This window comes from Volvox carteri (assembly GCF_000143455.1).
Source record: "Volvox carteri f. nagariensis unplaced genomic scaffold VOLCAscaffold_88, whole genome shotgun sequence".
NCBI lineage: Eukaryota > Viridiplantae > Chlorophyta > Chlorophyceae > Chlamydomonadales > Volvocaceae > Volvox > Volvox carteri.
Window position 1 is genome coordinate 221,724 of NW_003307631.1, and position 62,548 is coordinate 284,271.

General features: G+C 55.3%; 5 protein-coding genes across 5 annotated transcripts in view; 2 read left to right on the top strand and 3 right to left on the bottom strand.

Annotated features, from left to right (window-relative positions):
- Positions 1–1,128, bottom strand: part of VOLCADRAFT_119903 (uncharacterized protein) — a gene marked incomplete at both ends in the record, with an annotated part of 4,915 nt that extends 3,787 nt beyond the window's left edge. The window contains 3 exons of the mRNA XM_002958206.1: positions 120–159; positions 651–708; positions 1,078–1,128. Coding sequence (XP_002958252.1) covers positions 120–159; positions 651–708; positions 1,078–1,128 — 149 coding nt within the window. The remainder of the gene's footprint in view (positions 1–119; positions 160–650; positions 709–1,077) is intronic.
- A 5,880-nt stretch (positions 1,129–7,008) lies between these two features.
- On the bottom strand, positions 7,009–10,241 carry VOLCADRAFT_99471 (uncharacterized protein; the record flags this gene model as incomplete). The annotated part of the gene is made up of 5 exons (XM_002958207.1): positions 7,009–7,082; positions 8,186–8,260; positions 8,418–8,501; positions 8,543–9,183; positions 9,853–10,241. The coding sequence occupies 5 exons, from the start codon at positions 10,239–10,241 to the stop codon at positions 7,009–7,011; spliced, it is 1,263 nt and encodes a 420-aa protein (XP_002958253.1).
- Positions 10,242–18,121: 7,880 nt separating this feature from the next.
- On the top strand, positions 18,122–21,607 carry VOLCADRAFT_99472 (uncharacterized protein; the record flags this gene model as incomplete). The annotated part of the gene is made up of 4 exons (XM_002958188.1): positions 18,122–18,251; positions 20,810–20,969; positions 21,088–21,262; positions 21,488–21,607. 4 exons carry the CDS (start codon positions 18,122–18,124, stop codon positions 21,605–21,607), a joined length of 585 nt encoding a protein of 194 aa, XP_002958234.1.
- An 847-nt stretch (positions 21,608–22,454) lies between these two features.
- On the bottom strand, positions 22,455–26,078 carry VOLCADRAFT_99473 (uncharacterized protein; the record flags this gene model as incomplete). Its single annotated transcript, XM_002958208.1, has 4 exons — positions 22,455–22,662; positions 23,959–24,063; positions 24,194–24,340; positions 26,065–26,078. 4 exons carry the CDS (start codon positions 26,076–26,078, stop codon positions 22,455–22,457), a joined length of 474 nt encoding a protein of 157 aa, XP_002958254.1.
- Positions 26,079–34,033: 7,955 nt separating this feature from the next.
- Positions 34,034–36,620, top strand: VOLCADRAFT_31395 (uncharacterized protein; the record flags this gene model as incomplete). Its single annotated transcript, XM_002958189.1, has 8 exons — positions 34,034–34,099; positions 34,390–34,461; positions 34,558–34,701; positions 35,246–35,372; positions 35,536–35,641; positions 35,934–36,042; positions 36,163–36,234; positions 36,492–36,620. Coding segments are annotated over 8 exons (825 nt in total), but the record flags the coding sequence as incomplete, so codon positions are not given.
- Between the last annotated feature and the right edge of the window lie 25,928 nt (positions 36,621–62,548).

Below are 62,548 nucleotides of genomic sequence, written 5' to 3' on the forward strand. Positions count from 1 at the left end.
CCCCAAACCCCCTCCCTACACACACAAACACACACACGCGTACACCCAACACCTCAGCGAAAGGGCGAATGTACGGTACCCCACGCCTTTCCTGCACACATTGCCGTACCCTGCCGTACCCGATGTTGAGCATGTACATCGTGTCGCCGGGTCGCAGTCCTGGACACAAACAAAAAGACAGACAGACAGACAGACAGACAGACAGACACATAGGGTAAGCACAATGGAAAGCAGAAAGCAGGAGGACAAGTTTAAATCCTGGATCCTGCACACCGGCAGCGGCCCGACGTATGGGGTGGTCGCGGTATCCAGAGTTAAAAGACTCTAAATGACAACAGCTTTTGCCTATTCTACTTTATCCTACACACACACACACACACACGCACACACACACGCGCGCGCATATCCCCCGGTTGGGGTAACCAGCCACCCACCCATCCCACCCTCCCCACCCTCCCTCCTTCCCCCTCCCCCTCCCCCTCCCTCCCCACCCGCNAACCTACCCCCACACTCTCAGAACCAGCAAAGCGCCACGGACACCAATACCCCGGGTCCTATTACTGCTGTCACCATTCACACTGGTGTTATGTGTGGTGCGAGTGTGTCGGTCACTTTCCAACACACCCACCCCGCCATCCACCCCCACGTACCTGCCGCCTGAATGGCCACGTTGAGCCCGGTAGTGGCGTTGGGCACGAACACTAGGTCCTATGTGGCAGCACGAAGCCGTAACAGACAGGCGGGAGGGGGGCGTAACAGTCGTAACAAGTGAGGTGGGGGGGGAGGCGCGTCCGTCATCGTGATATTGTAATTGACGGAATTACATTACAGGTTAGTCCAGTATTCAATCCTGTGATTGATGCAGATGGCTGTATTGACACTTCACTTCTCTGATAGATGCAAAATCCCGCCGTACTTCGGAATAAGCATTTATTGACCTCATTACCCTTATGGATAAAAAAGGGGGTTGTGTGAAATCTTGAGGACGGCATTCAGGACGGGTGAGGTGAGATTGCGAGAAAGATAGCTGGCCGATCGCCCGTCGGTCTAGGGGGCCAAAATGTGTGAACGACTGACCCATGGGTCAGCCCCAATGAAGTCCGCCATCTCCCGCATCACCCGGACCATGTGAAGGAACAGCTCCCTGCGACAGCCGGTACATGAGGATAGCACGGTAAGGCGTTTGCGGCCATTTGCAGGCGGGTGCCTGGCAGAACTGCCAGGAGACATCTCTACACTACACGCGCAGGAATCCCAACGAATGGCCCAACGGCGCTTCCACACCGCGGTTTTCGTTTCAATTGCACAAACAGACACCAGGATGATGAATTTTTGATGCCCGCATCTGGCAATAATGGGATGATGTGTGTACCTGTCAAGGAAGCGCAGCGGCTGCGCTTCGCAGTGCTCGCGCCACTTGTTTGCTTCCTGGTGAGCAGCTCGGCACACAGCTCCAAATGCACCGTGATTTATAAATGTCCACCTTTTAAAATCGATCATGAACAGCTGTCGGCAGGGCTCTCCGAAGCCAAGCGTCGCGACATTCTCTAAGGACGGCGGCTCGAATGGTAGTTTGGGCGCAACATAAGACTCTCTTGAAATAGATATCAAAGCTTCGACGTTATCAGTAAAAAAACTGCCGAAATTCTGATAGCCTGTGCGGGCCACAGCAGGCGCAGGGCTAGAAGATTGCGCCATAATCGCACGCTATAAGCTTGTTCAAATATCACGGAGCTTTACAGTCTTAGAGTCTTGAAACTTGGGTTCGAAAATGTCGCAAACGAAATTTCGGTTACACTACGACACTGGTCCAGGCAGTAAGCTTCGACTTCTCGAACCGAAGTATGAGTGCAGAGATAGGCAAGTTATTGCGGAGGAACTGCCGTGGTGCGTGGAAGTAGGGCGCATGCATGCATGTGCCGGACCACAGTACGGCAGGGGACGCCGAGCTCCTACTTGGGTCCCACAGGCGCATTGGTTCTTTAACTGCCCTTGTTTCATCTATTACCAGGAGGTGTGTCCCCCCCGCTGCTGGGACAGTGTCCTCTAGTTTCCCCCCCCCCACCCACGGGTCGGTATCGTACTAATTGTCCTTTATGATGGGCTTAATTTTGGAGTACCCGTATAGGTGCGTCCTCTCGCCAATTTTCTGTGCCTCGTCGTTCCCCCCCACCCACCCAGGGCAAACCCGGGGGTTGCCACAATGCAGCGGTCCCTGGTTTGTCCCTGCTGGTTTCGGGTGGGTCGCCCGCGTGGCTCTTGTCGGGGCGCTTGAGGTTGTAGATTCATTAACGGTGCAACACAGGTAACTGTCATTACTATCGGCCACTAGTGCAACTTTCACAATGGGTTGGTGTTGGGAGGGGGCTTCGCAACGGGTTGTTTTGCTATTGAGTTGTGCTTGCGGTTGGCGGCTTAGCTACTGTAACGCAACACGGCAGGACTGAGCAATAATCTGTTGTGATGTGATTGCGTTCGCCAATGATTGACCAAAAGCTATTAATAATCCTAAACAGGTGTAACCTCTTATGTACACTAGGATATCTAATGCGATACAGTCCCTATGGGAAGAAATGAATAAGGCCCTCGAGAATAAGGCCCCAATGAATAAGGCCCTCGAGAATTCTTTTCGTCGCAGGTTCTACCTGCTGCGCAGAACCTTAAGCAAATTTTCTTTCAAGTTTCTGGCAGCAATTTTAGACATAATGGTTTGGGGCCTTGTGTCGTGCTGCGCCTCATTGCTCGCTGCCACTGTGTTTCGCGTCTGAGTCCATTTCGTCCGAAAAAGATTTTCCCACACAATCGCATGCAAGTTTTACAGTGCCATACAAACCTATATGTGACCGTAAGGGCCCGAGACGGATTCTTCCAAAGGGGAATGTAGTAGCTAGTACACTGTACGGCACACATAACCTCTACAAATACGCGCTAAGCGCGACCGCCAGCATCTCGAGAGGCCTTTTCAGCGGCCAGCTACTACACCTGTAGTTGTGTGTGATTAATTGTCACGCTATAAATGTGTGAACAGGCGTTCATACACACATGCTGTGTATCACACCCTTAAGCATTACCTAGCAAAATGCAAGGTAGGCAAGCAATAGCGGCACGCAACCTCTGCAATTCAGTTATGATATAAAACACCTTGCCATACATCTACACTAGGGTTTGGCACTAATGGTAAGCGGACGAGGGAGAATGAAGATGACCTCCCGCGTACCCGCATCAATACCAATACAACGTCCATGGGCCCCCCGGCTTTTACGGACACACCCGCACTTGTGTGCGGAACTTGTAACTTGTAACTAATGGTAACGCGCGACCATTGCCCCCGAGAAATCCCGGGATCGAGACCTATCAGGGATAAAGATCCTTCCGATGGAGGAAGTTATTGCGACCCTTGTTGATGGACGGTGGTGACCTGGGATAAAGTTAACCTGTTAGCCGACCAGGAATGGAGTTGGGCCGCTGTCCACCCGTCAGATTCCGTTGGATGAAGGCGGGTGCGGAAACTGAGCGATCCGCTACGAAGTTGACTAGGGGGTGACTGGATGCGGGTGCCCCGAAATACTGGGGAAGGCAGGGTTTCGCAGGGTAGCTGCCACGGTTGAAGATATACCCCCCTGTTTCACACATCCATATGCTCAGACCAGCGCTTCACTGACTGCACAGCAAGAGAAGACATTATCAGACAGCATGTAGACGCAGCTGCCGCTGCTGGCACCGCCCTTGCACATTCCCCGGGGTGTACTGCAGGAGCCGCCAGTTTTCAGCACCATGCAGAGGCTCAGTCCCGTAGCTGGGGTCACTGGGAAGGTGTTACCCAGCTTGTCGAAGATAAGCAAGCCGAGCTGCATGCCCTTCCATTTTTTCTTCCGGTAGCTGAAGGTTTACCATTGATTGTTGTACTCTGGAGGCGCTGGGCAGCTGTACTCACGCAGGATGTGTCTGTAGGGCAGGGAGGGTACGGGAGGTGTATTCATGTGTGTCGGGTGTGACCGGTAGGCAGGCGGAACATGCACTTTGTCAGTCCATGGCCAGCATCTGGTAAAAATTAAGAGCGAGTGTCTAAAAACCAGGCATCTATTATACCACGGCACGATCTATAGACCATTCCGTACAATGAATAAACCTAAGAAGGTTCTCTACTGTTCCGTTTATCTTTAACATGTTCTTAAGCCATCCTTAGCATGGTAAGGATGAAGGATTCTATATGATTCTTATGCTGTTCATAGCACGCACTCTAGAGTTCTCAGTACTGCGGCTACTTTTAAAATTCTTTAGCGATTAATGTGGAAGTGTCGACGCCAACCCACCAACCCACCAAGGATGAGGATGGCAGAGGGGAGTAGATGCAGTCACTAGGATGCGGGATGTTTGGCTTAAGTGTGTGTGTGGGATGTATCCAACCGACAGGATGCGTGCCCGAACACCTGCAGTACCTGGCCGCTGGAAAGGCCCCTGAGTTACCGTAGTGCTACTTATAGTTCGTGATCGCTTTGTTCGGGGAGGGGTCAAAAAACTTTCTGAAATTTGTACGTGCTCTTTGAATTTCGGGGAAGGACGGACCAGATTTTGCGGGCATGATACAAATTTCGGGGCCCCTTCCAAAGTTTCGGGGCTTTTCAATCTGCAGCTTCCAGTCAGTCTTCCTCCACCGGCGTGAGCGCAAGCCTCGCCTCGCCGGCTGCCGTAGCATTGACCGCATTGCGCTCGCGCCTAGCAACCTCCTCGTGCTCCATTCGCTCACGCTGGGCCTCGACAACAGCATCATCAAGCCTAACTGGTGCTAATCCAGCTCGGTCGCTCACCGGAGCGTTTGGTGCTAGCGGTTTCATCCCGCATTGAAGCAGGGTTGCCTGTCTTGCACGTTTTCCAGCGTTGTTCATGTCCTACGTTTATGAATATATGTTATGTATTATAGTGCTGATTTCCGCCTTGAAATCCTAGTTTTTGCGAAGTTTGATCGACCGGCTTCGGAGGGTACGATACTTCGGGGCTGCGGTCCCTTGGGATACCTTAGAATTTGTACGTGCTACATATTCGTGGTGCCTCCGAATTATTGTAGCACGAACTATAAGTAGCACTACGGTACAGGTGAAGCGCTTCGCGCGTATCTGTAGTTGATGCGTGTGCGGTACTGCGTACTAGCTACTACACCGCCCAGGATGTGAGGATGGGGCACCGCTCTGCATCCCTCCGGCTCCAGACATAGCAAGCATGCTATTGTAAGGCATGGTGTTCCTGGAAGTGCCCAGGATCAATTCAGACGCGGTAAATTGAAGTGAACTAGATATTTTGCCGTACGTTGTTCACGTACGTGTGTGATGTGTGGGACAGGGGGGTCATATCTTCACCCGTGGCCGCTACCTGGCGAAACCCTGCCTTCCCCGGTATTTCGGGGCACCCTCATCTAGTCACCCTAGTCAACTTCTCAGTGGATCGCTCAGATTCTGCACTCACCACCCGGCGTCCAACGGAATTTGACGGACCGACGGCGGCTCAACTCCATTCCTGGTCAGCTCGCAGGTCTACTTTATCCCAGGGCACCACCATCCATCAACTACCAGTATTTGTGTGCACAGAATACTGGACACGTGCTGCTGACGTTGGATGCAGCGTGCCATATTCCATGGCATTTAGCACTACGGGGACGGCCCAGTCATAATGTCCTCAGTCATACCCCCCGTTCATAAACCCAGTGAAAAAACCCAGTTGGTCATATATGCGTCGTATAAGTTATTTTTTGGTAACCAGGCTCGCCCCCTCCCACGGAAGCAAGCACAACTTTCCTGCCTGCAGGTACCCCTCTGTCTGTACGACCCCTGAGCGGTAAGGCAACTACTCAAGAAAACCTAGTTTGCGCAGCCCCTTGGGCCTCCGGCTCATATGGGCCTGCTAAATCTTCGGAGATAAATCCAACTTATCAACATGCAACAGACACGGACACAAACATGGTTGTGGTTGTGAGTGTCGGCTTCCTTGAAGCCGGAAAAAGGGCGGGGCTCCTTTAATCTGTACAGGCTCATTGCTGAACCACATGTGCACAAGTTGCTTGCTTGGCTGTCTTGCTGTGCAGATAGCCAACGCACTTTGCAAGCGCAGTCTGTAAGGCGACGTTACAGGAGCAGTAGCGTAGCTAATTGGTCGAAATTCGCGCGCGTCAGCCACCGAACCAATAGGGGATCGAGACTACTCCCGTCACGTGAAGGGGTATCGGCAGTACCGTGCGTGAGGTTGATGTGAGCTTTGTGCTGGAGTAGACAGCGCCATGCTGCTCTGGTGCGGGCCCTCGAAGATCCTAAACTTTACCTACTTTTGTGCATAAAACGTCATCTGATCTACTAGGGAGACGCTAATCAATTCGTGAAGCGCGAGGCCTTTGGCAGACAAGTAGTTGCGGCTAAGGTCATGGAGAGATAGCCGCTCAAGTTGCATGTTCGATCAACATAAGCATCTCCCAGGAGCAGACAGGCTTCCTGTCCGGACATCCTGATCGGGTGCAATGGCTGGAACACTGCAATGGCTGTGGGCCGTCAAGTGGGAGCGGGAGCACAATTGGACGTTTTGGTGCCTGGCTGTTGATGGGGCGCCCCCGCCGGGCAACTCGCATCTACATGGCCCCCCAGTGGGGACATGTGGCTCCAGCAGATTCGGAGGAGGAGCAGGACAATAGCAGGCGCTGCAGTGCATCACTTCTGGGGAGTGCCCAGTAGTGCAGGCGGTAGCACAGCAGATGGTGGCCTATGTACCCGGACCCATATCCCGGGCGAACATGTGGCTTGCAGGAGCACTGGCAGGGATGCAGCCATGAGTCATGAGACATGAGACATGAGACATGATCATACTCGGTCATACTCGCGGCACTGCCTGACATGGAACATGCACGGGCAGGGCTGCAGCAGGCAGCCCGCAATGCACCTGAGCCCGAGTCCCCAGTAGCCCCACTGGAAGTCGTGAGAGCCCGAACAGCGCTCAACTCTTGTCAGCAGGTTTAGGGCTTTGCAGTGCCTAGCATGCCTTGGTGTGGCTGGGCCATCGTATTGGTGTTGGACGGGCGTTTGGGTTGTGTGCAGCCGGTCGGGCTGGGAGAGAAAGGGGGGGGAAAACAAGAAAGGGGTGCATGGTAAATTTCGGTAGGCAGATTATCCCACTGGCCTTGGCAAACCTCGATCCCGGGATTCTTCCGGGGGCAATAGTCCGTGCCCAACCAGTTGTGCCTAACCTGAGCCGGAATAGTGCTGTCTCCCCGGACATTCCGCCGCCAATTAGTCATTTCTCATTAATTGTCCAACAAACTGACTATCACACCCAACCAGCATGCATAGAACTACGTAAACCAGCTACATTCCTTCACTTTGGCTTCTGTACCTTAGCCACTATTTGCTTAATAACCTATCTTGATGAGGTGAGGGGTGTATATGGTAGTTCTGGGGCATTCGCCTTCCTGGGAGCACATTCAGTTGGGTGGGTCTACAACCAACTCCAGCCATTTAGCAGCTGTACATAGTACGGCACACATATTGTCTACAAATACGCGCTAATATGGCGCTCCACCAGCATCTATAGAGGCATTTTCAGCGGCCAACTACACTCTATCATGAGCAGTCGTTCCCCGCCTGTCCTTGCTTAAACTTGTCTGCTAGGGTCGTCTTTGAATTGAGGCATGATAACTAATATTTGTCGTTTTGGGTGCGAATCGGGTCACCTCTGGGCAGGAATCAGTACGTCACGAAGTCTTGTTATGTATGGAAGCCGGGTATAGGGTCCCCCTCGCTCCCCCCTTGGGAACACTTGAGGGCATTTTCGGAATGTTTGGAGTTGGTGGGGTTCCGAACCGGCGACCAAAGGTTGCCATTCCGAGTGGGATTGTATGCCTGGCCGTTCAAATGCGCGCTTTGATGGGTGGGTTGTTCGGTTGCCGGTTGAAGACGAGTCGATCTTGGGCGTCGTACTGCTCAAGGTTGGCAGAGTTCGCTATTTCGTGCAATTGGATTGCGTCCTTGACCCGGCTTGCTTTGGTGCGATGTTTGGTTGCGCTCTGTTCCCATTTCGTGCTGAGGGGTCGTAGCTTCCTTTGTACTAACTTGGGCTCGTTTTCATCTTGTGTGTAGCTAATACTTCCTGGCTATATGTAGTTCGTCAGCGCAAACAACCGCAGCCCGATTGGAAACGCTAAATCACTCACCGAGAATGAAAGCGATCTTGTCAACGGTCTTTGAGGTGCACGAGCTACCAGTGCCCGAAGAGCTGCTGAGGGCCGCTGTAAAACAGTAGGTGGCTGTGAAGCTCGTGACATTGAAGGGGCCCGAAACGGATGATAAGCGGTACGGTGAAGTGGCAGTACTTCCCTTGCAACCCAGGAAGGGGAAGTTGTTGACCAAGATGGAATTCCCTGGGGATGGAGGTGGTGGACTGACGGGTTTGACAGCCCTGGGGGGCTTGGGGGGCTTGGGGGACTTGGTGGGAGGACGTCGGCGTGGAGGCGGCCGGGTGGCTGGAGACTGGGATGGCGGGGGAGGTGAAGGAGATGAAGATAACGGACCTGAGGATGGAGGTGTTGATGCAGTGGGTAATGGCGGGCTTGGGGGTTTTGATACAGGAGGCACTGGCGGCGGCGGCGACGGTGGTAACATTATTGGCATGGGTGACGGAAGCTGGACAGGGGAAGAAGAAGAAGGTGGAGGGCTGAAAAGAGACGGAGGTGGAGGACTGGATGGGAGCTGGGATGCAGGTGGCGGTGGAGAAGGCATATTTGCAGGGGGAAGGAATGAGGATGGTGCTGGAGATGTGGGAGGTGGTGACGACTGTGGTGGAGGTGGTGACGACTGTGGTGGAGGTGGTGACAACTGTGGTGGAGGTGGTGACGACTGTGGTGGAGGTGGTGACGACTGTGGTGGAGGTGGTGACGACTGTGGTGGAGGTGGTGGTGGTGGTGGTGGAGGCATTGGTCGTGGTGGAGTGGGCGGGCTGGGTGGTGGTGGGGGGGGAGGGCTCGGCGGTGGTGGTGGAGAGGGCGCGCTGGGTGGTGGTGGGGGGGAAGGGCTCGGCGGTGGTGGTGGAGAGGGCGCGCTGGGTGGTGGTTGGGGGGGAGGGCTCGGCGGTGGTGGTGGGGATGGTGGTGTTGGGGAGGGAGGTCTGGGTGGTGTTGGGGATGGAGGTCTGGGTGGTGTTGGGGATGGAGGTCTGGGTGGTGATGGGGAGGGAGGGCTGGGTGGTGATGGGGAGGGAGGGCTGGGTGGTGTTGGGGAGGGAGGGCTGGGTGGTGGTGGGGAGGGAGGGCTGGGTGGCTCTGGTGGAGGGGACGGACTGGGTGGTGGGGGGCTGGGTGAAGGTGGGGCTGGTGGGGGTGGCGGTGCAGGGCAGGGGCAATAGAAAAGCTCCAGTGGGACGTAGCCCCAGCTGGTCGGCGAGTTGGGGCAGACAGGGTCATTCGGGTCATTCGCCGTCACCCAATTGGCGCTCAACCATATTTCTGGTGCTCCGCTTACTGGGGTAAGGCTGGCATCTACTGACTGCAACAGAGCAAAGAAGTAGAAGGGGAATGGCGAACAATAACTGAAGCCTGAGAAGTCACTCCCAGCTGGTGGACTGGTCACGGCCGAATAGATTGCGAAGCTGGCTTTGATACCAGGAGGAATAGGATATGTGTGGGTTGTATTTGCCATCTCATTCGCACTCAATGGACTGCAGCCAGATGTGCCATTGAAGCGCTTTAGAAAGGTTCGATTCGGGAGTACACGAAAATAGGAGACAAAGAAAGAGCTCATAGTGTTATTGAAATAGAGATCTGCCAATCGACCAGCATAATAGTTACCCACGCTTATAGGATAATCCATCATTGATATCACTGACTGATTGATGGCCACACTGCCTGTATCAGACGCACGGAAAGGCACAGGTACATCGGCAGCAGTGGTGATATCTGCACCCCCGTAAAGGATGTGAATGTCATTCCCGCAGGCCAAGCTGATCGGTGGCGGTGGTGGTGCAGCCGCCTCAATACCAACAGTGGTGGTGAGCAGCAACATCCATAGGAAGGTGGTATTCCGCCCAATGCCATTACTCCGCCGCAGGCTGCATACTGGGGATGACGATGGTGCGGGGATAGTGATGGCTCCTGCTGAGTCCTTGGGCGCATTAGGCTGTTGCGACAGACGATCAGGGCCGGCTTCACTTGGGGAGATGGAACCTGGATGGCGTCTGGAGCTGGCGACTGCCGCAGAAGCAGGAACCCCTGCCATGCTGTTGCAGCACTTCCCTTGCTTGCTGCTATAGATGGCACTGCCACACGTCCAGACACAAATACGTGTGTGATGAGCAAGTGCAAGAAACAAGCCCTGCATTCCATTTATCAATCAGCAACCAGCAGCATGTAATTAGCTTGCGTTTCATGGTTATTTTGGCGGTCAATGAGGTCATTGAGCAGTCATCCAGCTATGCATGCCGCATGTCCGGAACTTCTAGAACTGTAAAACGCACTCATCGTGTTTCGCGGCACCATCCAGTTCCTTCTGGCCACCGCAACATGATGGACAATAACATCAGTAAATGACGTTTGATGATCGATAAATGAACCATGTAACAATCAACAACAACAACACCCCAACAACAACAACAACACCCCAACAACAACAACACCCCAACAACAGTATCAAAGCCGCACTCTCAGCAGGTGTCAGAAAATAGTTAGTGCGACACAGCCGCAGCAGGCGCATACGCTGCTGTGGTGGTTACGTGTGTGGGGTGGGTGCATAGAAAGGGGCAGGAACTGCAAACAATAAAGCATGATGTGAATTATACCAACGGCAGGCATGGTCGCTTGCTAGGTAGCTAGCAGAGCAGTGAGCAGCTGCTGCGGTTTCACTCACCGAAAGCTGGGCCAGGGCGAACCTTGGACTGCAGACTCGATGTCCGCAACGCGGACTACCTTTAGACAATCCGCCAATCGGTAATTTTATGCTGTCGTGACACAACAGATGCCAGCTTTATGCCATGAAATTGTTACTGAAAAGCAGTACAAGCACGTAGGTCACTGGGAGGTCGAAAACCGCCGGCGAGCGTACGGATGATAGCAGCTCCAAGTTCACGAATTGTTTCTCAGCTTCAGAAATTTATGTGTAGAACCATACAAGGAATCGATCGTTAACTTTCTGGCAGAACTTTCAAAGCTATCGGTACCGGTCGTCTGTTGGGTTTCACCACAGCAGTGGCCGCCGTGCGGGGGGCGTTTCGTTTCAAAACGAGCTGTAAGAAAACCTATTACACATTTTATATATTGATAAGCTTTCAACAAGCATCGGTAGTGGCTAATAAACCTTCCGCCTCTCAGCGTGTTGGCGTGTGCGTGGTTGTTACAGTGGGCTCCAGACTCACGAAGAGTAGAGCCATCGGGCCAGCTGGCCGTGCACTGCACTAGAGACAAATATACGAACTAGACTACCACCCAGATGAGACAACACAAGTCCATTAGACAGCCAAAAGCGCGACCAAAGGGAAGGCTCAGGACCCACAATCATTATTGAAATTTCGCCTCTTTAAAGAGGCCCGAGCCTCAAAAGTCCTCCAATTAAGAGAATCCAAAAAAAGCGAAAATAGGTGATGGCTAATTATCCATCGGTGACCGCTCCCATAAGCATAACAATTTGCATTGTGTTGGTGCGCCATCAAACTGAAACCCAAGGCACTGGCCACGTTTTTTCAAGCGCGCGTATGTAGGATGTCGCCATAGTACCGGCACCTTGAAAAAACCTATCTTTGCTTCTACAGACCTTACTCCCGGTCGACACGTGCAGCCTGGTCCCACTCGACGGGTACACCGCTGCCTCCATGCGCTGCTTGAACTCGCGCGTTGTTCCTCAAAGAGGCCAGTTGCCTTACGCACTTTGCGATATCTGCCTCCAGGCCAGTCGCCTTGCGGAAGCGGAACCATGCGAGGCGGCGTCTGTGCTGTGAGGGCCATTAAGCTCCGACCGCCAACCGCGTAACATGACTGGCAATGGAAGACAACGGAAAGAAGAGCTATAGAGTATACATTGACAGAAAATGAATATTTTGGATGTTGAAGTCTGCAGGAGATGCGACCGCCCGACTGCGCGAGCGCTGACAGTTCGCAGGAGCCGGCGACCCACTTGTCGGCCCTCTCAGCAGCCAAACTAGCCAAGTCCTTTTCCTTTATTAGATTTCATTTTGTTCATAAATTTTCTTATTGTCTTCCATCGTCAGTCCTGATCCGCGGGGCCCATGGACGCCAGCGCAAGCTAACCGCGCTTCGATTTCTATGCACATCTGAGTAAGCACGGCGCTCCTGCTAAGGCGGCCTTGCTTGGGGCTACGGCATCCTTTAACGCATGGTCGCAGCCATGGTCGCACCTACGCACAGGAGCTGTTTATTAGTGGAATGAAGGCAGTCGGGTTCGCCACACCTAATGTAAGCATCTGGTAAAATATTTTACAAGTTTTTACAGATGATTTTTCAGGCCTATCTATTTTACCATCACACGGCAACAGGTGCATCGCGGTGCCTATGCCTAAAAGCGAAAGGGTTTGGCTGAGGAGTCGAGGTACCTATGAATCTCCTTATCGTCCATCTCTAAAGTGACATTTATGTGTAACTATTACAAAAACAACGTTTCCGGCTGCTTTGCAGGGATTTCCCTTACTTCCCTTACACCACACATTTTTGATATTACGCAAATCAATGGACAAGGCAGAGACTAAAAGTACGCGTCTATGTCTACGCAGCCGTTTGGTAGGGCCTACTCAAATTCTTGTGCTCGTAGCCCGTTGCGATGGTAATCAGCAGCAGCAACGGCCTCTGTTAAAATACTAACTAGGCTTAGGGGGTGTTTCCACTTGGATTAAAGTCACGGATTAAGGCTCAATCCGTTGCATATGGAAACATTGCGCGGATTAGGACGGATTAGGCGGATTAATAAGATTGGCGGGATTAGTTAGATATCTACGCCCGTATATGTATCCGCGCGCTTCGCGGATTAAACAAAGATTAACATGCGCACATACTTCCTATACGAAAAGCTTAAACTCGGTGGAAAAAATCGCTATTTGGTGGCCACCAAGCATCATGCAATGTCGGATTAACACGTTTTACAATGCCTCGTAAAAATCCTGATTGATAGGTTAAAAGGTTATCACTTATAAAGGCTGTAGTTGTTAGCAATTTTTTTAGAAGCTTTGCGCTTCTTGTTCGGCATTACGCACCACACCGTGGGTGTCGTTCAAAGGTGCTGCATGGCCTTCATGTCGATACTCGATGATATCTTAAATGTTCAGCACTACTCGTTTTTACATTTTAAGCACGGAATGGCAATTGCATAAGTACATGTGCAAATGTTGTACATCAATCCGCTCCGTAATCCAGACGTCTGGATTAAGTCAAGATGTCTGGACTTAATCCAGACGTCTGGATTAGGTCAAGATGTCTGGACTTAATCCAGACGTCTGGATTAAGGAACGGATTGAAGTACAACATTTGCCATGGCATTTTCAGAAGTACTGGATACGGTGAAGGTGGTTTCTAAGGTTGTACGGGTCCAAAGTGAGGCGAAGGTTGCATTTGCTGGGAGAGGAAGTGTGAAAGGTATGTTTTTATTACAGAGACTTAAGGTGCTTGATAGAGATTTGAGGCGTTTATTTGGCCAGGATCAGGCCCAATCTTGCCATCGTTCGGAGACAGTCGGTGTGTAGGCGCACCGCTTCTCCCTTTCTCCCACTTTATACCTTAATTTCCTGTATCACCTTCTCCTTATATTATAGTTTATTCAGCGTCCTTTCTGACGCGCGGCACACCAACTTCCGAAACACGAATTGCTGCCGCGCAAACTTCTTGACGCGACGTCGCCTACGATCTCCTGGGGATCAGCCTAGTCTACTTCATCCTTTACAGACATCAACTTCGCTGCTGTATTCGTGGACAGTGCAAATTTCCACCATCCCGTGGAGCTGACCTTTTTCGCCCTCCCTTACCGTTACCTACCCGCCCTTAACTGGGCGGGGTTGATCCGGGGAGGGATTCAGGAACTCTTTTCGAAGGTGACCGGAATACAGCCGGGATGCAGCAGATGACATCTAAACAAGCCTGGATGGCTCAAGCTGGAGTGTCACGACCTAGGGTTTTAGGGTTTTAGGACCTTTTCCCAACAGACTTTGTGGGGTGTCACGGATGCGACTGGAAGGGGCCCGGAGGGCCCATGCTGGGCTTTCTTCCGACACGCGTCGCATCATCATGCGGGCGTCTCGATGAAACTCGTTTTACGCTCCGGGCGCCTTCATCCAGGCCTTCATCATTCCTGGATCAAGTACACGAGTCAAGTTCTGCTTGTTGTTATGGAGGTACGTTACCACTCGCTCTCTTGCTGTTTCTCTCCGCCGGGGATAAGTTTAGGACTCAGCCTGGTGTGTTCGACTTTGCGTCTGGGTGGTGACCCTGATTAGTTACCTTATCGAGAGCAGTGATTTTTTTTCATTTAGGGGGGGTCTCAATTTATTCCGACCTAAGTAACAAAGTTGCTAGCGTCGCCGTAATGTATTCCTTAAGTGTGGGGGCTCTGGTCCAGAGCTCGGTTGCAGTAGTACTGGCCGGCTGCAGCATGGCACTGCTCGGCTGCAGTATACCACCGATGTTTGTTGTATGATGGCCGGTTGGTCATGTTAGCACAGAGCTGTTGCAGCAAGTGATGCCGGGATGAAGCATGTCTGTGGGCGAGGGCTGGCTGTCAGTGGTTGCCAGCTGCCTGCAGCAAGGCGCTACCGGGCCTCAGCATGGTTCACGCGAGCAGTAAATGGGCTATATCAGTCTCTGTGCTCGGGGTATGTCTGGCCTTCAGTGTGGCCTTCGGGTGCTGGTGGGCAGAGGCTCAGGTTTGGCTTGGGCTTGGGGTTCGTCATGGCTGCCATGCCGTGCTGTTGAGTCCTTTTTGTAATAGTCGTTGCACAGGGTAGGTTGTGTCATGCCTTAACAAGTTAGCCAGTTGTTGGGAAAAGGTCCTGCAGGTAAATGTTAGGTTTTTGTAATATATCAGGTACTAAAGTTCAAGGGCGTGGCTTTCCTGGACACGGTGATAGTGGTCCCCAGTCTTTGTGCATGCAGAGATTCTAGTAACCCAGCATAGCCCCTGCCCACTGGTTTGGCTCCTGTGGTGAGTGCTGGCTGGCAGGGGGTGGTGCGGGTGCCAGTGCAGGCTTAGGCAACTACTTGACGGGTGCCGACAAATGTGGCGCAACACAATAAGCTCTGCACGACCCATTTGCTATCACCCTTGATGTACGGGCCGCTGTCAGGGTATGCGACAGTTCTCTTGCAGGATGCCTATGTCATTACTACCTTTGGGGTTCAGATGCGAATTGTGATGAGTGTACACTTTGTAGAGGTGGACCTGACTAGCAGATACGGTTGCCTTACACGCTGAAGACGCACTGGTTCGCTTCTGTTTGCCTGACTTTGGCTGTGTTGAGAATGGTAACCCATGTGCGAGGCCTCACAGCCTGAGCTGCATCGGGGTTATCGTCTGTTTGCCCTGCGTGCTCCATGCAGGGGACCCCTGAAGGAATTTTTTGCAGGTCGGTTTGCAAATGTGGACGCAGGTGGTCCTTTTCACACTCAGTATTGTTGCATCAGCGTACTTCGTGGCTGGCTTGGGTGGGCGATGTCGTGATATCGCTTTGACCACCTTGTTGGCTTTTCTCCCATCATAGTGACATCGCATCATGCGCTTTGTGCATGCCTACGTCTATTTGCTGCCTTGGTTGCCGCACTCAGGCTAATACTGCAACCGCTTGGGCAAGGACTTTTCTTGACCTGAAGTCTTGGCCTGCCAGGGGTTTTTGGGCTGCCGCTGGTGAAAAGTCCTGGGCAGCCCTGGAACGCCGCAAGGACTTGCTGGGGCCAAGGTACTGCCGCCAAAGCCCTGGCAGCCAGGGAGCAAAATAGAGAAAGAAGCGGCCAGGGGGCCTTGTGATGCGGGCATGTTGCTGGGCTTGACCGGATTGTGAGGAGGTGGTGGGATGCAGGGCTCGTACCTTTTTAGATTTTTGGAAAAATGGCCATTGGAAAAACGGCCTGGCAAGCCGCATCACCAGGTCGCGAAACATACCGTTGTGCCGCAGGTAGGTATTGATTGGGTTTGCCAGGGGGTAAGTAATTTTACACGGGGGACCTCCTCGGGCTGACAGCGCCCAACAAGCACCCAACCCCACGGCAGTTCCCCACAACCGCGGATGCACACCGAAGCAAGGCCGGCGAAGTCGCGAGCAGCTAATAAAACACTTAGCGAAAAAACCGCCAGGTCCGCAAGCAAGCAAAGGAATCAACAAGGGTTTGTATCTTATTCGTAGGAAACATTTATTTTGGCCTTTTTGGCCTGCCGCACGAAAACGTTCGACCTCCCACGAAAAGTTCGCGTCACACGAAACTTCTACGAAACGGGTCCAAGGAAGATAGGAACCCCGGAATCAACCGGGCACCAATGCCTACGGGACGGGTCGGCCCACACAAAGCAGCTGGCCGTGCACAACGGGCAGCAGCCACGCCACCCTTTATGCAGAAAACCCGATGATGCAAAGTCCTGCAAGCGTGCCCAGAAGTCAGCTATAGCTTAGGGCAGCCGGGTCAGTCGTGTGGTCTGCATGCATGTAGCGCCTACCTGTCTACATTGCAGTAAGCCGGAGCCAACACCACCACGTCCCTAACACACTGCTGCATGCCTACAGTAGGGGGGCAAGCAAGCCACAGATGCGCACGCGTGACTCGGCAGCAGCAACGGCTCTCCAGGACGCTAATTATTTCTTGCGCAATAGGGCAGAACCAGGAACGGTGCATGCGTGGCGTAATAGGCAGTCCAGGGCCTGCTGGAAAACTACCACACTGACAGGGCTCGGTAGAATGGCCACGGATATGGCTGTTACCTAGTATAGGAATGCCATCAAGCGTCAAACGCCAGAAAGTCTCTTTGTGCACATTCTCCCAGTGCACATTTCGCCACAGACGGGAGGATGCTGTCGCAAGGCGGAGAGAGAGAGTATTACAAGGAGCGCCCTCCTCGAGCTCACGGTGGCCGACCACCACCCAACTCCTCAGCAAGTCCCCACATCCGGGGTGCAAACCAAAAGCAAAAGAAGCAACTGCCACAATAGAGAGGCTGCAGAGGGAAGAAGGCTTAGAAGCGCAAGCAAGAGAAGCACCACATAGTGCCTCTTGCACCCGGCGGCCAGCAGCAGCCAGTAGGGACCAGAAGCTAGGGACTCGGAACCACAGCAAGGCAGGACCCGCGCTTGACAAGGACAGGCGCCTAGAAGACAAAGGAGCAGGCAAGCACAGCCTCCCGGCATCACCGCACGGCGCCCAGCAGTAGCTGCCACCAAATAGTAGGAAGATGTCCTGCTAAGGTCTCCACCCGCATAGGTTCTCTCCCGCTCACAAAATTGAAGACGTCAAGACCTGACAATGCACGGACCAGCACTTTACTCAGGTCACAAAAAGACCCTCCCGCACAAGAAGTGCAGATGGTGCGCACCCACAGGCCATGGTGTCTGCATGCTGCACCGAGATGCTCCCCGTGGCCTGCTGTCGCTCCTTCCACGGACAGGGGCTCCAAGGCTGAGAACGCACATGCAGCGAGGCATGCTGCACGTGCTTGCAAAGAGGGCAAAGTCAGGGCGGGCCATGCCAATCCTGCCCTGACTGCAAAGATAACTCGGGTAGAATTGTAAAGGAGAATGAATTCGGAAATCAAGGGTGCGTCCGGGCCAGTCTGTTCCCTGGGTGATGACTGTCCAGGGGTGGCGTCGTGTGTCCGGCATGCAGGGATGCGCCTATTCCACTATGACAACGGGTGACCGCGTTACGTCGCGGTAAATTCGCGTTACGAGGCTTTAACGCGAGTTTAACGCGACGCTAACGCGATATAACGCGAGTTTAAGCACTGATGACGCACCGGTTCGCTTGTGTGTATGGCCTAACACACTACGAGCTGAGTAATTTTGGCTGGCAGTGCGTTAGCTTAAGCAAATAACGCAAACTTTACGCGATCGTCTCCCAGACTTCCGAGAGGAACCTGGCCAGCACCAGGGGTGGGGCCTCGGTCATAATCGTGAGCATGTTGCACCCATGAAACGCGAGGTCATGTTCATACTTAGCCTGTGCACTAGTGTATGCCGGGCATTCCACAAAGACATGCATTTCGTCTTCAACTGCCCCGCAGTCACAAAACCTGCAGGCTTTGTCACAAAGCCTGCAGGTGCGTGCAGTGCACTCACGGCCGTTAGGTCGGTTAATCTCTAACTCCCAAGACTAACCGGAAACACATAAGCATTTGATGCAAACGTTGGGGCATGGCGATTTCAGGTGGTTTGCCCGCTCCCCCGCGGGTGAGCAACGGAGAATCGGGTGAGAGACCGAGCTTTATATTAGAGCCTCGTGCCTTAATAGGGAGGGGTAGGGTATGTACAGGGTTTCCGGGTTTCCTCAGTCTTAGTGAACCCTCACCCCAAGAGCCAGATCAGGGATGGAGAGGAGTCTTCTTGTGTGTTTCAGGTTCAGTGCGCAAACTCGCGTGATGGAGCCTTGACTCATGAGAGCGTGCACATGTGCGATGCCACCCACCCCCGGGGGAGGAGAGCGGAACTAGCCGACCTGCGGCTCTCGGCTGCTTAGGAGGGTGCAGAGGCCCCTCACACCCATTTCCCGTCTGCGGGAGGAGCTTAGGTGGTCTTTCCGATGGGGCTGAGCAGCAGTCCCTGGCCAGTGCCAGGCCCGGTCAGATACTTGCAACGTTCACATACAAGCACACACACACACGTACATACATACACACGCACACAAGCTCGCGATATGCCAGCTGAGCTGATTCCTGTGCCTCTTATGCCCTGGTAAAAACCTTCTTGCGGACATAACTCAGCTCAGACAATGCACGGCTAATATCAGCGACTCTCCAATGAGTGCCCAGTAAGTTTGTCATAGTGATGGCCAGATCGGTGAGCAATGCTTGGTCGTCGGCCTGCACCAGCTCCACAAGAGCCTGTGCAGCGACTTCATCAAACTTGCGTGGTTTGCGTGTTCCTGTTTGTCCTCTAAGCGGCAGGACATTGGTGTGGTTCAGCAAACGACTAAGTGTCGGCTCATTTGGGATGGGCGCCCTGTGAACAAACATCTCTCTTTTCCGGAGTTTCGCTATGAAGACCTCAAGGCAGTGCCCGGCTGGCTGCTCCCAACACATGATTTTATGTTCACTATCGACCCCAAGAGCGGCTACCACCATCTAGACATCGACCCATCCTTCTGGGAATACCTGGGGTTTTGTTGGCGGGACGTGTTTTACGTCTTCACCCAGCTACCTTTCGGCCTAGCATCCGCGTGCTGGGCTTTCACCAAACTCATGCGCGAGGTCATGCGCCCCTGGCGCGCACGTGGATGGTGCTGCACTGGTTACATCGACGACCAAGCCCACGCCGACCAGGATGCAGACCGGCTGATAGCGCGGCAGGCTGCGGTGGTGACGCGGTGGTGAGCTCGAAGCCCTCGGTTTCTTAGTCAACCGGAAAAAATCCATGCTCGGCGCGGTTCAGCAGAGAATCCGCTACTTGGGAATGCTCATCGACACCGCTGAAGGGGCCTTTATTGTTCCGGAGGATAAGAGGGACAAACTCCTTACTGCAATCCGCTTGACACTCTGTGGTCATAAAGTACCTGTGAAGGCCCTCGCTTCTCTTAAAGGGCAAATCCCCTCGATGTCCTGGGCCTTCGGGCCCTGGTCACGGCTGCGAACCCGCGCGCTGGGCAAGCTCATGGACTCACGATCAATGTGGGGGTCCCACCTCTCTTTGTCCCCAGCAGCGCGTGAGGAGCTAGAATTCTGGCTGAAATCCTTCGATAAATTTAACGGCCGTCGTCACCTATGGGTTCCCACCCAGGTGCATTCCTTGATCTTCTGCGATGCGGCCGGCAAGTCTGCAGCTTCCTTAGGCGGCTGGGGCCAAGCCTGCAGCGGCCCGAGGCAGCTGGCAGACGGAAGCTAGCAGGATGGAATCCACACCGCAGGAGCTCCGCGCCATCCTTCTAGCCATCCAGTCCTTCAATAGCCCCGCGGGCCTACCGGGCCGGGCGGTTAAGGTCCTGACAGATAACCTCAACGCCGCAAACATCATCAACAAAGGTTCCGCAAAAGCTGACAACTCCTACGCGGTGGCATGCGAGCTGCATGAATTTTGCTTCGAGCACGACATCCGCCTGCAGGCCGAGCGGCGGCCCCGAGAAGAAAATAGACTTGCCGATTTTCTGTCAAAACTGAAGGACACAGACGACTGGATGCTCCAACCCGCCGTCTTTCGCTCGCTGGACGCCAAGTGGGGGCCTTTTGATGTAGATTTGTTCGCTTCGCATACCAACCGACAGCTCCCCGTGTACTACTCGAGGTTCTTCACGCCGGACACTGCAGGGGTGGATGCTTTCCGCTCTGCATGGGGGCGCAGCTGCTGGGCCAATCCCCCTTTCAGCCTGATCCTTAAGGTGCTGCTGCACGCAGAGGCTTGCAAGGCCCGCGTGTGCCTGATCGCACTGTACTGGCCGACCAGGGACTGGTGGGCAAGGATCACTGCAGACGGCGTCTGGTTTGAACCCTTTGTCCACGAGGTCATGATGTTAGGCCGGGCAGCGGACCTATTCTTGCCGGGTCCCGACGGCAACACGACCCCCAAAGGTGCATCGGCTTGGGCCACCCTGGCGCTTCTCTTAGATTTTTCCGGCCCCATCAAAACATGCATCCACGTCCCCGCTGACCCGGTCGCCCGCCTCCCGCAGATCTAGCGACATGTGCAGGGGCCTTGTTGGGCCCCCTGGGGGACGACGCCACCGCCGACCTCCAAGCCCTCGCCACGCAACTGGCGCAGGAGGCACCACAATCACTGGCGGCCAGGACTACTAAGGAGTATGCCGCCACGTGGCGCCAGTTTCACTGCTGGTGGGAGGCTCACAATTTTCCGGGCGACATCTATTCCAATCCGGGAGAGCTGGTAGCTCTTTACTTGCTGTCCCTGCTGAACTGATGGTGTTGGGCCCGGCCGTGTTCGCCTGGCCAGTGCGGCAATCAGCACCTACTTCCGCATGGCAGGAAAAGCAACACCCACAGATCACACTGCATGTGGCATCGTCCGGACCTTAGCGGAAAAGCGGCTCCATGGTAAACCGCTCCAGCGCAATGCCTTGGAGCCAGAAGACATCACAGCGCTGGCCCGCTTAGTGGAAGGTCCTGAGGTACGTCTAGATAATTTAATGATGGTGGCAGCGGTGGCCATCATGTTTGGCGGTTTTCTCCAGTTTGATAATGCCGCAGAAATTTGCGTGCACGAAGATCTCCTTCTAATTTCAGCTCCCACATGGAGATTTCCATTCCCCGTTCGAAGACGGACCAGTTGATGCGAGGCCACTGGGTTGTCATTGCATGCTCCGGAGGTCCCTGCTGCCCCGTCGGACTTACAGAACGCCTGCTGGCACAAGGTGGCTACCGCAGAAGGCCATCGACAGCAGATGAAGATGTGGGACCGCTCCTCAGACCAGTCCAATGGATGCAGCGTGGTGGATACCTCTCGGGCCCACTGACAGGCACACGGGAGGCGCCAGTGCACTCCTTGTCGTACGCGGCTTTCCACACACGGCTGCTGAGAATGGTATCCCTGGCAGGCATCACACGGCATATCAAGGCACACTCCATGCGCATAGGCAGGAACAGCACGGCAGCGGACCGTGGAGTCCCGGCAGAGTTGTGCAAGGCACATGGCCGCTGGCGCACAGATGCCATGGTACAGCACTACACGCGGCACGACACTGCGGCCAAACTGGAGGTCTCCCGCCGCCTAGGCCTCGACAGTGAGCGGGTATCTCTTCGGTCTGCAGTGTAAGGCCCATGGCAGCCGGTCTCCCTGCTTCCTGTCTCCACCATTCTAAGCACAGTTAGCAAGTACGTCAGAGTCAGAGCCACGAGAAGACGGCTAAGGGAGACAGGAGCACAAAAGTGTTGACTTAGATGCGACGGAGTGAAGCGATCGGAGCCTCTAAGTCTGGTTCTGTGCAACGTCTGGTCGTACAACCGTATTCAAGTGGTGAGTATATCACGCTTCAGCTCCTTCGTTGCAGGCATTCTGCCTTTCACTCAGTAGAGCTTCAGCTTGTAGTTCACTAATCCCCACCCACCTTCCCCCTTGGTCTCGTTGGTTACCCCCTCGCTTCCAACCACCCTCTTTCCATAATGCTGGTCAATTGCAGACAACTCCACACCGGGCTCGGCCAGCGGCGGGCCAGTGGCAGACGCCCGCTGAGATGCGGCTGGAAAGTCGGCGAGTCGACAGAGGGAGGGTTGGGGAGGGCTTTTCTTTGCGGTTTACATCTTTCTAGCTCCGTACTGTGGCCTTGGGGAGCCCCAGTTGGCTAGGGCTCGTTGCTGGTTTAGTTAAGCCCCGCCCTTTTTTCTATGGTAGTTCGGTCGCGGTGTGTGAGTCTCGTTCAGGTGGCTTTTGGGCGGTCCTTGGGCTCCCGTCTTGTGCTGTTCTGTCGTGTGCATGTTGCCCCGTAGGGGTGTGCTGGTGGGCCGCATGGTAGTTGTGTGGTGGCTGGTGAGCCGCAGTCGTGCGGCCGTGGTCGGCTGAGGCTGAGTTCTCCTGCAGTGTAAGGGCCATGGTTGTCGGGTTTGTTGTGTTGGCACTGCAGGCACTCGTGCACGTAGCGCTCGATGGCACTGTACATGCCGGGCCACCAGAAGCGTTCAGCTATGGTGTGCAGTGTTCTGGCCATGCCGTGGTGTCTGGCGAGCAGTGTATCATGGTATGCATGTAGGATGTCTTTTCACAGTTGTGGGTCGTTGGGCACAATAATCTTGTTGCCTTTAAACCACATGCCGTCAGTGAAGGAGGCTGTGCCCCAATTGGTGTCAGGTTCGGCCAGCATCACCGCTCTTAGGCGGTCAGCCAGGGCTGGCTCCATTGGAGACCCGTCAGTAGGCATGCTGATATACATCATGGCTGCCACCACAGTTTCAGGTGTATGGATGCAAGAAAGGGGATCGGCAACATTCTTGCATCCCGGCCGGTACTGTCATGTGTAGTGGGAGCGGCACAAGAACTCTTGCCGCAACACTTGGCATTGGGACAGGTCCTTTTTGGTTTCAAACCAGATGTTCGGATGGTGGTCGGTGACCAGCAGGAAGGTATCCTGTGCGGTCTCAAGGTATGGCCGCCACTCTTGTAGGGTGTTAATCGTACCCAGGAGCTCTTGCTCTGTGATAGTGTAATTGATTTCTGCAGATGTGAACTTTTTGCTGGTGTATGCGACGGGATGTCCGTCCTGCAGCAACACACCGCCTGTGCTGTAGATGCTTCATCAAATTGCCGCTTGCACATGCATTGCTTGTTAGCTTGGGCGCGACTAACAACATCACGTGGCTTTGAAGCCTGTGTTAGGGTGAAAGGTGTAATAAGATATGCACTGCAGCACGCAATAGGACTGCAAGCAAACTATGTGCTTGTTTTGTGAGTCTCTGTGTGTGCACCGCGATGCATGTTGTGTTGTATGGCCATGCAGGCTGCTTGGCGGCGGGCTTGGGTTCTGCATGCTATGTAGCTGGCGGGTTGCTGCAGGGCTCGACGACTTCCTCCTTGCATCATCCTGGGCATGGTCCTGCTGCTGTTCTGTTGCTTTTCTCGCCCTCTGCCGCCATCCTTGTTCTTCCGCTTGTCCCTGCCATCATCCTTTGTCGTGTCTGTGAGGTTGTGCTTGCTTGAATTCTCGCTTTGGTGGTCTCTTTACTGGCTGTCATGGTGCTGCTTGCTGTCCTGTCGTCAGGGTCTGCTTGCTGCTGGCCTCCAGTCCTTGTAAGTGTCCTCACGGAAGAATTGCATGGACTCCAAACAACCTGCCCTCTCTGCTGCCCAATACCCGCCCCTGGCACCTTCCCTCACCCTTTCTTTCGCAGTGCCGCCGCCGGGTATGCCCACGGGCATGCCGCAACCGGGGATGCCGCTGCCAGGCATGTGGACCCCCGGCCAGTAAGGAGCCGGCAGCTGCTGTGGAGAGCAGCAGCTAACGGTTGGGGACGGGATATGGCCCGATAGGAGTAGCAGCTGGCATATGGTTCTCTACTAGGTTGCAGCTCTGGGATGTGGCTCGGTGCCGACCTGCAGCCCACGCCCGCACCTTGCACCATCACTGCAGCGGCTGTCAAGGACTGCGAACATGACATTCTTGGGTGCATGTTGGGATGGAGCCGGTCTGGAACGTTTGCGGCTCCCACGGCTGTGCTGTGTGTTGGCGCCTCTCGTCTTGTTGTGTGTGGCCGGTGAGCTGGGGGGGGGCCCAGGCAGAAGCTGCGGCAGCGAGCAGCAGGACAGCTGCGCACACCCTGGTTCACCAGGCCTGCCTGCGCATGCATGGCGCTGTCTAAACTTTCAAGGGGCCAACCGGCTGTAGCAGGCTGTGGCTGCTGAAACTGATGTTTGGGCGTTGGTATCCAGGTGGCCCGTTCAGATGTATGGGAGAAGGTGCTACATGGAGCGTGCACGAACTTCTGTGTTGGGGGACGCTAAGAGCGCTTGGGACACTAAAATGCTGGGGGTAAGATCTTTACTGAGGTGTGCTGCTTCCAGCCTTGCAAGCCGGCTACGCATTTGCGGCGGTCACAACTGTGTTCGCTTCATAGTGCTGCGACTAACACCAGAGACCGTGACCATCAGTCTGGAGTGTCGCCCCCGAGTGTCTGGTGGCAAAGCAAAGCACAGGCTCCCGGCCATACTTGCTGAGGACGGGCTGGATATGCCGCTGTGCTGTGTATATCTAATGTGAACAATTGCCACTGTCACGGTTACTTATAGTGCACGATTGATCACCATGATCCACATTGGGTGCATGTATGAGCCAGTAGCGGCTGTATGATACAGGTAGGTGCGGTAAAGGGACTCTTATTCAGATATGCAAGGTCCCAGCGTGCTGAAGTACGGAGGCTTCGGATCTTGATGATTAGTCAGCTTCATAGATCTGCATGCTGCTTTACGTGCATGCTGCTTTACCTACATTGATACTCCTGACAAGCACATTCAAGCTGAATCACAGCTAATTAGCTTGTAAGCTCATATAATCTGGTCTTTTAATTAGACGGACATGCTACAATAAGCGATGACCACTATCACGAATTCAGTCAATCATATTCACTGCTGGCATTGTTCCTATTGACCATAGATACAATGCACACATATAATCCACGTTGCAATACTGGTGTGTATGGCGGCAAAAATGGTGGCGTTCTAGCGTTCGCGCGCGCGGACCACCACAACAAGACCGTTGACTGTCTTTCTGCAGCACAGGCCCACACTTATGGTGCACCTCATTTAGCAAGACATCCAGTGACATCCGAGGATTTTCAGTCCGGGGGCGTATGCTACCTGAGGGTGCCTTACACTTCGCCGGGTGTGACCGTGTTCGGGGTGTCGGATCTCCCGCCCAAGACCTTCGACGCTCTTAGGAGAGCCTGCTCTGAAAACGAGCAGACTCTGGATAGTGTTGCATAGGTCGTGCGTAGAGCTGGAATTAGCAGGTCGGGACGGGGCACTTAAGCTACTGGCCGACCTTAAGGTAATGTAAGCGTACATTGCCGCCCGTTGGCTGGTCCGCGAGTTTTAGGTCTTGGGTCCGGAGCGGCGGTAAGTGCCTGGACCTTTTGATAGGAATATTTATTGGCTTCACTGGCGGCTTCTCGCTGGCGGTGGTCCCCAATTTGCTCTGCCTATGTACGCCTCTTCGTCCTCCTCCTTGCATCTAGGCTGCAGCTGTGTGCCTTATCCTTAGGTCTAGGTTTCTACACAAGGCATGTTTTGGTGCGTCAATGTTGATAATTGGGCATTCACAAGTGATTGGTGAAGACATGTATGTTTGCGTGTGTAGACAGGCGAGACAGGTGCAGGTGAATGTAAACATGGGTTACCCTGTCTGTTACCCGTCAGTAGTGTATTACCCCGACCCCTTTGTTACCCCTCGGTAAGGGGTTATCCCTACCCCGGGGTTAGGTTACCCACCTCCCTTCGTACATAGCCACATGGGTAACCCCTAACCCTACATGTAGGGTGTACACCCTGGGTTACGCTTAAGGGGGGGTTACCCCCCGTTTTATGCCATAGGGAGAGTTTTCCATAGTTTCCCAAAACTGCTTGAGGGCTGCTATAACGCTTCTGTTTACCTTCGTCTGGGCCAAGCTGTGCTCATGTAGTGGGGTTGCTCACGTGGGCCAATGTGTTACAGGGTGTTTCCACAGGGTGTTTCCACTTGGCCGCACACTAACATAGAAAGTAAAAGTTCTTTAGAAATCGCGTAAAGGGACTCCGTACGCGAAAAGCCGAAGGGCCCAGTGGAAACGCCTCGGACACTAAGTCCGCATAAGTGGCACACTAGTTATCAGGGCCTCAGACCTGCTGATAACTTTCAAAGTGGACATTAACTTCCGAGCGGGAAAATTCATAGTCAGCCATTTTCCTTCCTCAAGGCCCTACGTTGACTTTTGTGTTTTCCTTTATCCACAGCCGCAAATAGCCCGCTAACCAGTGGAATTCACAGCAGGACCGGTCGAATTGCCCACATTCCAGCAATAAGCCGACCAAACTGTAATGATTTGCGCATTAAATTACACCCACTCTTACTATAACAATGGTTTGGTGCCTTTATAGCAACCTGTCGTATGGTTCCGGGGCGCTTAGTGGGAACACCTGTCCACTAGTCCACACACTAAGTCCACATTAAAGATAATGTTCAAACGTTAGTGTGCGGCCAAGTTGAAACACACTTAGTCTAACATCGCCTGTGCAAATCGCAACAATGGGTCCCAAGAAGCGAACTTTTGAGGGTGCGGCGTCATGCGCCTCGTCCAAGAAGAAAGCGTTCTCAGAGGCGGCATTTGAGACTACGTATGCTGGCTGGCTGGCCAAAGGCCTTGATGCTAGTGCTATACTGTTGAAAAGGAGGAAGCTGAAGCTGCCTTATGATGAGGTCATAGACATTATCTTACCAAAAGTGTTCAAGGATGCCCTCATCGCAAGCGGGTGTGTAATCCAGCCTCCGAGCCAAGAGCGGCCCAAGTACATTATTTTCTGGGCGCTGCTCAAGAACCTGCTGCAATTCCAAGCACTGGACAAGCTTTTCGGCGTCTTCTTCGTTGGTGGTGATGATGAGGCAAGCGACGTGGGCCACGAGGAAGATGACGTGGAAGATGGCGAGCACGGTATGTGGGTTGCACCCTTTCGGCGCTCGCATCTTCGCATGTTGCGTACACACCCCCGACCATGGTCCCCAGAGCCCAAAAGGGAACGCACCCGGTCAGGAGTTGGGACAGACTACAACGGGTCCCTGCACTGTCTGTCGGTCCTGCCTGAAATCCCCCACCCTTCCATTCTGCCGCTGTTTGAGCTGCCATACAGCCTTAGGACCCGTCAGCAGTAGCTTTTGCCATTTCTGCAATGGGCATAACGGAAGGACCCGTCTTGTTTGCCAACACCTGTGTGTGTCATGTGAGTCGTGTGCATGTGTGCTATATGTGGCATACCTCAGTTAGTTGGAGCATGTTACAGTCAAGTATAATGCTCTGGACCGTTCTAAGACACGCAGCTGACCATACACCCAAGGCCATTGGCCATTGCTCTTGGGAGTGAGGCACCTGTCCCTACATGACTGTTCAAGTCCATTCATCTCACCGCATGATATCTGCTGCTGCAGATATGTCCAAGATTGTCCTCGTCCACTCCCGCCCTGACGAGATGTGGAAAGTGCGCTCCAACACCTTGATGGCAAGCGTTGTGTCCAAGCATTGCACCCCCATGCTCATCGTGGAGGTGAAGGCAGCTGTGGATGTCGAAAAGCACCTATGGCAGCCGCTGGCTACTGCACTTGAGCTGGCGGAGGCAAGCGGCACAGAGGAGCCGGTTTGGATGCTGCTCACTGACATGCAGAAGTGGCACTTTGCCAAGGTCCAGCATGTGGGGCCACGGCCGCAAACAAAAGAGCAGGGTGCAGCAGCAGCAGCTGCACAGGCACCAACTTCGGTTGTGCCGCAGGACCCAGCTGCCAGCCTTATGCGAACCAAAGCAAGGTACTCAATACAGCTGTATAGGGAGATCTATGCTGGCTTGGACGAGAATAGCAGCTCAAATTGCTACCAGGTGTGTGGGATGATGTAACGACACAAATGCCTATCTGAGCATCCTGGGTTACGCCTTTGCTGTGTTACAATGGTATTGAGACGGGACCGCACGTCTTCTGTAACAAACTTCGGGTCGGCGGTTCGATTCTGGCAACCAGCAAGTCGCAAATTGGCGATTTCATGGTGTAGTGGATAAACCAGTGCACTGGCGTGAGGTGGGATGGCTCCTGTGCTCGAAATAATGGCCGAGGATGTCCATTGCTAAGTGGGGGGCAATGTAACGACGCAAATGCCAATCTGAGCATCCCGGGTTATGCCTTTGCTGTGTGCACCAAATCCGTGGAAAATTGCTGGTATCTCTGGGTATCGGTGTGGGGTATCGGTGTGGGGTATCGGTGTGGGGTATCGGTGTGGGGTCCATAGGACCTCGTATACCTCCATAGGACCTCGTGTGTGACCTTCCCTTTCCCTTTCCCTTCCCTTCCCTTCCCTTCCCTTTCCCTTCCCTTTCCCTCTGCCAAACTTGCCAAACTCTCCCTACGCTGATCTGTCGCTGAAGTGCTCGCATCTTGTTACTTCACATCTGCATGTATGCCATCCTCATTTCAAAGCTTTTATGTCGTGATGCAATCCACCAAACACGTTTTGCAGGTGAACATCAACCTTAAAAATGCTTTGCCTGCCCATTTCTGGTTGCTTATAATAAGTGCTGCCCCTCCCTGCACCGCCACAGGTGCTGCAGCAGTTACTGAAGATCATGTACCCTGGCCTGCACCTGCGGGAGCTGCTAACACGCCAAGATGCTGGCCAGGAAGTGATCAACTCGCAGACGGAGAGCTGGGTCAAGCAGTCCCTGGCGAATGCCAAGGTGTGGTAGTTGCCTACAATCAATGCCAAGGCTGTTGTGCTTTAGTGACTGCGGTGCTGCTCGATGCCAAGGCAGTTGTATGCCATGTCAGACAGTGGCAACTGTGTTCACTTTGTTTTGTATAGCAGGCTGAGCTCCACTGGTGCGAGATGGGGCGCCTGTACCATGATCCGATGCTGTGTGGTGTGTTCTTCTTTATCATAACAGTCGGTGCTGGCCTTGTACTTTCATACTGCGGATTGTGTGACCCGTGTTCAACAGCACTTTGCTGAAGTCACCTGCCTTGTGTCAAGGTTTAAATGGGATGGTGATGTTTAACGTGTTTGGGTGCCTTCATCATGTGCTTGCCTCCTCAGGACATCGCTGACTTAGCCGTGGCGGCGGTGGAGAATGAAGACTTAGCGGCGGAAAACGCAAAGCTGGCCGTGGTGGCGGAGAATGAAGACTTAGCGGCGGAAAACGCAGAGCTGGCTGCAGCACTAATGCAGGTGTGACAGGCGCTGCATGTGCACACTGTAAAACCGCAAAGCTGTGACAAGCACTGGTCGAATTAGCAGCTGCTGCTGGACTGCAGCATAGTGCCTGGTTTGCAGAACGAGTAGGGGGCAGGTGGTGGCAAACACTGATGCAGCTGGCACTGCTGGGCCGCAGGATAGTGCTGACGGTGCAATGCTGCCGGCTGGTTGGAGGTGGCAGTGCCGGCTGTTTGCGTCAAGGCGCTGCCAGGCTGCAGCATAGCGCCTGCGATGCATGACGAGGGCTGGCTGGAGGTGGCAGTGCTGGCCTATTGTCCTTTGTAGTAACAGTCGGTGCATGTATTGTCGTACTGTAAATTGTGTGACCGTATTCGACAACACTATGCTGAAACGACCTCTCCCTGTGTAAAGACGGTCAAAGTAATGGTGATATTGTTAAAAGCATTTGGTGCCTTCATCATTGCTTGCCTCCCCAGAAAAACGCGGCATTGCGTACGCAGCTGGCGTTGCAGGCGAGTGCTGTATGACAGCCATCCTGACACAATCACCAGCCCCTCCAGCGGCTGCTACCCAGGTTGGCAGAACAAGTGGGGGGCTGGCGGTGGCAAAGCATGTCTGTGGGCGAGGGCTAGCTGTCAGTGGTTGCCGGCTGCCTGCAGCAAGGCGCTACCGGGCCTCAGCATGGTTCACACGAGCAGTAAATGGGCTATAGCAGCCTCTGTGCTCGGGGTATGTCTGTCCTTCAGTGTTGCCTTCAGGTGCTGGTGGGCAGAGGCTCAGGTTTGGCTTGGGCTTGGGGTTCGGCATGGCTGCCATGCCGTGCTGTTGAGTCCTTTTTGTAATAGTCGTTGCACAGGGTAGGTTGTGTCATGCCTTAACAAGTTAGCCAGTTGTTGGGAAAAGGTCCAGCAGGTAAATGTTAGGTTTTTGTAATATATCAGGTACTAAAGTTCAAGGGCGTGGCTTTCCTGGACACGGTGATAGTGGTCCCCAGTCTTTGTGCATGCAGAGATTCTAGTAACCCAGCATAGCCCCTGCCCACTGGTTTGGCTCCTGTGGTGAGTGCTGGCTGGCAGGGGGTGGTGCGGGTGCCAGTGCAGGCTTAGGCAACCACTTGACGGGTGCTGACAAATGTGGCGCAACACAATAAGCTCTGCACGACCCATTTGCTATCACCCTTGATGTACGGGCCGCTGTCAGGGTATGTAACAGTTCTCTTGCAGGATGCCAATGTCATTACTACCTTTGGGGTTCAGATGCGAATTGTGATGAGTGTACACTTTGTAGAGGTGGACCTGACTAGCAGATACGGTTGCCTTACACGCTGAAGACGCACTGGTTCGCTTCTGTTTGCCTGACTTTGGCTGTGTTGAGAATGGTAACCCATGTGCGAGGCCTCACAGCCTGAGCTGCATCGGGGTTATCGTCTGTTTGCCCTCCGTGCTCCATGCAGGGGACCCCTGAAGGAATTTTTTGCAGGTCGGTTTGCAAATGTGGACGTAGGTGGTCCTTTTCACACTCAGTATTGTTGCATCAGCGTACTTCATGGCTGGCTTGGGTGGGCGATGTCGTGATATCACTTTGACCACCTTGTTGGCTTTTCTCCCATCATAGTGACATCGCATCATGTGCTTTGTGCATGCCTACATCTATTTGCTGCCTTGGTTGCCGCACTCAGGCTAATACTGCAACCGCTTGGGCAAGGACTTTTCTTGATGTAGCAGCCGGTACACAGTACGGTGCTATAAATACGCGCAGAGCGCGTATTTACGCGCAGAGCGCAACCGCCAGCAACTCGAGAGACCTTTTCAGCGGTCAGCTGCTACATTTGGTATCGAGACCTCGTGAAAATTTACGATCCTGAAGTCGTCGGTTCAACCCCCACCGATCACGTTCGAGTGTTATTCGGGTGTGGCGACTCAGAGAGCGAATATCGCACAAATTATAAAAGTAGCTGAACCGACTGGACTGTCTCTGTGCCTGAAAAATCTGAAGACGGCTAGGCACATGTGAGCCGGCACATGACGTGACGTGGAGTAATTACCTACTGCCCGAGGGTAGGCGAAGGTAGGCACAGGCTGGTGGCATACGAGGCTCTAAGGGCCCGGGACGGTTCCCTTCAAAGGGGGGGAATGTAACAGCCGGTACACAGTACGGTGCTATAAATACGCGCAGAGCGCGACCGCCAGCAACTCGAGAGACCTTTTCAGCGGTCAGCTGCTACATTTGACCTGAAGTCTTGGCCTGCCAGGGGTTTTTGGGCTGCCGCTGGTGAAAAGTCCTGGGCAGCCCTGGAACGCAGCAAGGACTTGCTGGGGCCAAGGTACTGCCGCCAAAGCCCTGGCAGCCAGGGAGCAAATAGAGAAAGAAGCGGCCAGGGGGCCTTGTGATGTGGGCATGTTGCTGGGCTTGACCGGATTGTGAGGAGGTGGTGGGATGCAGGGCTCGTACCTTTTTTGATTTTTGGAAAAATGGCCATTGGAAAAACGGCCAAAAAATTTGGCGCTGGCTAGCCGCATCACCAGGTCGCGAAACATACCGTTGTGCCGCAGGTAGGTATTGATCGGGTTTGCCGGGGGGTAAGTAATTTTACACGGGGGACCTCCTCGGGCTGACAGCGCCCAACAAGCACCCAACCCCACGGCAGTTCCCCACAACCGCGGATGCACACCGAAGCAAGGCCGGCGAAGTCGCGAGTAGCTAATAAAACACTCAGCGAAAAAACCGCCAGGTCTTCAAGCAAGCAAAGGAATCAAGAAGGGTTTGTATCTTATTCGTAGGAAACACTTATTTTGGCCTGCTGCACGAAAACTTTCGACCTACCACGAAAAGTTCGCGTCACACGAAACTTCTACGAAACGGGTCCAAGGAAGATAGGAACCCTGGAATCAACCGGGCACCAATGCCTACGGGACGGGTCGGCCCACACAAAGCAGCTGGCCGTGCACAACGGGCAGCAGCCACGCCACCCTCTATGCAGAAAACCCAATGATGCAAAGTCCTGCAAGCGTGCCCAGAAGTCAGCTATAGCTTAGGGCAGCCGGGTCAGTCGTGTGGTCTGCATGCATGTAGCGCCTACCTGTCTCCATTGCAATAAGCCGCAGCCAACACCACCACGTCCCAAACACACTGCTGCACGCCAACGGTGGGGGGGCAAGCATCTGTGGCTTGCTTGCCACAGATGCTTGCCACAGAGGCTTGGGGGGACAAGCAAGCCACAGATGTGCACGTGTGACTCGGCAGCAGCAACGGCTCTCCAGGGCGCTCACTATCTCTTGCACAATAGGGCAGAACCAGGAACGGTGCATGTGTGGGCGTAGTAAGCGGTCCAGGGCCTGCTGTAGAACTACCACACTGACAGGGCTCGGTAGAATGGTCACGGATATGGCTGTTACCTAGTATAGGAATGCCATCAAGCGTCAAACGCCAGAAAGTCTCCTTGTGCACATTCTCCCAATGCACATTTCGCCACAGACGGGAAGACGCTGTCTGTGGTGCGGGGCGTGAAGGGAAAGCCCTTGGTGCGGGGCGTGAAGGGAAAGCCCTTGGTGCGGGGCGTGAAGGGAAAGCCCTTGGTGAAGGGAAAGCCTCCCTTGGTGCTAACCAGTACGGCCGGTACAACATGTAACATTTCTCTTGCAGTTTCTTTCCGACCACTGTTTCTCCTTTTTGACTTCGCTACGAATCGCGGTCCATGAGCCTCCTAGCACGTCTGGGCCTTACGAGCTCTCGTGAGCTTATATCATAACACAACATAGCAGTTCCTTTCCGACCTCTGTTTAACTATGTGTACCAACATCAAAGACATCAGACGCAATAAATAATATCCACCGTTCCACTGTGAGAAGTCAAATTTACGGCCATCGAAAGGATTTGTCTAATCTGAAGACACAGGAAAAGTGGCGTGTGTGGAGGCCAAGTATGGATACAATAGAGCATTTATTACAAAGGGGCCAGGAGGCGCAAGCGGGCGGAGTTGCTCAGGTATAGCCCTAGGAAGGCCGAATCAGGACTCCGGGCAGGGTATGAAGCTGGAAGCATTATTGTTGTCTCCAGGCTTTGCTCAGCGCATCGGAAGCGGAGCGGATTATTGGACAACTTGCTCCATTGACACTTGAAGAAGTAAGTGTTCGCCGGGAAGTCGTTTCCGCTTTGATCTATGTGCTAGTATCAAGTAGCTCTCTTTCAGATAATTACGTTGGTGATTAGTTCACCAATAGCAGGAGAGCCTCGTACTAACGTCTAACCGAAGAGCGCCTCAGAACGAGGCAGAGGCCAGCCAAAGCCATAGAATGAACCAGCCTTTTAAGGAAATGATCAGCGGAATATTTTCAGTCAACAACCGCCTAGTTTTGCCTGTTTTGTGACGCTGTACAACTTGTACGACCTGCAAAACCTGCAAACGTACACAGCACCTCAGAATTTTTCGCATGATTTTCGTAGAAATGCATCCGATTGATTTTGCACCGTAAGAGCCTCTAACCAATTTTCTTACTTCATGTCCTGCCCTATCCATCACGCAGGTAGGAGGTCCCAAATGGCACACACAGCACGAGTGGATCGAGCGACTGAACCTGCAGGTAACCAGACACCTTCAAACCATAAAGGGTTGAAGTTGATTTGGTGGTGCTGGCCTCATATTGGCATCGTATGCGTGCGGGAGGAGGAGCGCATTGCAACCCCTTATCGCCACCCCTCTCTAGGGCTTAGTGGTGGCTGGTGGCCAGTGAGCAGTTGGGGGGTTTGGGGTGAGGGGTAGCGGCCTGCTGTGAGTGCCGAATGGTTTGTGGTAAGCCCTTCCCCCCGTGGTAAGTCATCTCTCTCTCGTCCTCCCGACAAGAGGAACCCCTTAACCCTCCACACCTTTCAGGCCCACTACAATGCTCAGACCCACAGCGACGAGTTCGTTATGGAGCTGCTCGTGTCGCTCGACAAGATGCAGGTTTGTATGGGGTGTCTCCTCGCCATCATCCGCTTCATCCCCTCGCCTTCCCCCGACCCCCCCCACACACCCGCCCAAATTCAAAATTGAAATCAGGTTCTCGTCCACGACCTGCTCCTCATAGAGTGCTGGAAGGAGTTCGTGTACCCCCTGCTGGCGTCACATCTGGCCGAGCATGTGGACTCCGTGACCACCTACGTGCTGCTGTACCATGAAGTGACAGTGGCTGATCTGTTGCAGGTGGGAAGGAGGGGGGAATCGGCTGATGGGGGAATGCAGGTTGGTTTAGGTCGGGTTAGGCTGAGGTTTGAGGACAGTGCGATATGCCGCTTTTATGGGTTGATTGTTAAGGTTGCGCAGCGGAGTGCGCACGCACTGCGTCCTCCTGTTATTAAAAACACTTATTGATTCGTTTGTACATAAGCTTTTAAAGTAATGGAATCTGAAAAGTCTGAAATAGAGTTTGCCGATATGTTTCTTGCCAAGCTCTATCCTATTAAAACGCACATATAAAAAAACGAATAATATGAAATACCAAAGAATTCTTGATAAACACGATCATCCTGAACTTGGCACACTCACACAAAACACGCACGGGGCTTTCTTTCCAACGTCTTTCCCCTCCATTCCCCTCCCCCCACCTTTCCCTTTCCCCCAGCTAATGGCCGCCTGAGAAGTATGTTGGGCAGCAAATGCCCTTGGCTTCCCCTTGCACATCACAATATGATGATGATGATGTTTCCCCTCTCTCACCCTCACTTCTCGTCCCCACCCCTGCTGCTAGGTGGCTCTGTACCACTCCCACGCCGCCAAGTCCCTATCCGAGGATTACGCCCTGGAGCTGGCGGATTGGTGCTACAGGAAATTGACACGTCTGAACGCGGAGGGCCACAAGCTGGCGGAGCCTAGGGGTAGGAGGGAGCCGGAGGGGAAGGGGGGACGGGGTTTAAGGGGGGGGTTAGGCCTAAAAAGACCGACGGGAGAAGAGCAGCGCAATGGCCTTGGGCTTCCTTTCTTCCGCCTCCCCTCGCTCCCTAGACCCCCACTCATCCGCCCGCCCGGACCCCGCCTCAGACCGCACCGCGGAGGAGCTGCTGTCTATGAGCAGATTGGACGAGCAAGAGGAGAAAAGGCGGGAAATCGAGTTCAGTATCACGATGTGCAGTCTGGCGATATTGCGGTACGTACGGGAAATTGTGGGATGTTTAGCTGGACTGGGGTGGGAGAGAGGGGAAATGAGTTTGGAAAGTTTCATACCTATCTGTACACATGCATGCATGTGTGTGTACGGGAGCGCGTACGGAAGTTGGGTATATGCTGGAGACCTTACGGAGGAGCGGGGCTTGAGGGGGAGAGGTAACGAAGGAGTACGGCGTCATTCCGGCCCATACATATGTCCCCTCCCTCCGTAACCCCCCTCCCTCACACCCCCCTTCTTTCCCCTCTCCCCGCCCCCGGGCCCCCTGCCGCAGCTACATCACGGACTCCCTCGCCGGCATGCCCATGGGCGCCCTCAGCCGCGTCGTGTCCACCAACGACACCCTCATGGCCCTCATACCCCTACTGGACAAGCCCCCTTGGGTGCGAACCAGGATCATGAACCCCAACCCGCAGCAGCAGCAATCAACGAACAACGGCACTAACAGCCGCAGCGGTGTCATGAACCTGAATAGAGGGGGCGGTGGGAGGCCTGTGCTTGAGAAGTGGGTGGGTAATCGCTGGGTGGTGGTGCCACCCGCGGACAGACTGAAGATCACGCAGACGGATGGGCAGGTGGGTGAACCGGTGTGTATGTATTTATGTATGTGTGTATGTATGTGTGTATGTATGTTGGGGTGTGGGGCCAGTGCATGGGGGGAAAGGTGCCCAGGGGGGAGGGGCCCAGTCCTTGTTGATGTGTCACGTGCCCGTGCCATACACACCCTGTCCACACGCACCTCTACCCTCCTACTTCAACGCAGCTTGATTCGCCCTCCCGTCCACATCCCGTTCATCTCACTACCAACTAACCAACCATCCAACCAACTCAGGTATGGCTGGCGGTGACCAATCTGTTGGTGGAGCCCCGATGCCGTGCAAAGTACGGCATGGACGAGTTCCGTCGGGAACGGATTTTGGGTCTCAAACGGCACCTAAACGAGCTCATGTTTGACCAGGTATGTATGTACGTCTGTATGCATGTATGCGCGCGCGTGTGTGCGCGCGCTCCATCCTTCCCCCTACCCTGCCCTAACCTACCCGTACCTACCTGCTGCTTTTGTTTGTTTGTTCATATACGTATGTGTGTGTGTGTGTTTCTCAGTTGCCCGTACTCAGGGACTTGCAGCGGGTGCTGGACGAGCTAGCGCTGGGTGTGCTGCCTGATCAGGTGATGGCGGGTGGGAGGGGGGAGGGGGGAGGGGGCAGAGGAATGGAGGACCCGAAGCCCTGAAGACGGCAAGATGGCCTTGTCATGTATGGCATACATACATACATACATACATACATACATACATACATACATACATGCATACATACATACGTACGTACATACGTACGTACGTACATACGTACATACATACGTACATACATACGTACATACATACGTACATACATACGTACATACACAATATATACTTAGACGGCAAGATGGCCTTGTCATGTATGGCATACATACATACATACATACATACATACATACGTACATACATACGTACATACACAATATATACTTAGGTCAGGCACTACTGGTGGAGCACGCACCAATGCCCCCGGAGGTTCCGGGATCGAGACCTGTCAGGGTCGAAAATCTTTCCGGTGGTGGAAGGTTAAAGTGCATCTAGTCGATGGACGGTAGTGACCTGGGATAAGGTCAACTAGCGAGCTGACCAGGAATGGAGTTGAGGCGCCGGTGGTGGATGCCGGTGGTGGGTGCAGAACCTGAGCGAGAAGTTGACTAGGGTGACTGGATGAGGGTGCCCTGAAACACCGGGGAAGGCAGGGTTTCGCCGGTTAGCGGCCACAGGGTGAAGATATGACCCCTCTGTCCCGCACATCATACACACACACGAGCCAGCCTCGTGCCTTCATAGGGCCCAGGGAGCGGAGGGAAGGAGGGAAGGAGGGGGTGGGTGAGGTGCGGGGTGGGCGTGGGCCCCCTCCCCTGCCTCTCTCCCTGCCTCTCTCCCTGCCTCTCCTTTCCTCCTTCTCCTTCACCAACATACACTACACACACTACCCCCCCCCACACTCCCTCTCCCTCTCCTGGTACGCACTTGCCCTGGCAGCAGCTTCACTCGTTTGTGGTTCGTCCTTCCCCCCCGCTCCCTCCCTTCTCCTTCCCTGAAACACACATACGCAAAAAAACATACACGCGAACCCTGACGCACTCACGTACACAAAAACACACACAGAGCGTTGCCGGCAAGTCCGCTGCCCTGATCCTGGAGGCCGTACCCGTCATCCGCGACTCTATTATGCGCGGTCGTACATGGCGGGTGGTGGCGGAGAAGGCCAAGCAGGAGCACTTTGGCCGAGAGGCGGCCCGCATGGCTCGAGAAAGGATGGAGGCTATGATAAAAGTAAGGTGGGGGGAGCGGTTTGTGTATGCATGTTTGTGTATATGTCTGTGTGTATGTGTGTCTGTTTAAGTGATCATATCCGCAACTAGGGAGGCGTGGCAAACAAGGGCAACTTAAAACCCCCGTCCCTACTGCCACTCCTCAACAGCACCTGGACTTCCTGTGCGAGCTGGAGCCGGAACCGGCAGCGGCGGCGGCAGCGGCGGCGGCAGAGGGCGCCGATGCTCCAGCCGCCAGCCCACCTCCGCCAGTAAAAGTCAGCACCTGGCGTAAGGTACGACACTGTACAACAGTACGGCGGCAGTTCATCGTACAACCGTAATGGGAAACCCCCATGCTCGTACCCCTCTGGATTTGAAGTTCGTTTGGCTGTGGCCGCCCGCAGGCCTTATACCTGACAGAAATGTATGTATGTACGTAAGTATGCACGTATGGATGTATGTCCCCATATGTTTCGGAGCAGGTACATGACAGCGGTGTGTTTGAGCCCTGGTACGACTTTGCCATGGAGGTGGACGAGTCGCGGGCCCCCGATCCCGTGGAGGTCGCACCAAATAACGCGGGAGCGACCGGCAGTAGCAGCAGCGGCACTGGAGGCGCTGTAGCGGCTGTACACGGGCTGCGGTATCGGTTACGGCCGTTGGACGTTGACAGCACACGACCGTTGCCTACCAAGGGAAAGGTGAGCTGGCAACGAGATGTACGGAATAAACACCTCCATTTCCGTGAGTTCGACTGGGTCGACATCAGGTGCTGTCTGTTGCTGAGGTTGCTTCTGTCTCTGGCTCCCAACCCCGGTCTCCCACACACACACACACGCCTCCCCCTCTTCCTTTTCAGGCCGTTGTTCGTTGGGGCGACCAGCTGCTCGCCGAGGCGCTGCTGCAGCTGCCGGAGCTGCCCACTCGCGACAGTGCGGAGGGGGCCGCGGTGCTGTGGGTGACAGTGGGGTTGCTGGCGGTGGACGGACTGGTGCTGCAGGTGCGGGGTTTGGCGGGTGGGGATGGAAGCAGGTAGGATGGTGGTTGGGCGTGAAGCGGAGGTCTTCCGAGTTGGGTTCCGGACTCCGCCTGCGAGCTGTTCTCTTGGGCTGCGCTGCCACCAGGAAAGGCTGCCTGGCGGGACGGTTGGAGAGCTGGTTGGTTGGTTGGTTGGTTATGTGGGTGGCTGGGTTACTGTTGTCCGGGGCTGTATCCATCCTTTCCCCGCCGCCCCGCTCTCTACTGTTTGACCTGACCTGACTTGACCTGACCTGAACCAGTAATAAGAGGACTGGAGAGGTCATATCCGCACGCACCGTAGCAGGGGGTTTTGCCCGCGCCTAAACCCCCTGCCGTACTAGCTCGTAGCCATGTGAACACGTAATCAATTCTGCGACTTCATTTTTATATATACATCACGCATTCTCACGCATTATATATGCCCTCTCATTGTTTTCCTCTGTGTGGCAGGTGAAGCTCAAGAAAGCGCCCAAGGTGGGTTGCGGGGTAGTGGGCTGGGAGGGGGGTTAGGTGGGGGTAAGACGAACCACTGACGGTTGGGGGGGGGGAGGTCACTGAACCGACAAACGCACAGTAAGAACAAGGGCTTTGCACGAGGAAGGAAAGAGAATGCAGCACCCCGGGATATATGGGGTATATGTATATGGCGGGATGATGATGCAAGAGAAAGAGAGAACCCCTAATCCTCATCAACTGTCCCCCCCCAACAACGGCCCCATTACTTCACCACTACTTACCCCCCCCCACACACACACACAATTCCCAATGCACACCCACGCAGCCCAGGGAGCGCGACAGGGTGGCGGGAGTGTGGTACGCATACCACCCCGTGGCGGGAGCCCTCACCGTGCTGAGAGATCACCGCCAGAACCAGCAGCAGCAGCAGCAGGGGGCCGCTGCCGTTACCGCCACCACTGCCGCCAGTAGCAGTGCCACCGGCAACGGCAGCCACCTGGCCGTGAAGGTGGGGGGGTTGGTGCCCTCTGTGCCACCCCAGTCCTCTACAGCAGCAGCCGCGGAGGGGGGTAACGGCGGTAGTGGCTGTGTCAAGGACGCCAGCAGCACCAGCACCAGCAGGCGGCCGTTGGTGCAAGTGATCTCAGAGCCGCCGCCGCCGCCGGCAGGGGCGAGGCCGCCCTCGTCGCCTCCTGTAGCAGCGGCGAGCAGCAGACCGGACAACAGCGCCGGTGGCGGCGGGGCGACCCATGCCGATGCTGTACAACTGGCGGCTGCAGCAGCAGGTGATGTGACCCTGGAGCCCTCGACGGCCGTACCTCCAAACGTGCTCCCCGGGGAGAGGGAGAAGCGCTCCGTTGTCGTACAGCCGCGTACGTCAACATCCGTTAATGGAACTTCCACGGCGGAGGCGGCCGGGGAGGGGGCTGGGACCGTAGCTGGAAGTGCAGGCGGGGGCCCTAGTAGGGCGGCAGCGGCAGGGGCAGGGGCGCAGATGCTGGTGGAGGTGAAGAACGGGGGGAAAGCGGCGGCTGCTGTGGTGGGCGCTGATGTGCCGGCGCCCCCTCTGGCAGCAGCGCCGGGGGTTGCGGAGGTAGTGGAGAAGCTGGCGGAGGAGGCTGGTCCTGGACTAGATGATCCAGAATGATGAGCCCTTCACTACCTCAGACGACGAAGCCTTTTTGCGGTCCAGGGTGTCAAAATCTGGGCCTTTGGGGGCCTTCCATACTTGTTGAGCGGGTTAATGACCGTAATAATAAGCGCTCTTGAGGGAGGTAACGAAGTTCCTGATGGCGATGTAACGTTGTGGCGCGCGCGGTCAATGTGGGTGACGAGCTCTTTGACCTTCATTTTTTTTGTTGAGTTTTTTGTGGCCTGGGGGTTAGGGAGCAAATTACAAATTGCAAAGAAGCTTTTGCGATCGGGCGCACGGTGTGACGCGGCAGTGCAAAACGCTGGTGTGATCTGGCAGGTCTGCAAAGAGGGCGTGCAAGACGTGAGACAAGTTTGGGCGTGCTCGACTTGAAAAGAGCTTGAGGTCTCTCTATGTAAATGAAGAGCGGCCCCAGCTTTACATTACGTTTTAAGAACAGGCAAGCGGACGCATGTGTGGACTTAGTCAGCTGTAACCCAACAAATCCCATTTTTGGTTCTGAAGGTATTCATGCTTCTCGTTTGCCAACTTCAGGACCGGGCTAAGGACAATTTCCCATGAACAGGAGCTCGGCTCCTAGCCAATCCATTTGACTGGACAACCATGCACCCGGGATTTTTTGGGGAGCCGCGCGGGATCCAAAGCAAATGACCTCTTCCCGCGCTAACCATATTCCTTTTTCGCCTTTTTCATACTCCTAGCTGAACCTTACAGCGAGCGAGGCTTAAACTTTCGGATAGCAATCCGAGCACGCAAGGCCAAAGCTGTTTACTTTACCTTCTTTTCGCTGTGGGCTTTTTCACGCGTCTGTCCATCCCACACCAAAGCCATATTTTATGCAAGGCCGCCAGCCACGCGCCTGCTGTCTAACTGCCGCTGTGTCTTAGCCTTGGAGAGCAGCGACCTAAAAAGATGCAGCCGGGAACAGGAAGGCTGCCCCGACAGAGCAGCTCAGGCCCTGTGCCAAGGCGCTTTGCGGCAGCCACAGCCCAGCCCGAACAGCCTTTCCTTCCACACAGCGATAACAATACCTTCGACTTTGAACAACAACCAATATGTTTCCCCAACAATCACCACAACGATACTTTTCAAAAGCAGCCGCAGCAACAACAACAGCAGCAACAAAGGCAACATCAGCGAATGAACTTTATGGCGGCAGCTCAAGCACGTTACCAGCCTTTGCAGCCGCACCCACAGCCACAGGCACAGCCTGGGGGCAGCATCTCGCCGCAAGCCATCTCCGCGGCGGCCGCCCCTCCTGCCCGCCCCTCTCCGCCCGCGCCACCGCAAGCCGGGCACACGCAAAGTCAGTTGCTGCACCGCGCGCGTGAGCTGGCAGACCAGCTGCAAGCAATATGGCATTATCACGACACCGCGCCGACGGCGGCGACAGCGGCGCTGTGGGGGCGGTATAAGGCCCGTCAGGACGGTGTGTCGTCGCCGCTGCTACCTGGCGACGCTAGCGACGAGGATGATCCCATGGACGAGGACGAGGACACCGGCGGCAAGGATGCGGTCGCCGGTCCCTCCTCCGTCTCCGCAGACCATGCGGATAGCCTTGTGGAGCAGCTCAGGTCCGTACTATCAGCACTTCGCGCCGCCATGCCGCGGCCTTCTTCAGCCGCGGTCGCCGCCGCCGCTGGCGGCGGCACTGGCGGCGGCGTACCGCCAGCGCCAGTCCTGTCCCCGGAACACGAAACAGAGTTGTGGTGCATAGCGTCCACTCTTTGGAACTGCGCCGTGGGGCTCTCTAATGTGGAAACCTTGCGGGCGGGCGGCGTAAACATGTCGGTGCAGCTGTGTACGACACGTACGGCAGTCCCAGCGGCAGCGGCGGCACCAGTGGACCAGGGAAATGGCGGTGGCGACGGCGGCCGTACACGGGCGGGGAGTCACGGCCGACGCATCCGAATGCTGACCCACATCGCCTGGGTACGGCACCTTGCCTGCGATGCCGCCGCGCTGATTCCCGTACAGCGGCTGCCGGCGCCGCCCCATGCCGCCGCCAGCTTTGGCGATCATCAATACCATCATCAGTACCATCGTGCGGTGGAGAAGGCGCGGTGGCGGCTGGCTTTCAGTTTCGCGGCAGGTCGCTCCTGGTTGCGACTTTCGCAACCGGAAAGCGCGGAGATGTGCTTGTCCCGAGGTGAACATATATGCATACGTGCGTACATACATCTCGACTAGCGCTCACCCGTCATCATGGCTCAGGCCGTTTCCAGGTGTATCGGGGGAAAGCTAATCGACATATCAACTTGCTTCGAAGATCTTTTTTCGATTATAAATAGTTGTAGTTTAGATTTTTAAGATTTGGCTTCGGGTTCTTATGATGCAATCCAACCTCCACTTTTCCTCAGCAAGTTTCCCGCTCGCGTGCCTGTCCTGTGCCCTGTGCCCCGACGACGTACGGCAGCCGCCCCGGTGATGCAGCTGCTCCTCGCCGCTGCCAATGGCTCCGGGGACATGTGTCGATCCGCCGGTGGCGGCGGCGGTGGCGGCGGCGGTGGCGGCGGTCCTGCCACCACTACTTCCGCTGTCGCCGGCGGCGGTGGCGGCGCCACCTTGCCGTACTCCGCAGATGGCCTGAGCACCGTGGATCGCGAGGAGCTGCTGCTGCAGGTGTTTGAGTGTCAGCTGACGCGGACTCAGGTGCTGTGGAGGCTGGGACAAGAGGTACGACGGCGGTTGGTTAGTTGTTTGGTTGGTTGCTGGTCGTTGGTGGTTGCGTGGGCTTAAACCGGGCTTATACTCATGGCGTCAGAAGCGCAGAAGGCGGAAGGGTACAGACGTTGGTGGGGTTGTTTGTGTGGGGTTTGGGAAGGTGTGGTCGGGGTCGGGTTCGTGGTCCTTGAGGAGCATCCAGGGGCCCGGCAGGAAGGGAGGAATATATACGGGAGAGGGAGGGAGGGAGGGAGGGGGGGAGGGGGGGAGTCTTCGTGCCTCGATGTGATCGTTCGTTGTTCGCGCATCATCCGCTGAACTCCCATGCCCCTTGCACATGCGGGTAGTCCTAGGAGGTGGTGGAAGTGGAGGATGCAGCCGGGTCGACAGGGGCCGCGACCACGTCGTGATGTTCTTGATTGTCACACAGCCTTCCTCTCATATTGCTAATGGGACGCTATAGTTCAATTGACGCCGTAAATGCAGGCCCTCGCACGGCAAACCTTGGCGGAATGTTCGTCCATGGCTCGGGATTTGCAAGACGCCAGGTCGGTGTGCAGAGGATTATGTTTGTGTTGTTGTATGTGGAAGGGGGCTTGCTCTTGCACGTCGTACGGGAGTAAGGCATGTATGTCGAAAATGTCGGGGGGGTTGTGTCCAGTCCCTGTAATTACCCCCCTCCCCCCTTTCCTGTGGTTCGTCTTCCCTTTTCCAGCCCGTTCACACAGGTGGCAGTTGCCGAGACGTGTCGCCCAGGGCAGTTGACCCTTCTTTCCTCCTCCTTGACCCCATCATTACAATAACAATAACAATACGACGGTCGTAAAGCCGCGCGCCCATCCCTGCGCTGTGTTTCGGCCCGGTCAGGGCCCCCGGTGCTCGTCCTTTATCGGGACGAGCCGCCCACAGTGTAACGCCCCATCAACAATAACAATAAATGTAAATATATTACTTATCATTTTAAATACAATGATTTTATTTGTAACAATCACAATAATATAAATTATAATATTATTACTTTAGTAATAAATATTATTGATCATTAACATAATAACATAATAATGTTAGCTCCTTCCCTCCCCCCTTTCCCCCTTCCTCTCCTCCTCAGGCCAGACCTCTCTTGTGTGCTCACCGGCTGGTTAGCCCAGGTGAGGAGCGGCGGCAGCAGCAGCAGTAGCAGTAGCAGCAACGGTGGTTATAGCCGTAACCGTAGCCGTAGCAGCCGCACGGTAACGTGTACGGCAGAAACATTAATAGTAAAAGTACAGGAGGCAGCAGTAGTGGAGCATTAGCATTATTTCAATGTGTGCATGTCATGTTTGGTTTGCGCAGGGGCCATTAGCTATTGCTGCGGCAGCAAAGTGGAGTATCGTAGCTTGTTAGCTGCCTAGGCTCTGGCATAGGCACCTTGCCGTACTTGATTTTTTTGGCTCGTATCTTCATGGTGCCCTTGCTTGGATGTACAGCTACGTGTACTACATGTACGGCACATGGTTACGTTCTTTCCTCGCATGAAAAGACACTGCTGGACCAAGCTGTAAACATAGCGACGGGGGGAAGGTCGCCCGCCGGCGGCGCTGCTTCTCGCGGCGGCGGCGGCGGCGGCGGAGGCGGTACCTCCGCGGCGGCGGATCGCGGGCTTGGCGTTGCAGCCCAAGGCCGCCGTCACCGTCACCGCCACCCGCCGCCAGCGGCTGCTGGAGTCAGCTCTGGCGCCGCCAGCTCCGGTGCAGCGGCGGCGGCAGCGTCCCTTTTAGAAGGCGATGACGCCGGTGAAGATGGTGGAGAGTACGACAATGTGCACGGCAGCATTGCTGGCGGTGCCGGTGGCGGCCTGGCTCTCGTTGATCCTGCTGAGGCGATACCCCTCCTTGACCAGGTGGGGGGGCGGATGGTCCGGTGTGGGGAGATGTGTGTGCGTGTGTGTGTTTCGGGGGAAGGTTCTCCCTCTCCTCGGCCCCGGGGCGCGTGTATAGCCGTGTACAGCCGTGTGTAGCCGTGTACAGCCGTGTACAGCCGTAACGCCCCCATTGGTTTACCCTTCACCCTGTCCACCCGACACCCTTTCCCCTCTTCTCTTCCCCCCGTTCCACTTCTTGCGGTAGGTCGGCCCTCGTAGACCCCCTCTGCGCTCCATCTTGCATGGCGGGTGTTCACGCGATTGTCATCCCGTATGTGTACGTATGTATGTACACCGAGCTCTGGCCCGTTCTGTCGTACTCATAAACCCCCTCGTTGCCCCTCGTTGTGACATAACTCGATGTGGACAACACACCGCCACGCCTTGTTGAGCAGCTGTACGAACTCGTCACACATGCCGTACAATGCCATCAAGCCAGCTGTGCCGCCATGGAAGCGGGCGGTGCTTGTGGTGGTGGCGGTGAAGTGGCTAAGGAGGCGGTTGGTGGCGGTGCTGTGGCCGCCACGTCGGATGGCGGTGTGGACCCTGAGGCGATGGCGGCTCGGGAGGATGCGCTGGTGGATTTGAGAGATCAGGTTTGAAGGGGGGGGGACGCCGGTTGTGCTTAGGATGAGGAAAATGGCACTACCGGGCACGGTGCAGATGAATGACGTGTGTACGAGTGTGTACGAGTGTGTACGAGTCCCAGGATTTGAGGGAACCCTGAGAAGCCCGTCCAGAAGTTCATTCTGGCATTGGTACACCGACCGGTACATCATGACTTCCATGGTTCCGTCACTCCCAAAGCAACAAGGTGCGATGAGGAGCCGAATAAAAAATACACGTCCGCTGTACTTCTTTCCCCTTTCACCTTCTCTGATGGCGAAGTCACCCCTCACTCGCCCCTTCCCCCTTACCCCCCGCACCTCCGACTCGCCATGGCGAGCCTCAGCCCTGGGACGCTCCCTCGGCCCTCACATGCCCCCTCCCCCCCCCGGCAGGTCCTGATATGGCTCGCTCTGTGTCACCAGGCCGCGGGGGACCCCGACGCGTGCTTGCTGTGTGTGGGGGCACTGAGGGAGGCGGGGTCGGTGCTGGGGGGGGGCCCGGAGCTGGGGGCCCTTGAAATCAGGTGAGGTAGGTGGAGGGGTGGGGGGGGGAAATGGGGAGTAACGTGTCTGTGTGTTTTCTTATGGGAAGTAACGTGTTTGTGTGTTTTCTTACGTATCCGTGCCCTTAGTACCATGTACCTTGTCGGTGTGATAGGTTATTAAGGCACTAGTTGGCCTTACCCAACCTCCAACCATTTCTCCAACCTCACGCTCCCCACCCCACACGCCGCTCCACCCCCCACGCCGCTCCACCCCCCACACGCCGTCTCAGGGCCCTTGCCGCGACGGGCACTCATCCCCTGGAGGAGCTTGTGGCGGCAGTGGAGGTGCTGGCCAGCCGGCCTGATGCGGCTGTGGAGGTGGTCTGGGAAACACTCCAGTCGCTCTTGAGCAGTGACCCGCGGGTCAGGGAGGCGCCTGAGGTACGGACACACACATCTGGAGCCCCCGGAGGTTTTCGGCTGGATGTAGAGTTATATAACCCTAGGACTGCGCGGCCGGACAGCTGATGTACCTAGGGTCCGTGAAGGGTAAGGAACGCATATTGGTTGGGCTCCGCTCCCCTTCCCGGTCTCCCTTCCTCCCAGCCCAGTGGTGCGGCTGCTAATCAACTTGGGTTTTAGGGTTTTGGGGTTTTTAGGGCGGAGCTCCCACATCAACATGTTCGGGTCTAGCCCTAACAAAGGACCTGAATGCCTGTATCTGTTGTTGCCGTCATCCTCTCCGTCCGGCGCCCGTGGGCCCTATGGGACCCTCACGTCGATCGGCAGGCGCTGTGGCCGGCTGTAGCGGCTTTGCAAGGTCGGGTGCCGCATGACGCCGCCTTCACGCTCGAGTTCCTGCAAGCCGTGTACGACATTCGCACGACAGCACCTGCGGTACGACAGCTGCACCTTATCGGGCCCGACGCAAGATATACTAGCAGCAGCAGCAGCAGCACGGCGGCGGCCCTCCGTTGCAATATGTTAATTGCGCGATGTGTTCCTCCCTTAAGTTGCACCTGTACGGCGTTTGCACGACGAGGTGGCAAACCCTCTTTCGTCAGCCAGGGTTTAGGGCTGCAGCCGCAACCTGCCGTACCTCCCTTGCATGGCCGTGTATTCAGATGGGTGATTGCCGAATTTGAATGTGTGGGGTTAGACTAACTCCTGGAAGGGCTTCAATCCCCAAGTTGCGGTCCGTAACTACTTTGTGCGGCGCTGTGTACGATACTATATGTATGTACGACAAACACAAAGCAGCACGTGACAATGGGACGAGCAGGAAGGCGGATACAGACCGGGGCTATGTATGGAGTACACTGTGCACATCTCTACTGGGGAGAAGGAAGTGATCATGTGGCGCGGGAACAGGGGACTGTGGGCCAAGAACGCGTCAAAGTGTCGTATTGTCGTATACAGATAGTCGCACGCCCCGAAATGGCAGGTTGGCGTTGGCGGGGCGTCAACGTCGTCGACGGGGCCGGCGGCGGCGGCGGCGGCGGCGCAGAGTGAGGTGCTGGCGGCGGCCGACCATTTGTCGCTCTCTGTCCTAGGCCCGCCTGACGCAGCGGCGGCGGCACCGGCGCCGGTAACGGGTGGTGTACCGGAGGCTGTACGGCGCTTGTGTGACGGCCACCCCTGTCTCGGTCATCCGCCACATCGCCATCGGGGTGTAGAGGTGGAGGAGGCGGGGAAGGAGGGAGTGGAGGAGAAGTGTCAAGAGAAGCGGGACGAGGAGCGGGAGGCAACTCGGGCTCAGCAGCGGCTGGCGGCGTGGGTGTTGCTTTGGAACCGCGGTGGGAGTTGGGGGGGAAGGAAGGGGCTGGGGGGGGGTGCAGGCGCCAGAGTATGGCTTCCTTTCTGTCCGCTTGTCTGTCCGTCTGTATGTCTGTATGTACATGTTTCCTGCGGTCGCCTCCGCCTCACGACTTCACATCCCCTCCTCTGCCTCCAGCACCCCAATGCAGTTAGTGCCCACGCCTGCTTGCACGGGCAGTGCACGGGCAGTGCACGGGCAGTGCACGGGCACTCTCCACATGCTCCCATATCACAGTATACTCCCCTCCCCCTCCCCCTCCCCCACCATCCACACAGGCTGTGCGCTCTTCGACTGCCGCTCCTGGCCTACCGCCCTGCGCTTTTTCACAGCTGCCGTACACTACGCTCGCACTCCAGGGGAGGCAGCTCGCGCTCATCAAACTCGGGCGGTGTGCTGTATGGCTCTACAGCGTTACAAGGAGTGAGTGGCGGGGTGGGCGGGGTCCGGGGGAGGGGGAGGGGGGCCCCCGGCAGCCCCGGGGTTGAGTGGGGTCATAAGCGGGTGCCACAGCGAGTACCCCCGCGCCCGGGTCGCGTGACGTTCGGCACGCCGCCTCCCCCCCCCCCACACACACACAGGGCATTGGAAATGGTGGACATGGCAGCAGCAGCAGCGGCGGCGGAGGAGGAAGGCGGTGGCAATGGCAGTGGCAGTAGCAGTAAAAGCCCCCAGGCTGCGGGTGAGAGGTCTAGGGGGTGTGCGGAGGGTCCTTGGGGGGGAGGGGGGGGGAGGTGCGCGCCCCGCAGAGCCCCGCCCTGCCCCATGAAGGCCCGCTCTGCCTTCCCTGCCGCATGCATTGGGCCTTATTTGCATATTATCGTTTGATTGGGGGAAGGGCGTTAAACTGAGCCGCGATTTAATCAATTTTTGGTAGCATGTCTGTCGTATTTGTCGTATTAATACCTCTTTCTCGAGACGCCACTTCCTGCCCTTACCTGAGGTGTGTCCCCCAATCCCGCAATCCCCACTCGCCACTCAACCGTTCCCCACCACTTTTACCGCTCCCTCCCTCCCTCTCCCGCCCCTCACACACACGTTACCCTCGCCCCACCTGTGAATGTGTGTTGTCCTCTCAGTGACATTCCTCAGGTTCAAGCTGTTGTTGGTGACGGGCGACTCCAGCGAGGCGAGGAGGCTGGTTCCGGAGCTTGTGGAGGCCGAGAGGAGCAGCCCCGGCATGCTGGCGGTGGGTGGGAAGGCGCACTGCCTAGGTAGGTAAGGTGGGTAGTTAGGCAAGGTAGGTGCCGCCGAGGTGCTGCCTCTCCACAGCAATATGCCTTGCTGCCGGGTCTGAGGACCTGTATCGTAGGACGTATCGTCAGAACCGCGAAGTTTTTCCTCCTTTGGTGAGATGGATTTGTTTTGGGCCCAAGCTGCCTTCTTGGCTGTCAGGCAGTGCGGGAGGGGGGACAACCTCAAGGGTTGATCTGTTGCCCCCTAATCCCGGACCTAGCAATTCTAACGGTCCCAACCGCCAACCGCCAACCGCCAACCGCCAACCGCCAACCGCCAACCGCCAACCTCCCTCAGGTTGCCTGCCAGGAGGCCATGTCAGCTCGCGCCTGGTCCGCCGCCAAACAGCTGCTGCTGCACATGTACTCCATAGCGGCAAGGGAAACGGATGATGAGCTGAAATGTTGGCAGCAGCAGCAGCAGCAGCAACATCGTCGCCGTCCGAAGCAAGGTGCGGCCGGTAGTGCGGTGGCGGCGGCCGCGCAACTGGAGGAGGAGGAGGCGGAGGAGGTTTTAGAGGTCGACTTGCGCGGGGACGACGGTGGCCATGAGGGTGCCTGTCCTCCGCAGCCCCGAGTTCCCGTGCCGGGTTTCGTCCGTACGATGTTGTCTGAGGGACACATCTTGCGCATCCTCATTCGCTGTCTGGAGGATCAGAAGAAGGACCCGAGGACCAAACAGCCGGGAGGCGAGGAGCCGCAGAAGCAGGGGCCGCAACAGAGAAAACAACAGAAAAAGCAGCAGCAGCAGCAGCTGCTGCCGGCATATGACGAGGGGATGCGAGGGGACCCTGGAGGGGGAGGGGGAGGGAAGCAGCCGCAGGAGGGGGAGGAGGAGGAGGAGGGGGAGGGGGAGGAGGACGGGGAGGAGGAGTTGGCGGAGTACCTCCGGCTGGCGGCAGATCGGTTGGAAGCGGTTGGTATTGAGGCATTCTTCCGAAGCGGGGGCGGTGTATCGGGTGTGGGTGTGTCGGGTGCGGGTGCGGGTGTGGGTGCGGGAAAGAACAGTTCCGGAAACGACGAAAGCAATGAGGCATCAGCAGCGGCAGGTGCGGCAGGGGCCAGGGGGGTTTCGGAGCAGCTCGAGTGGTTTGCCTGGACGTCATGGAACCATGGACTGGCACTGACCGCAACAACAACCACTTCCAATGGCAAGGCGGCAGCAGCAGCAGTGGGGCCTGATGCCGCCGCCGCCACGGCCGCTGACACCCCCGTAGATGCTGGATGCAGCGGCGGTGGCGGCGGTGGCGGCGGCGGCGGGGGGGGCCCCCGAGGGGCTTTGTCGACCCGGTTGCGGTGTTGTTCTGTTGTGATGTCGGCAGCGGGGAGGCTGCTCGGGATGCTTATTCCTGGACCGTCGGCATCACCGTCGATACCCGGTGGTGGTGGTGGTGGTGGTGGTGGTGGTGGGAGCAGCGCCCGGGTTCTGAGCTGTCGGCGGGTGAGTGGCGCCAGATGGCCCCAACTGGGGTTTTAGGGTTTTGCGGTTTTGGGGTTTCCTTCTTTGCCCCTACGAGCTGACATGCGTGGAGGGTTGGTTGTGAGGTTGCAGTTGACTGATTTGGGTCATTACGGCAAAGTAACGCTGACGGGGATCTAATGGCAGCAAGTTGGAGTGTTGTCGTGATCAACCTCACCGTTGAGGACCGTTAATGCCGGAAGCCTGTCTTGTCCGTCTGCCAGCCTGCCTGTCTGTCTGCCTGTCTGTCTGTCTCTCTGTCTCTCTTTGTCGGCCTGTCTGTCTGACCCACCCGCCGTACTAACCCACTCGCCGTACTAACCCACCCGCCGTACTAACCTAACCCTCCCAGGTGGCCTATGCGCTAGCTGCAGCGGCCTCCCTGCAGTGGCACTGCTCCCTCTCCGCAGCGCCCCCCACCGCCTCCACCAATGCCTGTGACGCCAACACCGGCGGCGGCGGAGGTGGCGGAGGCGGCAGCAGGAGAAGTAAAAGCCATGGCGGCGACGGCAGCGGCGCTGGGGTTGATGGGGTTGATGACGGCGGCGATGGGAAACAGCTGCAGCTGCAGCAGCAGGCGTTACAGTTGGCTGCGCAGTCTATACGGCAGGCCCGTACAGCGTCGGCGGACCTGGCGGCGGCGGCCACAGCGGCGGGCCGACCTGCGCTGGCGGCGGATAAGTGCGACGCTCTGTTGACGTGCACGGTGGGTGGTTGGGTGGTTGGGTGGTTGGTAGCAACCACCACTATCACCAACAACAATAGCAGCAGCCACAACTTTGCCACAACGCACCCCCTCGGTCCTCATCCCCCTCCCTTTTCAGGAGCTGCGGATTCTGATGGCCCGTGGGGCCCCGGCTTCGGAGCTGGTGGCGGCGCTAGAGGCTGCTGTACGACGCTTCCCTCCTGGACCCAACTGCCGCCTCCCTGGAGCCGCGCTCATGCCCATTGCCAAGGAACTCGAGGCAATAGCTGCCGCCAGGCCGCCGCCACCGCAAGCGGCGACGGCGGCGGCAGCGGCGGCTTTGCCGCCGCCACAGCACCACGATGCGTACGGCAGATCCGGGGATTACTGCGGCGTGGCGGTGGCTGCGTACCAGCAGGTGCTCCAGCGGCTGACGGCGGCTGCGGACGTGGACTACGACTTGGTGGCGGAGGTGCGAGGTGATTGCGAGGCAGTACGGGATATCCTGGCGGCCTGGTTGTGTTTCTATAGCCCCGCCCCTATCACTGCCACCACTCATATCCCGGGTGCAGCCGCCACCACTTGCCGCCACGGACCACCGCTCCATGCCATCATCTGTTTGTGGCCTCCGGAAGGTGCTGTAACACATACATACATACATACACCTGCCTGGTTTGTTGTGGTCAGGTGGTCCGGAAGCTGTTGGCCCTGCCGGGGCGTGACGACGTCGCCCGACTGCGGGACCTGAAAGAGCTGGCGGGACTGCTAGCGGGGGCAACGGCGGCGGCGGCGGCGGCGGCGGCGGGAGCGGGGGCAGCCGGCAACGTTGGCGGCGGCGGCGGCGGCGGATATCCGGCTTTGGAGATGGAGGCGCTCGTGAGCAGCACGTGGAACAGAGGCGCCCATCACGCACGCTTCGGCAGGTACGGGATACGGCAAGGTGTACGACATGTGCGGATGTGGCAGGTCGGAGGTGTGAAACTTCATATCGTATAATTTCATATCGTTTTTAATTCGATAGATTGAATATGATAGGCCAATAGTGCCGCGTGCTTTATCTTTGCCTTATGCCTGTCTTTGCGTTTTCTTTGTCACCCTCGTTATGGTCACTATCCCCCGCTTCGTTCTCCTAATTAGGCTACCTTTGGCGCTGGACCACATGCATACGGCATTAGCCCTACTATCGTACGCCCCTACCCTGGACTCGGCCCACCGCGGCTGGTTGACGGAGCAGGTGGCCACCCTGGAGGGGAGGGTGCGGCCGGCTGGCGACGGTGGGATTGGGACTGGTGGGAGCGGCTGCAGGGGGGTCCCAGGGGGATTTGGGGACGTGGATTTTGAGGCGATGGCGGGCTGGGTACCCTAGTACGGCAGGGGCCTTGGTATGGCAGGTGTTGGACAGGAGTTAGGCCGGCGACAAGTGTTGGGTCAGCGATAAGTGGGTGCTAACGGTGCTGGTGAACCTGATGAGCTGAAGAAGCGGTTTTGTGACGACGGTTCGTAAACTCTGTCTGGCGACGATTTGGTTTGATGCTAACGGACACCATGTGTACGACAGTGACGTTGCCGGCATGTTTGTTGCCTTTGTACGACTGGACGAGCAAACACAATATTGTTCCATTAAGGTGGTGTAATGCACAATTAATTTCATTCCCCTTGCGCTTTTGCTCGTCGTCAGTTATCCATTGGCTGGGGCTAGTAATTCAATGGACTGTACGGCACATGAACTGGAGGATTACTATGTAGTCATTCCGTCCACGGTTTGCTACACGTCACAACCCTGTCCAGCGCTATATAACATGCGTACCGTGCATGGGATTGCCGTACGTCGGAGGTCTACGTCTCCCATGTTTTGGTGGGGAGTGGAGATGGGGGCCAACGTGCAGGTGCCCCCCAGGTGCCCCCCAGGTGACTCTTCATTGCGAAGGAGCTGCCGTGGTGCATGCAAGCAGGGCGCATGCATGCATGTGCAGTACCACCGTACGGCAAGAGAACGTCAAGCTTCCCATTGGTCGTGCAGGCGCATTGGTTCTCTGACTGCCGTTGTTTCATCTATTACCAGGAGGTGTGTCCCGCTGCTGGGAGAGTGTCCTCTAGTCCCCCTCCCCCCCCTGGGTGACCCCCGGACTGCCACAACGCAGCGGTCCCTGGCTCCTTGATCTCCTCCTCGGGCGGGTCGCCTGTGTGGCTCTTCGGCCCTCGTCGGGCCCTTGAGGTCCTAGGGGTATTCGACGGTGCAATACAGGTAACTGTCATAAACTGTATCGGCCACTAGTGCAACTTTAAAAATGGGTTGGTGTTGGGAGGTGATGGGTTTCGCAAGCAGATTGTTTGCTATCAAGGCGAGCTGGCAGCTGGTGGCTTAGCTACTGTACGGCAACACGGCAGGACTGAGCAATCAGGTCACCAGGTACATCATGACGATCGGAAATTTTCCGCTCCGAATTCCTGAGCTGAACTTTTCGAGTACAGAACACCGGTAGGGCCTATGTTTCGATTTTCAACTACAGCATTTATGTGATTTCACCAACATCGGATTGCCTTGCATTCGCTGCTGCTCTAATCTGGTCGCAGAAGCATTGCCGGCCGCGATCTGCAGCACAGCCGCGCAATAAGTGTACCCTCCTTATCATAGCATTGCGGCCTGCAGATTATTGTGTGGAACCGAGTTTGGCGTGTGACGTTAAGACTCCGCAGCGGTCATGGACAAGGATTTTACGCTCTTCTTTGCTGCACTGCGTAACATGGCAGTGCCGGATGCTGGCGATCTGCTCACCGTGGGCAGTGGTGATTGGTTCTGCCCACTGGACGGGGGTCAGCTGTATGTGCGCAAGTGCTATCCGGACCTCTTCAAAGCCATCTACGAGTCGACAAACAAGAATCATGTTGGTGAGGCCCACCTCTTTCCCCGCTGTTGCCTGCCAGGCGACTGGGTTGTACAGTTAGGACCCAATGCACGTGGTGACCGCATCATCATCATCATCATCATTGTACGTGATGTTGTGTGTTCGTGGGTTGAGATGTATATGTGGTTCACATACCCCCCCTGGCGGACGCTGGGACCGTCCATGGCGGACGGTCCACCGGATAGTCGACCGGCCGGCACAGCTTTCCGGGCACACATACCAACACATACCAACATATTTTTGCACGAACCAAAAGACAATTTACTGTAGTTTATCCTGGTGCTCGTGGCGCGCGCGGGTGTGGAGCGCGCGCAGAGTTTCCATGGGCAAGCAAAAAGCGTGGCATGCAAACTGCGTCCAGATGAGCCCATTTCACATGCAATTTGCTGAGCATAGTAAAGTGAAGTTTTATAACCTTTATATGGATAATGTAACGCAACGCACAATGCTGGGGGCTACGCCGATGCAAGCGGTTAGCGCCAGCGAATGCATGAAATGTTAACAAAGCTAAAACTAGCAGTCACCGAAGTCAATTTGATTTAGGAACATATTTTTCTGGCGGTTTGGGGCCTGACTTGGACCACTCAGCCATGGGCGGCCCAGCGGATGGCCATTTAGACTAGCAGCGGGGCCATTTGCAGAGGCTTTCGTAGGAGTAGCGCCTTTCACAGTACCGTGCCGCCATTGCAACACCAATGGTGGCACCTGGGCCTGGGATTCTGAGAGCCTATGTGCCTGGGAGCCTGGGAACCTGAGTTCCTATGTGCCTGGGAGCCTGGGTTTCTGAGAGCCTGTGAACCTGGCAGCCTGGGATTCTGAGAGCCTGCGTGCCTCGGAGGCTGGGATTCTTAGAGCCTGTGTGCCTCGGAGGCTGGGATTCTGAGAGCCTGTGTGCCTCGGAGCCTGGGACGCCAGTCTTCAACGAAATTTTGGTATGGCTTGGTTGACCTGTCCGCCATGCGCAGTGTTGCACAGACAGGCTGGCAGGCTGAATGCCGTACAAGGGTGTAACCTGTTGAAGGGTGTGGTACTGTGCAGGGTCATGGAGACACATGCCACACGGTGGCCTCGTTCCACCGCCAAATGATCGTTAACCCAGTACAACATCCATTGTGTCCTTCAGAGCTGACAAAGGGATGGAACGGTGTGTTGAACGTGACAGTCAGTCTTTGCTGAGTCCCTTCCACTAATGCCCAGTGCTTGTGGCCATTGCAACGGCCTTACTGCATGATTCAATTGTTCCAGTGCATTGGTGTTACTTGAGCAGGTTTTATGAACAGGTCATTAGAGGTGCTGTTTACGGATGACCGCCCTATTTGCCTTTTATTGCCACTTACTAGCAGGAGGCGATTTCCTTGATGGTGTAGTATTTTGGAAATCTGTTAGTATGGTTATGGAAGGTTTATAATTATAATATAATATTGTTAAATTGCAGTGCATTCGGGCCTGTAGGCGGGCAGTATTCTATCAGTTCTATGATGCAGCCTTTGGTCAAAATATCCGTGGACAGTCACCTAATTCTAAGAATGTCCGCCGCGCGTCTTCAACATTATGGGGATCTTGTCTCTTTTCCTTTCGATTGCTTTCTCCTTATATGCTTAAAGGTTTTTTAGTATGTGTGTTACGAATCTGGGGTTACCTTCCTCCTGGCGAGTGTTTTGCGTGTTCATTGCCAAGGAGTGCAAGCTAGAGCATTTATTAGGGTCTCATGAATCATCTACATACATATGTTTTGGAACCTTGAGCCATCATTTCCATGACCATCCGCTAGGCATCCGCTGGAACAGGGGACCATCCGCAGGCAGGGTATATGTGTCGGTGGTTGTGTTCTTAGACAAATAACTGACTAACGGCTGGCATTGGCCTGCTACACTGCCTGGCCCTGTTCACTCTGTCGGACGAAGCACCCTCACTGTTACACCACGTCAGGGGGTGTGAGAGACTTCTGCTCCCAACCTGTAGCAGCCGACCGCTGAAAAGGTCTCTCGAGTTGCTGGCGGTCGCGCTCTGCGTGTATTTATAGCACCGTACTGTGTACCGGCTGCTACATTCCCCCCCCTTTGAAGGGAACCGTCCCGGGCCCTTAGAGCCTCGTATACCGCCAGCCTGTGCCTACCTTCGCCTACCCTCGGGCAGTGGGGTGTCCAAGCCCACGTCACGTCATGTGCCGCCCTTTCACATACGCCTAGCCGTCTTCAGGTTTTTCAGGCACAGAGACAGTCCAGTCGGTTCAGCTACTTTTCTTTTATATTTTTGTGCGATATTCGCTCACTGAGTCGCCACACCCGATATAGCACTCGAACGTGATCGGTGGGGGTTGAACCGACGACTTCAGGATCGTGATTTTCACGAGGTCTCGATACCAAATGTAGCAGCCGACCGCTGAAAAGGTCTCTCGAGTTGCTGGCGGTCGCGCTCTGCGTGTATTTATAGCACCGTACTGTGTACCGGCTGCTACACAACCTGGCATCTCAGCAGGCGGGTCTCTAACAGTAAAGACTCAGGTTGGATATTCCCCTCAAGGACAAGCAACGCGGTTCTTTGACGCACCACAGCCCTTCTGCAAAGCTATGTCTGTGTCCTGCTGCCGCTTCCAATCACTCACTCCACTCACTTGAAGTCCAAGACCGCCCTATTGCCCTTGTGCGTTTCGGTGCAGTTACTGGGACGCCTGGGATTGGCAAGAGCTACTTCTTCTATTACATGCTATTGCGGCTGCTGCACAGCCCATCGCCACCACCCTTCATCCTTTGGGAGCACCACAGAAGAGTGGTGGGTATACCCCTGCTGTGTTTGCAGGTGTATAAACTCTTTGACATTTTTTCCTTATTCTGCCCCCTCTGGTCACCAGTGGTGCTACACGCATGAAACAGGCCAGGTCTGGTTGTCCAACTGCCGCATGGCCTTCAGACGCGAGTTTCGCAACCGTGATAGCTGGTGGGTTCTCCTGGCAGCAGTGAAGCACACTGATACGTACATAGATACGGACAGACTGGCATGGCAGTCGGTTGGGTGCTGTCTGTGCCATGCCAGGAGGCTGATGGATGGTGTGCTTATTGAAGGCTGTTGTCTCACATTGTCCAGCTGCTCCCTGGGACCTCCCCGGGACTGGTTGGGCCCATTCCGTCCTTGACATCTCGTTGCCTTGTCCTGTCAGGTACTTTGCCGACGATGTGTCGCCAGACCCCACCTCTCGAGCGCACACAGTGTTGATAACCTCACCCGTCTATGCGACATGGAAGGTAGGCATCTTGGGCCCAGATGGCGTACCATCATACACTGGCCTTGCTTGTGCACCTGGCATGCAGCATCCAGGACTACTCGTCCATTAGTTGCTACCTTAAGGTATCCGTTCCCAATGAACTAGGAAGACCAGAATGTAGACCTGTCACCCCTCCCGCCCTCGGGCTGCAGGGGATGGAGAATAATGCCGCGGTGATGCTGTACATGCCTCTTTGGGAGTACGAGGAGCTGCTTGACTGCCGCAGGTGCCGGGTGTGGGGTTGGTTGGGTGGGAGCCCGGCCAGGAGGGCTAGTTCACGTGGTGCATGCTGCAAATAGTGCTGAGAAGATGTCGTAATATCCTTAGACTTGAGTTCATTACTTGTGTTTTGTGCTGTAGTACAGTGAATCGGGGTTAATATCGAAAGTCGAAAGCTGTTATTGTGTTTATGGCAGCCCCTTTTTCGTGAAGGTGAAACATTGTTCACTGAAGTAAAGTGTTGTTTGATTCAAGCTTTGATGTGAAGGATAGGGTGGCGGCACCTCGACTTGCCAGCAGAAGCAACCTAGCAGCAAGACACTTACAAGGCATATCAGTCGAGGAATGTGAGAGGGATCAGCTCCCCTGGCATCTCCCAACTGAGTACTCTTTGCCTGGTGTTACATTGGTGCGAATTGCTAGGAGGTGGGAACTCCCCGGATCGAATCCGGTTGCGAACATGTCGCACACCAGGTATGGTGCAGCATACTCTTACCCTAAAGGTGGATGCCTGGGCGGGCGAGAAGTCTACCAGCTGAGTAAAAACGAAGTCCTCCATCTCGGACGGGGACTGACGAAATGTCAATAATAAACAAACTCACAATCCTACGGGATCTCAAACAACCTAAAATCCTACGGGATATGCCCGGGGGCGCCCGAGGACGTTCGCTTGAGGGGGGGAGGAATGTGAGAGGGATCAGCTCCCCTGGCATCTCCCAACTGAGTACTCTTGCCTGGTGTTACAAGGAGTAGGTCACTGGTGAAGAGCAACTATAGCTGCTTAACCATACACGCTAGCAACCTGGGGACTACTGAGCGACTAAGCATAGAAGAGGAATGTGAGGGTGCCGGTCAAAGAGTTCTTCAGGCATGGAACTTGTTCAGGACAACAAGTCATATCACAGCAGCACAACACAGGTACACACATATGTCCTCTTTATTAAACCTTGACTATGGGGGTGATTCAGCCAAGGCCCTTCCCTAACCCGTACTTGTAGCAAATTGTCCTGGATGTAAATTGCCAATCTCGTCACTTGCTTTCCCTCACCCAAAAATGTGCCTGCAGCAAGATGTTTGGTGAAGTACCGGAGGCGACCGTGGAGGACCTCTACAACTGCTATGGCGGCGTGGCACGGTATGTGCTTATGCATCCGTCGGTGAAACCTGGCTCGGGGTTGCCTAAGCTACTGGAGCCGCTGACCGAGGTGGTGCATTGCTTCGTTGATCAGGTGAAATGTTGTAGCATAGCTAGTCCTCTATCTGAACTTCCTGCATGTTTTTCTTGCCTGCATTGCCTGAGTTTTTAATGTTGATGTGCCTTCTATCCAGTAGAAACTGATTTGTTTTTTCACATTGCTCCTGAGCTCCTATGTCCCATATTGCTGCTGACGTTTCGTTTCTTGGCGAGTTGTACCCTGCCTTTCACATGTAACATACCTGTGACCTGGCCTGGCTCCCTGGTTGCTCCCATCACATCAGTTTCGGGTGGCCCTTCGTGCCATCTATGAGGGATCCGATGCGATCCATCGCCTGGTCCATATTGTGGCTGATGACAAGTTCCGGAAGAAGGACCTATCGTTTGCTACCAAATGGGTGGCGGACAAGTTTGTCAACCGGGCACTGATACGTGAGCAGGAGCAATTGATATCTCTGCTGGAAAGCAGCGATGGTGGGCTTCAGGCCAATCTTTACGAGTCAGTTATGCATGCTGTACTGGCGAAGGGTGGCAAGTTTGATGTGGTGCCATTGCACCCGGAGACTTTGGAGCGGGGCAATGAGGAGAAGCTGGACATCCAGGTCTGCAAACAGTCTCACACCTTCAAAGACGATGAGGCCAGTGGCATGGCGAGCACTGATGAGAACACCTACTTGAGGCCCTTTTCCTCCAAGTTCCCCGTCATTGATGCTGTTAGGATGCCAGAGATGTACCTTTTCCAAATGGCTCTGTCAGATAGTAGCAAGGAAATCAACGCTGATGAGCTTGAAGATGTGTTCAAGCGTCTGGGCATCCCTGCTCCCAGCCAGGAGGATCTCAAACCCAGCCTCTACTTTGTGGTGGATCCTTCTGTCTACGACACTTTTAAGGTGCAGGCAGCAACGAAGAAGCAGGCGTCCGGCCAAGATGGCAAGGAGCAAAAGGCTGCCTGGCCGCCCTACCCCAAAGAGAAGTATGTGCGGTCAGCTAACACCCGGTTGTACATTCTGTGTGGCACATACAGGCAGCCCCTCGGGCTTTCGGCTCGTATGGGCTCCTTGCACCATGGAAGAGTAGTGCCAGTGAAGATGTAACACACACATAGTAAGACCTGCACAGCAGCACCTGATGCATCCTCACAGCAACAGTTGTTGTGCTGGGTGAAGGGACAGCTTCGTGTGAGCTACTGTCCTTATTAGTGCAGTGGTAGCAGCTCAAGTAAGTTAAGAGGAGGAGCAGCTCACTGGAGCTGTCATGACATGTAATTACTTTGTCGATGGGGAAGGAGTGTTGCATGGGAAAATGTTACCATTTCTTATTGTTGTATGCTGCTTCTGCCATCGTGTTGCATTTCACTAGTGCCGAGCAGGTAGTCAACATAGAAGTGGCAGGGGGGTAAGGGAAAGGGGAGAAACGTTCCCCTTCGATCAGCAGGCAGGGCTCTTGCCAGCACATTGAGTTGGAGATGTGGTCTACATATGGACGAGGTACTGATCATTTTTAGGGGAGAATGATATCCTGATTCTGCTGAGAGCCCTTTCCCATAGCCACGGAGTGCTGCTGTTGCCAAGTGAGTGCTGTACAAGTTGGTTAGACAAGCAGTGGGTTGGCCCAAATAAACGGGTGCCGTTAATGATGGAAGTGTCTGCTACTTGTTTGTAGTATGTACTGGTGTGTTGGGTTGGGCAGATGACGAGGATGAAACGCAGGGGCCCAACGTGGGATTGGGGACGGCAACAGCATCAGCTGCAACAGCAAACCCTGTGGGCTTGATCGCCCGGTGTTGCTGCAGGGTTTTTTTGAGTACTTTGGAGTTGGACCCAGTGCCTGGAAGGGTGTGTGGGCTTGTGCGGTGTTCTCCCCCTGACAGGTGCTATCTCCCCTGGACTAGCCCAGACAGGGAGAGGCAGGGGAGCGTAGTATACTCAGGAGGCTGTTTGGCCTCTCGTGGTGTGAGCTCTTTGCGGTCTTTTTGTGTGAGGGATTTGGAGCTTGGTGACCTTCCCAGCCTGGGCTGACTAGTCGGGCTCCCAGTCGCCCAGGTCCTGGGTGCGAGCTTTCTAAGGTGTTCAGTTCTTTCTGTCCGTAGGAAGAGGCTGCCATTGCTATTTTGGAGGGGAGTGCTGATGTGTGCTGGTCGTCATTTCCCATGCAGCCTGACCCGGGGGCAGAGTGCATGGACTAATTGGCCGTGTACACCTGTCCCCCATGCTGTGTTTCGGCCCTGGGCACCCAGCTTTTCAGCTCACAGTGTAATCAACGTCATGACGTATGTATGTTGTTACAGGGTGGTTAACTTCACCAGCGGCCCCCTTTCCCGAGGCAGTCCCTGCTCTCCCCTGCGAGAGGGGCACCCTAATCCATTCACCCCATCTGACTTCAGAGTGTACTCGTTGGGTTCAGCAACTCACCACTAGCATCCAACCAAATCTAGCTGTCTGGTCTGGTCTGGTGGCGCCTTTGTGTACATGAAGGTTCCGGGTTCGATCCCTGGTCAGACCCCCGACATTGTTCGGGAGGTCTAGGTTTACTAACGCTGCTGAGGTGTGGAGATGAGGTCTAGTTGATGGACTAAGTTTCGCATGCTGAGATGGTGGTGGTGGCTGATCTGTCTCTATGGATGTTGGGTGACTGGATGAGGAGGGGCCTAAATGGTAGGACCCAAACCGCCGTCGGTCGTACGGTGTAATCAACTTTCAATATATATAGTCCATGGCCTCCCGGCTTTGATGGACCCCCACCCTGTAACTTGTAATTCTAGCGGATCAATGGCGCATCAACTCAGTTCCTGGTCAGCTCGCAAGTTGATATTATCACGTCCTAAACCGTCCACAAAATGGGGGACCACCCCCCATTTCATCACCTCTCAAACACCTGAGAGGTCGGCAGGCGGATTTGAACCCGGGTCGGATTTGAAACCGGGTGTATGCATACATACAACGTCATGACATTATTTACACCGTGATGATCATACACATATACTTACATACATACATTACTTGATTGACCATAATGGAATGTAATGGAAAATGCCTAACCATGCGCAAGAAGTGCCTTGTCTACACCTGGTTGGTAAAGCACCGCGATCAGACCTGCCTGATGAGCTGCTGCATGCTACTGTGCTGGCTGCTGCACGCTGACAGATGTTTTTTTTCCTATTCAGATTGTCCATGTATACATCGTTAGATTTGCTTGAACATACGTTATACAGAGGTAGCTATCAAACCAAGTACACAATCAGTTTTAGGATCCAATGCTCGAGCATCAATAAGGGTGCATTTCCAGTGCGGATTAAGGCCAGGGATTAACCCACTGTCCTCAATCGATACTTGCTCAAACGGCTAAGTTGTTGGCAAACTTACCTCGCCTTTCCAACCTTTGGTTCCCTTATGGAACGAAACAATGTGGTAAGCTCGTACCAAGGACTTCCGTGCCCTAATCCCTGGCCTTAATCCGCACTGGAAATGCACCCTTACTGATGCA